Genomic DNA, 72,089 nt, shown 5'->3' with positions numbered 1-72,089 from the left:
AAGACTCTCTGTTCCTTATCAGTTCCTATTCTAGGAACGAACAGAGCTGCATGCAGTTCTCAGGATTGAGATCATGGGAAATGGCACCTGCTTGGATTCCTTTTAGTAACTCTCTTCAGTGACTCTCTTCAGCAACCTTGTATATGTTAGACTACCCACTGTGTTGCAACTGATGGAATTTCATTCTTTATAATGGATGAGTAATCATTTTACTGAAGATATATAAAACATGCATTTCTGCTAATAAAATACCCTTGCTCCACTAGAGACCTGGGTCCCCCGCATCCTTCTTTTTATCCTCATTCTCTTTGGTGCATGGAAGCCTACCGAGCTCACTTTCTCACCCAGGCTTTCAAGACCTCCTTGAGAGGATGCCCTGTGTCTTCGTGGGTGGTACAAATCCTGTGCATGGGCTTTATTGGTTTTCCACATAACCTGAGAGATACTGCTCACTCTCTTTCTTTCTCTTTCTTTTTGTCAAGTCCGGTTCCCAGGTCCCAGTCTGTAAAAGACTGCAACAAGTGGCACCTGAACAGGGACCTGGCGTTTATGTCGTTCAGGACGGAGTGACTGGGACCTACTGAAGCTGGTAAGTCTGAGTTTATGGGACAAATGGCTGGAAAGCCCCACCATTTTTCTACTTTACTTCATCATTTATTTAAGGTTCAAGGACTTTCGGTTTCATGTCAATGCATAGAGGCATGCCTTCAAACAGTAGTTGGACATAATCCCTGGTTCCCTGATGAGGGCAGTTTTGATTTAGAAATTTAGAACTGGGCAAAGAAAATGTTAAACAAACCACTAGATGGGGAAAATATACCCCAATATATTTCTGGCCCCTATGGGCCCTAATTAAAGCTATGATTTTTCCATTTCAAAGTAGTTCCAGCCCTCCTGATATTTGACAACAGGTGGAACATTTATTACATGAATATGAATTCGATGATGAAACTTTGCCAAAAACCCAAATAAAACAACATAAAATATTTGAGAATTTTCCTGCTAGCCCTGCTCCAGCTGCTCTGAGTGCTCCTCCTCTTGCACCTCTTGCAACAGGCACAAAACTGAAAGTCCCTTCAATACAAAAACAAAATGACTTTAACAATGACTCTTCTGAGTCTCTCTTTGTCACTAAAGCTGATAATGTTTTTTTGGATAACAAAGATAAGCCTTTAGCATGTACTTATATTTATGAGAAAAAAATATCTACTCATTCTCCTTCACAATGGAGGCTTTGCAATCTCGAGTCTCTGAGGCTGATGGTCTTTCTGCTTTTCCAGTATTAAGAAATGTTAATTCTCAAGGGCAAATAATACCTCAATATGAAGGCATTGATTTTTCTTACATACAACAAATGAAAAAAACTGTAACTATGTATGGCCCTCATTCACCTTTTACTAAAGAACTTATAAATGCTATGGCATCTTCTATTGGGACTTTCATCCCTTACAATTGATGAATTTTGATAAAAGCTCTCCTTAAACCAGGAGAATATCTTCAATGGACTATGTGGTTTCAAGATGTGGCTCGGGATCATGCCAATTTTAATGCTCGAGCTGGTGCTCCCCAGAACCAAATTACTTTTGAAATGTTAACTGGTATAGGACAATTTGAAGCGATAGAAGCTCAAATACAATGGCCTCCTTTGTTGCATATACAATTGAAGGAAGCTGCCCTTGAAGCCTGGGATTGAACTACTTCTCAAGGAGAACCTAAAAGTAGTTACACTAAGATATTACAAGTACCTAATGAAGCCTATGCTGATTTTCTAGCTAGACTAGAAACTGCTATTTCCCTTAGTGTAATTGGAGAGGAAGCCAGATTACAACTAGGAAAACTGCTTGCAAATGAGAATGCAAATCAGGAATGTCAAAGGGCTATCATTCCAATACATGAGACTGGGACTGTTATTGATTATTTGAAGGCTTGACGCAATTTAGGGTCTGAGACACAGAAAATGCAAATGTTAGCTGAAACAATGGCTGCTGCGTTTTTTTTTTTTTTTCATTTTTTAACTTTTTATTTTACACTGATGTATAAATAATCAACTAACAATGTGACAGTTTCAGATGGACAGCTAAGGGACTCAGCCATTCATATACATGCATCCCCAAACTTCCCTCCTATCCAGGCTGCCAAATAACATTGAGCAGAATTCCCTGTTCTATACAGTAGGTCCTTGTTGGTTATCCAATTTAAATATAGCCGTGTATACATGCTCCTCCCAAACTCCCTAACTATCCCTTTCCCTGATCCTTCCCCCTGTCCTAGTAACCGTAAGTTCCTTCTCTAAGTCTGTAAATCCTTGTTTTGTAAATAAGTCCATCTGTATTATATTTCTTTAGATTCTGCATAAAAGAGATATTGCATGTACCTTTCTTATAAAGAAATTCTGAGATTCTCCCAAAGGAATTCAAAAAGAAAATCCCAGTACTATTAAGGATATCTCTTTTTTTAAATTTTTATTTTTACTTTATTTTGCTTTACAATACTGTATTGGTTTTGCCATACATTGACATGAATCAGCCACGGGTGTACATGAGTTCCCAATCCTGAACCCCCCTCCCACCTCCCACCCCATATCATCTCTTTGGATCATCCCCTTGCACCAGCCCCAAGCATCCTGTATCCTGTATCGAACATAGACTGGCGATTTGTTTCTTACATGATAGTATACATGTTTCAATGCCATTCTCCCAAATCATCCCACCCTCTCCCTCTCCTACAGAGTCCAGAAGTCCGTTCTAAACATCTGTGTCTCTTTTGCTGCTTTTAAAAAGGGAAATAAAGGATGTTTTATATGTGGGGATAAGACCCATTTAAAAAAGGATTGCCCTAAGAAACATGCAGAGAAAATTAAAGCTAATAAAAAGTTTCCAAAACTCTGCCCTTGCTGCCATAAGGGGATGCATTGGGCCAAAGATTGTCAATCTAAATATGATGTTGAGGTAAAACTTATTTTGGGAAACTTCAAACAGGGGACTCCCCAGGTCCCTCTCAACAAAAACCAGGGGCAAACTCCATCTTTTCCCTCAAACCCTCAACATCTGGCAGTACTGCCATTGATATATCAGCTCTAAATGATTTTCTCCTTTTCCCTCAAGCAATCCCTTTTAGAATACCTACTGGACTTTTTGGACCCCTACCTCCACAAACCTTCGGCTTTTTACTTGGCTGATCTAGCTTCACTTCTAAGGGAATTACTGTTCACCCTGGAATAATTGATTCAGATTATAAGGGAGAAATTCAAGTTATGATGTCATCTCAGATACTATCGCAATTTTAAAAAGGGGACAAAATTGCCTAATTATTTCTTTTATCTTACATTTCTATTAACTCCTCTAGTGATATACAGACAGATGGATAGGAAATTCAGATCAAAAACTATCCTTATGGACATCATTGGTATCTGAATATGCCCGACCAAATATAGATACCAAAATCAATGGTAAAAGATTTTTCTAGTGTCCTCGATACTGGATCTGATATCACTATTATTTCCAAACACTTACGGTCCAAATCTTGGCCTATACACAAAATTTTTTGCCAAATTACAGGAGTTACTCAAACCAAAATACAAAAAGTCTATCAAAGTATTCAAATTTATCCTTGTGAGGGATGAGAAGGCCAGCCTGCAGCATTACAACCTTATGTAATAGATGCACCCCTTAATCTAATACGAAGGGATTTACTTATGCAATGGCAAACTCAGATATACATTCCACATTTTTCTTAGGGGCCACTGCTCATTTAACAAACAATACAATTATTAAAATAACTTGAAAGTATGATGAGCCTATTTGGACAGAACAGTGGCCCCTTACATAAGAGAAATTACAGGCTGCTAAAGAACTTATAGATACACAATTGGAATTAAAACATATTGAGGAATATTATTCTGCTTGGAACTCCCCCATTTTTGTTATAAAAAAGAAACCTGGCAAATGGCATCTCTTAACAGACCTTAGAAAAGTTAATGCAAAAAAAAGAAAAAAGAAAAGTTAATGCATCTATGAATCCTATGGGTACATTGCAACCAAAAATCCCATCACCTACCATTATTCCTCAAAACTGGCATAATATTATTACAGATTTACAAGATTGCTTTTTTAATATACCTTTACATCCTCTAGACCAAAAAATATTTGCTTTCTATCTTCCTTATCCTAATCACACCAGGCCTTATAAGTAATACCAATGGACTGTATTGCCTCAAGGAATGATGAATTCTCCCACTACGTGTCAATATTATGTAGCCAAAGCCCTTGAACCTATAAGAAAAAAATTTTCTATCTTTCTTGTTATTCATTATGTGGATGATATATTGTTTTCAGCTCCATCTGCTTTGGAAACTCAACACATGTTTAATATAGCTCAACAATGCTTGAAAAACTCTGGGTTAATTATTGCCCCTGAAAAAATTCAAACCTCTACACTTTACCATTACTTAGGATTTGTTATTAATGGACAACGTATTATTCCTCAACTGACATAGTTCATACTCATAAATTATCAATCTTGAATGATTTTCAAAATCTTTTAGGTGATAAAAATTAGATTAGATCTTGCTTCAGTTCAGTTCAGTTCAGTCGCTCAGTCGTGTCCGACTCTTTGCGACCCCATGAATCGCAGCATGCCAGGCCTCCCTGTCCATCACCAACTCCCAGAGTTCACTCAGACTCACGTCCATTGAGTCAGTGATGCCATCCAGCCATCTCATCCTCTGTCATCCCCTTCTCCTCCTGCCCGCAATCCCTCCCAGCATCAGAGTCTTTTCCAATGAGTCAACTCTTTGCATGAGGTGGCCTAAGTAGTGGAGTTTTAGCTTCAGCATCAGTCCTTCCAATGAACACCCAGGACTGATCTCCTTTAAAATGGACTGGCTGGATCTCCTTGCAGTCCAAGGGACTCTCAAGAGTCTTCTCCAACTCCACAGTTCAAAAGCATCAATTTTTCAGCACTCAGCTTTCTTCACAGTCCAACTCTCACATCCGTACATGACCACAGGAAAACCATAGCCTTGACTAGATGGACCTTTGTTGGCAAAGTAATGTTTCTGCTTTTCAATATGCTATCTAATTTGGTCATAACTTTTCTTCCAAGGAGTAAGCGTCTTTTAACTTCATGGCTGCAACCACCATCTGCAGTGATTTTGGAGCCCTGAAAAATAAAGTCTGACACTGTTTCCACTGTTTCCCCATCTATTTCCCATGAAGTGATGGGACCAGATGCCATGATCTTCATTTTCGGAATGTTGAGCTTTAAGCCAACTTTTTCCACTCTCCTCTTTGACTTTCATCAAGAGGTTTTTTAGTTCCTCTTCACTTTCTGCCATAAAGATGGTGTCATCTGCATATCTGAGGTTATTGATATTTCTCCCAGCAATCCTGATTCCTGCTTGTGCTTCTTCCAGCCCAGTGTTTCTCATGATGTACTCTGCATGTAAGTTAAATAACTAGGGTGACAATATACAGCTTTGACGTACTCCTTTTCCTATTTGGAACCAGTTTGTTGTTCCATGTCCAGTTCTAACTGTTGCTTCCTGACCTGCATACAGATTTCTCAAGAGGCAGGTCAGGTGGTCTGTATTCCCATCTCTTTCAGAATTTTCCACTGTTTATTGTGATCCACCCAGTCAAAGGCTTTGGCATAGGTAGTAATGCAGAAATAGATGTTTTTCTGGAACTCTCTTGCTTTTTTGATGATCCAGCGGATGTTGGCAATTTGATCTCTGGTTCTTCTACCTTATTAATAAATCTCAATTATAGAAAGTGCTACAAAATTCTATTGATTATAGCTTTTCTGGAATATTTTGGAGAAATTTCATTATCCTAACAAGTTCTGGAATTTCTTCAAAAATACTGAATTTATTATCTCCTGTAACATCAGCTCACAGCCTATACCTCAAGCTGATGTTTTCTATATCAGTTCAGTTCAGTTCAGTTCAGTCATTCAGTCGCGTCCAACTCTTTGCGACCCCAGGAATCACAGCACGCCAGCCCTCCCTGTCCATCACCAACTCCCAGAGTTCACTCAAACTCACATCTATCGAGTAGGTGATGCCATCCAACCATCTAATCCTCTGTCGTCCCCTTCTCCTCCCGCCCCCAATCCCTCCCAGCATCAGAGTCTTTTCCAATGAGTCAACTCTTTGCATGAGGTGGCCAAAGTACTGCAGTTTCAGCTTCAGCATCATTCCCTCCAAAGAAATCCCAGGGTTGACCTCCTTCAGAATGGACTGGTTGGATCTTCTTGCAGTCCAATGGACTCTCAAGAGTCTTCTCCAGCTCCACAGTTCAAAAGCGTCAATTCTTCAGCGCTCAGCTTTCTTCACAGTCCAACTCTCACATCCATACATGACCATAGGAAAAACCATAGCCTTGACTAGACGGACCTTTATTGGCAAAATAATGTCTCAGTTTACTATATAGATGGGATTAAAAATGCCAAAGTCTCATTCTGGTCTCTCAAGGAATATAAATTCTTTTATACTAAATTTCATTCTGCTCTTATTCAAGTTATTTACTTACTTTCTTACCCCATTAATATAGTCTCTGGTTCCTTATATTCAGTTTTAAATATAGAAACCTCCACTATAATCTCCAATCAACCTGTTATTCAACAGCTTTTTTCTGAACTACAATCTATTATTAGAAACCGCACTTCTCCCATTTATATTACCCATATTCGAGCACATTCTTGCCTTCCCAGCTCTATGATTCTTGGTAATGAACAAGCTGATAAACTTGTTTATTTTGCTACCCCTGAGGAACAACATGCTTTATTACACAATAATGCTAGCTCTTTACACCAAATATAGAAAATTCCATACTGCCAAGCTAAAGAAAGCATTAATAATTGCTCTACGTGTACACCTTTACACCTTTGACCCATTGCACAAGGTATCAATCCTCGAGGATTACAAATCAATGAATTATGGCAAATGGATGTAACTCATTGCCCTGAACATTCTCCATCTTCTTTCTTAAATGTTTGTATCGACACAAATTCTTCTTTTATCTAGGCCACACCTCTTCGAGGTGAAGCTACACAATATGTTACAACTCATCTATTAACTACTTTTGCTATAATGGGAACTCCTAGTTCTATAAAAACAGACAATAACCCTTTCTATATTTCTAGGCACTTCAAACAATTTTTACAATCATTTTCTATAAAACATATTACAGGTATTCCTTATAATCCACAGGCACAAGGCATAGTCGAACAGGCACATCAGACACTGAAACTACAAATAAAAAAATTTTAAAAAGGGGGATACACAGGAACACTACTATCTTCCTTATCTAAAGCAGACTTTACTAGATTCCAAAATAAACTATTCTCTAAACCTATAACTATTGTTAATACAGCTTTATTTGTTTTAAATTTTTTTAACTTACCACAAGGAGATACCTTAACAAGAGTAGAAAAACATTTCGAGGGATCACAGGATGCTTCTCTTCCAATGGGTTAACCAAACAATGGGAGCCTGGGAAATCAATCTTACAAACATAGATAGGAACTTAAAGATCCTCCAGCATTCAACTTCAAAAAGCTTGGGGAATGCCTTTTCTTGCTGAGGGAACATTATGCAACACACTACTGGAACTCTAGGGAAAGACAAAAAATATTATGCAAATGGTATACTTATAAGAACTTTAAATATACTCCTGTTCGTTGAGACAGATGTCAAGCCAAATCAGGAAAATTAATGTTTGTGGCCAATTATACCATTGTCGATTGGGGACCCCATGGTATGTGGTTATCTGACTGTTCAGATGATTTTAATAGCACTATATGTGATTATGCTACTCAAGTAGCATGGAATATCACCAATACTACAATGGAACATTGCCATGACAAAGGACTTCTTGGCTGGCTTGATGGTGGAATGCCACCCCCTCATCCTCAAATAGTCCTCAATAAACGGATTGGGCCTGGACAAAGAGACATTTGGAAACTTGCTGCAAGCACCAAAGAACTTGTAATTTGGACTGGATATTTCACAGCGACTAGTTGTAGTTCTAGTCATTATTCCTTTCATTACAATCAGCCATATTTTATACAAGCTTGTGTTCCTCTTCCTTTTGTTGTAGCTATAGGAAACGCAATTTAATAAGACTTTAAGTCCTGTAACTTGTATAGATTGCAAACTATATAATTGTCTTAACTCCTCCATGTCTATAAAAAATGAATCCCTTCTGATTCTTCGATCTCAGTGTAACCTACGGTTGCCAATATACCTCCAACGACCCTGAAAAAAAGGTCCCATGGCCGGACTTGCTTCCCGGTTACTTACTAAATTACTCTGATGATCTAAACGATTCATTGGATGGCTAATCTCGGCATATTGGGATTGATAGCCATTTGCACTACTGTTGCTGTTGCCAGCGTTGCTTTACAAGCCTCAATTCAAACACACAATTTTATCCATAATTGGACTAAAGATGCTCATACTATGTGGACCACTCAGGCTCAGATAAATGAGGAAGTTCAAGATGAAATACAGGAAATAAATATAGCCCTCCAATGGGTCGGAGATCGATTAATAGGTTTAGAAAAACAAGCTTTACTAAAATGTGATTGGAATTCTACTCAATTTTGTACTACCCCTATTTGGTTCATCTATACTGCCTACAATTGGGAACAAATCAAATTTCATTTGCAAGACTTACATGATAATGCTTCCTTAAATGTACAATTATTACAAAAAGAAATCTTTGAAGCCTTCTCTAAGAGTCTACCTTCTTCCAATAATCTGGAAAGCTTAGCTGAACAGCTAACTGATCAGTTATCTGGGCTGGACTCTCGAGGATGGTTTCAAAGCATTATACATAGTATTGGCTCTAGAGCTGTTATGCTAATAATTATCCTGGTGGTTATATTCATAGTATACTGATGCCTTTCAACTAAAATTGTTCAAGCTAAACAAACTCATTTGGTCAGAACCTTTTTCACTAAAGTATCTACAGTCACCCCCAAATATGAAAAACTAAAAAAGAGGGAACTGTCAGAGGACATTCATTTTCTTCCTTTGTGTGCCACTTCTCAAGGACTCTTTGTTCCTTATCAGTTCCTATTCCAGGAACGAACAGAGCTGCATGCAGTTCTCAGGACTGAGATCATGGAAAAGGGTACCTGCTTGGATTCCTTTCAGTAACTCCCTTCAGTGACTCTCTTCAGAAACCTTGTATGTATTAGACTACCCATTGTGTTGCAACTGGTGGAATTTCATTCTTTGTAATGGCTGAGTAATCATTTTACTGAAGATATATAAATATGCATTTGTGCTAATAAAATATCCTTGCTCCCCTAGAGACCTGGGTCCCCTGCATCCTTCTTTCTGTCTTCATTCTCTTCGGAACATGGAGGTCTACTGAGCTCATTTTCTTGCCTGGGCTTTCAATACCTCCTTGAGAGGACTCCCTGTGCCTTCGTGAGCAGTACAATTCCTGTGCATGGGCTTTATTGGCTTTCCACGTAACCCAGAGAGAGATACTGCTCTCTTTTTCTCTCTTTCTTTTCATCCACTCTGGTCCCCATGTCCCGGTCTGTAAAAGACTGCAACAGATATGCTCTTGATCACTGCCTTATGTCCACTGAGTTGGTGATGCCATCCAACCATCTCATCCTCTGTTGTCCCCTTCTCCTCCTGCCTTCAATCTTTCCCAGCATCAGGGTCTTTTCCAATGAGTTAGTTCTTTGCATCAGGTGGCCAAAGTATTGGAGCTTCAGCTTCAGCATCAGTCTTTCCAATGAATATTCAGGACTGATTTCCTTTAGGATTGCCTGATTTGATCTCCCTGTAGTCCAAGGGACCCTCAAGAGTTTTCTCCAACACCACACTTCAAAAGCATCAATTCTTCAGTGCTCAGCCTTTTTTATAGTCCAACTCTCACATCCATACATGATTACTGGAAAACCATAGCTTTGACTAGGCAGATCTTTGTTGGCAAAAAGTAATGTCTGTGTTTTTAAATATACACTCTAGTTTGGTCATAGCTTTTCTTTCAAGGAGCAAGCGTATTTTATGGCTGCAGTCAACCCACTTCAGTTTTCTTGGCTTGAGAACCCCATAAACAGTATAAAAAGGCAAAAGATATGACACTGAAAGATGAACTCTCAGGTCGGTAGGTGCCCAATATGCTACTGGAGAAGAGTGGATAAATAAAGTGAGACATATAGGAAACTCTCCCTTGAAGCTTATATTTTATAACAGGAAAAATTAATCTTCAATAGAAATTTATTTCATTCCTCAATGTTAAATTAGTTAAAACAAAGAGACAACAACTTGGTGACATTAAAGACATGAAATACTCAGAATTTTTAGTGAGGAGACAATTATCATATACATGGTCTTAATGGTTTAAAGCTATCGTTAATTGTACCTTGGCGATCAGGCCTATTTCTAGAGAGGTCAAAAATTCTTGAAGATCCTAACTGAACATAGGAAGAGGTATGTGTGAAGATTTGGAAGTACCTCTGAGATTTGAAGACACACTTTTACTTCTTCCCTTAGAATTTTTGGGTCCAGAAAATAAGTTTCCCGATTTCTACTCATGCTCAGATTGAAAGAACAAACTAAAATCACTCCAATGCAAAGCTTCTGCCAATAATAGAAACTTCAACCCATTGGTTATTATCTTTTTTTAAAAGTGTGGGCTATTTCAATAAGCAAATCCAAACTCCTTACTATCTGCTGTACATTCAGTGCTTTCTATGTTCCACAGAGTAGGCAAAGTTTCATTTTGGTGCCCTTACCACTTGTTTTTGCATCCTTGGTGATAGCTTCTTTTAACCCCATGTTCTTTCCACCTAACCTCTATTGAAATTCTTTTCACAGAAAATAATTCAATAACAACCAGAGCTATCATTTCATTGCACTTTTTTCTTACACCTCTCCTCCCCCTATCAGACTGTAAGCTCCATGTGGCAGGGACAAGAGTTGCAGGTCATCATTTTAAGGCAACTTTACTATGCTTCTCTAGTCTATTCAATTTCCTTTACCTGGTAATCAGGGTTGCTAGCTTTAGCAAGTAAAAATACAAGACGTCAAATTAACTTCAAATTTCAGGTAAACAGAGAATATTATTTGTATTAGTGTTCTCCAGAGAAACAGAACTAATAGAATATGTGTGCACATTCACACTTGGAAGTGAAAAGTGAAAGCAAAAGTAGCTCAGACATGTCCAACTCTTTGCGACCCCAGGGACTAAACATGGAATTCTCCATGTATATTTATTGACTATTCAGTTGATATCAATAATTGATGAATGACATAAAGCTGATACAAAATAAAGTGTACTCAGGGAAAGGCAATGTATCTTGATGAATTCCAATACTCTTGAGGGAACAGGAGGCCATTAGAACTTCCCAATGAACTTAGGAGCTGTAGATCAAGTATCTTCACCATGACACCTGGGTAAACTTTCTTAATACCTTGTACTTGTGCTGTTGCTGTTACTTCCTGACCATTTCCCAGAATGGTAGATCTCAAACAAAAACGACCTAGCTTATTTAATGACTCCATACTTCACTCCACAGTGAAGGAACACCCATAAGTAAAATGAATATTAATAGGTCTAAAACAGAAAGCAAGTCCTTGGATGGAAAGGGAAAAGGAGGCAAATGCTGACTTAGGGCTGTTTTGACATTCAGCCATGTGGGGACCCACTTGGCACCAGATATGTGGGGAAAGCATACCAAAAAGAGTTTAGAAATCAAAAGTTTGAAGACATACAATGAATAAAAATGCTAATAAGGGTGTTGAAGTTTATGAAAAATCCTTCAGCTGTCTTGTTTCCAACATCTCATCTTGTCTTATTTTCTTAGTCAAAAGCACAAACTTCTCAAATGACTAATGGCATATCTAATTATGGGAGAGGTTCTAAGAATTGAATCCACCCCAAATTCTACATTCATGTTCTCACATGCTGACTCAAGTTTTGTTTTATAGACATTGAAAAAACAGATTGAAGCTTATATAATAATGTTTTTCTTTCTAGTTCATGATAATGAATTGTAACATTATGATACATCTTATTTTGGGGTTGGTCAAAGGTTTGGATTTTTCTAGAACATCTTATAGAATATCCGAGAAAATGTTCTGGCCAACCCAATAACTTTTATTTACTAAGCGCTATTAGCCCTTTAAAATCCTCACCAATATTTTTTCAGTTTATTAAAACCAGTGAATCTTTTTAAATAGACATTGTGATTGTAATAATTAATCAAGAATAAACAAAGTAGAAAGACTCTAAACTAGACTAGGGGATTTTTTTAAGCAGTTTTCGTGGAATATGGAGAAGGTGAAAGTCCCTAAAACAACATTTTCAATTTCTTTGAAACATCCTGAAGTGAGTGCAAGAAGATAAAAAGTGAAAGATAATTTTCTTGTTTTATCCTAAGCAGGTAACTTACATAAACAATGTATATAGACATATTTTGACTATAATATTGACTATCATTTATGGATAATTTATAGTCATATGGTGCTTCTCTCCTTAAGACTGCTAAATCCATCTGTTTCAATAGAAATTAAACATTAAAAATGAAGCAGTTAGAAACATTGTTCATAGCAATAGCATTGAACTATAGGTCAGAAGACTTTCTCGTCTAGTTTTTGCTATTATCTGTATGAATTAGAGCAATACCTCTTTTTTAAAGAAATCTATAAAGTAGGAATGTTAATATATGAATATCCACGTCACAGAATTGTAATATGGTTTATATAACAAGCTATACGTGATACTTTCAAAAGTTAAACATAACCTACACATTTGGCTTTTATTACTTTAGAAGTTTATTTTGGTGACTTTCAATTCTAGTTAAGCATTAGAATCACTAAGGAACTTAAGTAAATGGTGACTGTCTTTCCGGGTTTCACCCTATATTTACTAAATCAGGATGCCCAAGGGAGGAATCTGAAATCAACATTTTATTAGATCTATACACTAATAGAAGAATAGCTATTATTAGTCAGATAGTATGTTATAGATACTTTGAAAGGTAACACTTTGCCTGTAATTGGCATGTCATCTAGACCTCACAAGAGTTCTGGAAGTAAGCATTATTATGCCCATTTTACATATGATGAAAGATTAACATGTCCAAGGCTCCCAAGGTCACACAACTCTCAAGTGATGGAAATCTCATCAGAAACCTAAGACTATCAGATTGCCATTGGTTTTCAGCTTCTGGGTGTTTGTAGCACATTTGAGTGTTTATAGCTTCCCAGGTGGCACAATGGTAAAGAATCCTCCTCCAATGCAGGAGATACAGGAGACACAGGCTTCAGTCCCTGGGTCAGGAAGATCCCCTGGAGTAGGAAATAACACACTCCAGTATTTTTGCCTGGAAAATTCCATGGACAGGGGAGCCTGGAGGGCTACAGTCCATGGGATTGCAAAGAGTCAGACATGACTGAGCATGCATGCATACACAGTACATTTTAGTATCAGAATTTCAAGCAATGTACATAAAAGGATTACAAGATGCAATAAGAGAGTAGCCATGGCCAGAGTATAACACCGCCTTTCTAACCAGGTTGGTGTCACTTGGCTACCTATTTACAGCATGCTTTATGAGCAGAATGTTACTGCATGACTGAATCCTAACACTCTCATTAAGTAGAGTTATTTCATGTTCCATTAGACACCTGATCATCTTTCTTTGGCTCAGGCTTCCTATTTCATTGTGCCTTTCATTTCTGATGTGCATTAACATTCTCGATGTGCATATAATATTTACTGTCCTAACAGTATAGACACTGAGTTTGCCAAAACTTAATTTTGCACATTGACCAAAATTAGAGAGCACACTACCATGTTCACAGCTTATTCTTCTTCCACTGGACTCTGTAGCTAATTTGAGCTGTTTTTTCCCCATATATACCACATATAATGCTTTAAAAAGCATTTCTGACAAAAGTTGGAATGTTCTGCCAATGTGGTTGCCAAACAACCCTGGTCTGTTTTTTAAACAGTGTGACATTTCACACAGTGGTATCTGAAAGTCTGGCACAAGAGACACTGGAGGCCCTTTCCCCTAATGTACCTGAGACCTACACTTGGTCAGAAAGGGAGCTCTTTCCTCGCTGTTCCTTTGCCCAGGACTCTGGGTGGGAAGTGTTGCTTTGATAGAAGTTTAATGTCTTCTGTAGTCTTCCTTTCTCTTGTCTTCAATATATAAAGCTTATTTTCTGCCTCAATAATTTTTAGGGTTTTTTTTTTTTTGGCAAAATATTTCTAAAAGTCCTTACTTTTCTTAAAAGCTAACTTCAAAATTATACCCTGTAAGATATTTCTGTAGCATGGGTTATTATAGTAGTTAAGTATTGATATTTTGATTTAATTTAGGTTGCAGAGATCTATTTATTGAACATTAACTATGTACCAAGTTAATAAACACTTTTTAAGTTTAATCTCATTTAATCCCCATAATGACTCAATTACAAAAATTATCATTTCCTTTCATAGATAAGGACAACATGCTCAAGGGAAATTAATTGTCCAGAAAATCATAGAAATGGAATGGAAACTCTTATCTAACTTCAGGTTCTTTCTTCATTACTCTGAATTATCAATTCCTTTAATGATTGTCATGGTAGTTTTAAATAAATGGCCTCAAATTCTTTGAGACTTCTCTTATTGAGATTGGACTTGTGCCTCCATCCCTTGAATCTTAAGTGGGTCTGTGACTTGCTTATAACCAATAGAATGCAGTGAAAGTCAAGGCATGATTTCTCAAACTAGATCATCAAAATTGATGCAACTTATCTTATTCACTGGGACACCCATTCTGGAGACTTGAAATTCCATGTGAGAAGTCTAGCTATCCTGAAGCTACCATATACTATGAAGAAGCACAGGGATACTTGAAAAGATTCTAGCTGACAGCTGTGTCCACAAACAGACTTGAGAGTAAAGATGCCCCATGATAACTAGCCCCACACTGCCAAGTCTTCCCGTGAAATCCCAGACATAGTGAAACAGAGGCTGTTGTTTTTACTATGCCCTTTTTTGTGTCTTGGATGTACAGGATTTGTGAACATTATAAAAAATGGTTATTTGAAGCTTCTAAGTTTGGGGGTAACTTGCTACATGGTAATAATAACTGGAAATATTGAACAACCTATATAACTGCTTATATAATCTTTCTGTATTCCCCCCATGGTGTAACCTTAGCAGTGGGGTTAAATTAGTCCTAAGCTAAAGCTAGATCCAGATCAATGTTAATCAAACTTAAAAGCAAGCTTGAAAAGATCAATCAATTAAATTGATTCAAGGTAAGACTCTGATGCTTGGAGGGATTGGGGGCAGAGGAGGAGATGGCTGGATGGCATCACAGACTCGATGGATGTGAGTTTGAGTAAACTCCGGGAGTTGGTGATGGACAGGGAGGCAGGAGTCGGACATGATTGAGCAACTGAACTGCACTGAAAAAACTACATATCAGAACAAAATTTAAAAATTAAAAGCATTAAAATCTAATATCCTAAGGAATAAAATCTAAAGTGTCCAGTATACAAAAAAAATTATCATAAAAACTAAGAAGCAAGAAAATAAGACCTATAACCAGGAGAAAAATAAAGAAATTATTTTTTTGCCAAAAATGAAAAGGATGATACAAAGAAAAACTAAAACATCTATCAGCAAATCTACATATGCTCAAAAAAAATGTAGAGGGAAACATAAGCATGAGGAAAGTAATAGAAGACCTAAAAAAAACCAAATGGTATTTCTAGAAGTGAAAAATACCATGTGTGAGGTGAAAAATACAATGTGTGAGGTGAAAAATATAATGTGTGAAGTGAAAAATACATGTTGGAGGTTAATAACAGAAAAAAAAAAAAAAAACCTGCAGAAAAAGAAATCAGGACTCCTTTCTTGAAGACACAGCAATAGATACTATCCAAATGAGGCAAATAAGAAAAATAACACAGTAAAAAATTGAGCAGAGCATTAGTGACTTTGAGGAAACATCTAGCAACCTCACCCCTGAGGCGTGAGTGGTAAAGAGCCTGCCTGCCAGTGTGGGAGACATAAGAGACATGGGTTCGCTCCCTGGGCTGGGAAGATCCCCTGGAGGAGGGCATGGTAATCCAGTTTAGTATTCTTGCCTGGAGAGTCCCATAGAGGAACCTGGCAGGGTATGGTCCACGGGGTTGCAAAGAGTCGAACATGACTGAAGCGACTTAGCATACACACACACACATCAAACCATCTAAAATATGTAACTGGAGTCCCAGAATGATAAAAGAGGTGGGGGGAGAGAAAATAAAGGTAAAGAAATAATGGTCAGAAAATTCCCAAATTTAATAACAACTTTAATACAGCACATAAATCTAAGCAGGTCAATAAACCCTAAATAGCTCTATAAAACTCAAGTTGGAAGAAACTTAAAGCAAACTACACCTACAGACATTATAATCACAGTGCTGAAAATCAGCACTAAATTGAACTCTTAAAAGTAGCCAGAGAAAAACTGACACGTTGAGTTCAAGATAAAAAGATAAGATAGCAGACTCCTGGGCAGAGGACAATGGAGCGTATCACAAAAACATTTTAAAAGATCAACCTACAATTTAATATGCAGTGAAAATAACTTCCAAAAATGAAAGCCAAATAAAGACATTATCAGACAAACTACATATCAGAAAGAAGTACTAAGTAGCAGATCTTTGCTATGAAAAAATGTTAAAGGAAATTCTATGAGAAAAAAGGCTATACTACATAGAAAATTAGATATACGAAAGGAAGGAAGAATATCAGAAATGCTAAATATAGAGATAAATATATTGATGCAAGATATTTTTGTAATTAAGCAAGATTTTAAAAGAATAGATATCTGGGGATAAAACTAATAGCGACATACTGTAAAGCCTAAAATATATATATGTAGAAATAAAGTATATCATAAAAATACGACAGAGGGAGAAAAAAAAAATCCTGGGTTGTACTGTAAACATTATTTGAGAGTGTAATCAGTTAAAAATATATTTTACAATCCTATAGCATCCACTAAAACAAAAGAAAACTAGCTAAACAAAGCACCAATAAATATTTTAAACATGTTCCAAGCAATTATTCTATATTTGCACAAAAAGTTTCAATTAGATTTAATGAGTGCTTATTTTTTTAAGTTCCAGAGACTAGAAAAGATCATATTCAAGAATCAAACAAAGTTCCACTTTCAGGTCTGGCTTCTAGCTAGGAAGCAAAGTCAGTGAAAGGGGGCAAAGGATTTTGGAGCCTTCCTAAGCAAGTATAACATTTGTAAATACAGTATATAGTAATGTGTGCAGACTTTCATTAAGAAAAGGTCTCTCTTTTGTTCATTTCCCTATCGTTGGTGCCTGGTAAAGCAGTTATGCAATAGTATTTAGTGATTTATTGGAAGTACCAGAACCCTCTGGAGAAATAAGCAGATTGAGCACTGGGAGTCAATCTTTGCATCTGGTTGAATAAGAATAGATTATTTAAAATTCTCTACCCCTTTCTGATAAAGATACCACTCTCGACTTACCTGTGGCCCTAAATTATAGTGCTTATTCAACAGTGTCTAGCTCTGATTTTGAATGTGCTTAGTCTTGGGTTAGCAAAACTAAGCCTATCTTTCCTTGTATACCAACTGACCTTAACAACTGAAACCTTGTATTCTTATTCTTGGGTTTCCCTCCCTGCTCAATCAGTAAAGAATCCACCTGCAATGCAGGAGTCTGCCTGCAAAGCAGACTTGGATTCAATTCCTGGGATCCCCTGGAGAAGGAAATGGCAACCTTCTCCAGTTTTCTTGCCTGGAAAATCCCATGGACAGAGAAGCCTGGCAGTTTAATTTGTACTGTAAATATAAGCCTGATTCAAGATTATTCTTATAATAATCACGAAGAAGGCTGAGCACTGAAGAACTGATGCTTTACAATTGTGGCGCTGGATAAGACACTTGAGAGTCCCTTGGACAGCAAAGAGATCAAACCATCAAATCCTAAAGGAAATCAACCCTGAATATTCATTGGAAGGCCTGATGCTAAAGCTGAAGCTCCAATACTTTGGCCCCTTGATGTGAAGAGCCAACTCACTGCAAAAGACCCCAATTCTGGGAAAGCATGAGGGCAGGAGGAGAAGGGGCAACAGAGGATGAGATGGTTGGATGGCATCACTGACTCAATGGGCATGAGTCTGAGCAAGCTCCAGGAGATGGTGATGGACAGGGAGGCCTGGCATGCTGCAGTCCATGTGGGTAACAAAGAGTCAGACATGGCTGAGCAACTGAATAAATATTTAGCACCAAGAGCCTGTATTTTATGTGTACTATTTAGGGTTTTGAAATAGTTTTGCACTGAAATGGTTTTGCACTGTTGAACTTTGATGTTTGATATTGGAAAACATTCTTAAATAAATGTAGTTATATAACATTTTGATGCACATTTCTTATTTTATGTTTTTTTTTGCTGACTTAGTACTTGTTTATTTTATATTTATTTTAGACCTAGAAAGGATGTTAGACAAAAGCAAATTCAAGCAATTTTTTTATTCAAATTCAAAATGGATCACAAAGCTTTGGAGATAATTCACAATATCAATAAACCATTTGGCCCAGGAATTGCTAACCAACATACAGTGCAGTGGTGGTTCAAGAAGTTTTGCAAAGGAGTCAAGAGCCTTGAAGATGAGGAATATAGTGACTGACCATCCAAGGTGGATAACAGCCAACTGAGAGTAATTATGGAAGCTGAACCTCTTAAAACTACATTGAGAAGTTGCCAAAGAACTCAGCATTGACCATTCTGTGGTCATTCAGCATTTGAAGCAAATTGGAAAGGTAGAAAAGCTTGATAGGAGGGAGCCTCATGAGCTGACCACAAATCAAAAAAATTGTCATTTTGAAGTGTTATCTTCTCTTATTCTGCACAAAAACAAGGAAAAATTTCTCAATCAGATTGTGACGTGTGACCAAAAGTGGATTTTATATGACAACCAGCTCAGTGGTTAGATGGAAAAGAAGCTCCAAAGCACTTCCCAAAGCCAAACTTGCACCACAAAAGTCACAGTCACTCTTTAGTGGTTTCCTGCCTGTCTGATTCACTACAGCTTTATGAATCCCAGCAAAACCATTGCATCTGAGATGTATGCTCAGCAAACCGATGTGATGTACCTAAAACTGCAATGCCTGCAGCCAGCATTAGTCAACAGAATGGGCCTGTTTCTTCTCCATGACAGCACCTGACTGCACGTAGCACAATCAATGCTTCAAAATGAATGAACTGGGCTATGAAGTTTTGCCTCACCCATCATACTGACCTGAGTTCTTGCTGACCAACTAGCACTTCTTCAAATATCTTGACAAGTTTTTATAGGGAAAATGCTTCCACAGCCAGCAGGAGGCAGAAAATGCTTTCCAAGAGTTTGTCAAATTCTGATTTTTATGCTACAGGAATAAACAAACATTTCTTTTTGGCAAAAATATGTTGATTGTAATGGTTCCTATTTTGATTAATAAAGATGTATCTGAACCTCGTTACAATGGATTTAAAATTCACTGTTTGAAACTGCAACTGATAAGTCACAGGCACCATGCCAAGCCAGAAAATAAGATGTGGAGTTCTTGCTATCAAGGAACTCAAGGTAAAAGGAAGAGGCAAACACATAAGCAGTTAATTATTACATATTGGGCTGAAAGTAACAAAGCAGATATGATGTTGGCAAAAGCACTAAAATATAAGCTTATTGTAAAACTTGACATACACAAAAATATCAATGCTTATATAAAAGTTTGGCATCTGCCATTCTACATTTCTGAGATCTCATTCAACCCAATCCTTGCACCCACAGAGAGAGTCCTGAAGGCATATCTCCATGTCTGTCAGTAATTTCTTCTAATGTTGAAAATGGAAGCATCAATTCCCAAATTTCCATCATTTGCTCTTGTTTGCCAGGAGAGGAAGAAGAAATTATATCACATGATTGGACTAACTACTAAACTAGAAACCAACAATCATACAAAAATCTTCCAGTTCTATATAGACTATAAAATTAATCCAAATGAATCAAGTTAATAATGGAGTGTAAACAAAATTACAATTTATTGTATTACCATTGGAGCATCAGCTTCTGAGTTCATTCTAGACTATGTGTTACAGATTCTAAATCATAGATGATTGTTAAGGCATTGCAAGGAGAGGAAGGCACAAGGTGAAACAATCACATTTGACTGAAGCCAACATCAGTAGACCCATTCAGCATGGGTTTCTCAACCTCAGCACTGTTGGAATATTGAACTGGATGATTCTTCATTGATGTGTTGGGGAGGGAGTGGTCCAGTTCATTGCAGCATATTTAGCAGCATCCTGTCCTCTCCCCACTAGATGCCAGTAGCACCACCTACCATCAGTCATGAAAGCAAAAAAGAGACACCATTAGATATTCCCTGGAAGGTAAAGTATCCCTCGTTCAAGAACCACCTATGTAATAGCCTAATAGCATTCCTGTTACAACAGGTGTATTTTAATTTCATTTCACAAAAATAACTGAGGCTCCTTATCATGACCCTTATCTGTTTAATTAAAAAGTTGAACTAAATAATTTCCATAAACATCTTACTTTAACATTCTTTAAACTTCTGTTCCCTGAACTGTCTTCAGGTTTTACTCTTGTTCTCCTTTTAAAGCTTTCTTCATGCATTCATTAATTCTACAAGTATATTCTGTAGATCAAACCCCGGGCTGAGCACTGGAAATATGTGATGAAATAAGGTAGGTTCCCTGCCCTGTGAACATGCACAGGGTAGAGATATGTAAGTGAAGGAAAGCAGCTCACACACTTCAATAGGGTAACCACTCTAGAGGCCAGAACCAAGGGTGTGATCATATGCAGCTGGGGGTTGGGAAGGAGAGTGACAGAGGATAGAGGTGGGACTTCATTCATCACTTGAGTGACTGCACAGTACACAGGAAATGCAGAAGCTGATCTTCTGAGAAGGCTACTGAGTTTAGTTTTCTAATATCTGAGCACTGGTTTAACAGCCCACTACTGGTGTCATGGCAAAGACTCATCCTACCTCTGCTACAATAATACAGAGAAGATAAGACTGTGCATGCTATGTTGCTTCAGTCATGTCGACTTTTTGCAACCCTATGGACTGCAGCCTGCCAGGCTCCTCTGTCCACGGGTTTCTCCAGGAAAGAATACTGGAGTGGGTTGCTGTGTCCTTCTCCAGGAGATCTTCCTGACCCAAGGATAGAACATGTCTCTTACATCTCCTGCATTGCAGCCAGATTCTTTACTGAAAAGATTTAGTTCTCTCCAGGTGGAGTCAGTCTGTCTTCCTGGCTTGATGCCCATACAAGTGAACAAATGAAAAATAATTGTAGGCTAAAGCACACTCCTTCCTGTTCACCCGAGGATCACTTTTAGATTGCCCATAGCTTTAAACCATTAAGGGCATTTACCAGAAGCCTACGTGAGCATGTGCATGCCTTTTTAGACTGAGGTCAAGACAGGACATGAGAACTGCAGGACAACAGATCAGGACTTTGCTTATCCATTTGGACACATATAAATCCCCTGCGTCACCCTCAATTTTCAGAAGGATTATTTCTCTAATTATATGCTTAAGAACCTGAGTCAATCAACCTTCTGCCTCCACAGAACTCTCACTGTGTAAACAGAACTCCATTTCCCAATTTCTCAACCAAGGCCCTAAATGACAAATAGTGGAGCACTGGGGTAAAGTGGTTTATATTGCTTTGCATATTTGTCTGAAGAGTGCCGTGTCCATCAGGACCCCATCTGTCTTATGGGGCAAACCCACACTTCTGTCCCAGAAATAAGGTGAGACATGAAGTGCAGAAGAGCTTGGATACATGAGAGTAATTGTCATCTCTCCTTCACATCCTGGAGCTGCTTTTTGTTTTCTTACTTCTGACGCCAGTGATATAGCCAAAACTGACTGTGTTTTGTGGCTTTAGATCTTGAACTCTTATCTGGATATCCTAACATATTCCAGTGTTTGCCTTTATGACTTTTCCAAATCATACCCCTGCATCATCCAGTAAGCACACTTTTACCAGGGGCTGATGATGTGCTGGTATCCATCCATCACTGGCTGTTCAGAGATTATCCTGGCACAGTTCACACTTTAGAGAATCCCCTGCTCTAGCTGAGAAACAGTATGCAATAGTTACAATGTGTATGTTGCAGGCAGTAACAGAAATACACTTATAGAATAGAAGTGGCACAAGAAGAAGAAATTTATGACTCCAAAGGAGGTGGGGTCAGAGGACTTTTCTCTAAAAGGGCACTATCTGAGCTGAATTTCCAAGAATTGATAGAAACTGATCACCCAGATAAGAGGTAGATCAGCTGAACAATCTGCGTGCACACAGACACAGAAGGAAGCAGCAGCACAGATAGACAGAGAACCCCAGCCCTGAAGGCTCTCCTGGAGAGCACCACAAACAGGAGGGGCTGAAAGAGGACGGAGCAGGCTCCGCAGCCTGACAAGGAAGAAGTCTGCCACTTGCAGTCCTTTTCCTGCAAACAGTGAGGCACCACTGAAGGCGTTCAGATAAGGCAGTGCCATGGTCAGGCTTGGGTTTTGGAAAGATAACTCTGTAAACAGTGGAGAAAACATCAGGAAAGGAAAACAAATCAACCAGAAGTGACAGAGTTGAGCCATTATGAAACAAAGACCTACAAAGACAATAGTTAGAGATAAGACTGACATTTAGGAGGTCAAGATACAGAACTCAGTGACTGATGGAGTGATCAGTGAGGGAGAAGGAAGCATCAAGTTGATTGGTGGGCCTCTGGCTTGACAGCTGGTTCTGCCAAGCTCCCACCTCCTGGCCTCTGTGTGGACAAATGGGACAACAGTGTCCATCCTGTGGACGAGTATGAGCTGTCTTTCTTCACTTACATTCCTCTCTCCAGTGCACATTCTCAGGGCAAAGATATTTTCTTCCACTAGTGCTTGCCCAGTATTTGGTCCACAGAATAGGCTCAAGTATTACTTATAGAACTGATAAAGAAAACTTAAAGGGAGAGAAAATATAAAACCTGGAGACAGTGCAGGGACAAGGTTCAGATAATTAAAATTGTTAAAGTAAGGATATTTGTGGAGGTTATTTCCTTCAACCCATTAATTACACAAATGAGGAAACCAAGGTCCAGAGAAGTAAAAAGACAGGAAGACAGGGTGGTAGGCAAATCTAAGAAGGAGACAATGGATTTAGTTTGTATTTCATTACATTTGTAATGCCCATGGTAAATCCAGATTTTGATATCCAATGTGCTGTTGGAATGTGGAGCCCAGGAGAGGGGTCAAACTGAAAGGTTGTGGCCTCAAGCTGTGTGCTCTGCCAGGACTCATGACCTCTGGAGGAGAGCATTTCAATCCAGGGTCAGAGACAAGTCTTGACCACTCGCAACTTTTTGTGTAACAGAATTTTATCAAAGTATAAAAGAGATAGAGAAATCTTCTGACATAGACATCAGAAGGGGGCAGAAAGAATGCCCACTTGATAGCTTTTATCAAGGTGTTTTATGTCTGTTAGGAATCTGCTAATCAGATAAGAGAAATATCTCAAGGTTGAGAGTGTTTCGCCAGGACCCTCTCCCACAGTATGAGTTTTTGAGATAGAATAGCACAAACTGTGTCATCCCTGGCCATAAAACAATTGACATGAATACTGGTTTGTTCAGCCATTATTAGCACAGGCTTGAGAAAAGGAAGAAAATATTAGTCTTAGGCAGAACTGATTTGAAGACACACAGATTTCAAAACAAATACATAGTTTCATTAATACAGCTTAAGAAAAACATTTCCATACTAAAAACACATTGGTTAGCTCAAGGTTTGAGAAAAGTTAAGCTCAGGCAGAAGCAGGCGTCTTCAACAGAGAAGGGAAAAAGTCTGCCACTTGCAATTTATTTCCTCCTGCTGCTTGGGGACCTCTGGCCTCCCTACCGAGGCTGTTGAGTTCAGTTTAGTTCAGTTCAGTTCAGTTGCTCAGTCATGTATGACTCTTTGTGACCCCACGGACTGCAGCACACCAGGCTTCCCTGTCCATCACCAACTTCTGAAGCTTGCTCAAACTCATGTCCATCGAGTCGGTGATGCCTTCCAACCATCTCATCCTCTGTCATCCCCTTCTCCTCCTGTCTTCAATCTTGCCAGCATCAGAGTCTTTTCCAATGAGTCAGCTCTTCACATCAGGTGGCCAAAGCCTTCACACCAAGGGTGTTAACACTCTCAAAACCTAGACATATAGGTTTGGGATGCAGATCTTATGAAGACAAGGGCAGGCAATGCTATTACTATCTCATGAGAATAAATGAAGTCGGGAGCCAGGAGGGCCAATGGGAGAGCACTGGTGACCTCAGAGCTAGCAAAGCATAGTAGGAAGTGGCAGAGCAAGTTACTTATTCTCCCTAGGCCTCACTCCCCCCAACTACATAATAGGGTTGTTATGACATTAAATGAATATTTTGTTAAGTCCTTGAAGACAATGCCTGGCAAGTACTGTAGTAAAGTCTATGCTAGGGTGAAAATTAATATAGAAACACCAACACTTGATGGTGAGTAAAAGAAAATAGCTCTGAAAAATAAGTAATTAGGTATGATAAGAAAGCAGGAGGAAATCAGGCAGCTGTGTGAACACCCAAATCTAAGGGAGAAAGAGTTTAAAGGAGGGAGCAATTATGTGGCAAATGCCAAAGAGAGACTAAAAACAGGATTGAAAAGGGCCTATTGGCTGTGGGAGTTGAAAATTCATTGGGGATTTTAGAGGCTGATTTATAGGGGTTCAGAGAGAAGAAGCAGGCTCAGGAGTGAGCGGGTTGGTGGGCAGGAGGTAGGATAGATGATGCTGGCAGTTGGCTCAGGGCAAGGCTGGGCAGAGAAGTGGAGAAACCCTGATCTGGGCACAGTTAAACCAGATCCTACTCAGGCTACATGAAAGCACAGGGTAAGCCCCTTCTCCATCTCAGCGTCCTCATCTGTAAAATGAAAGAGGACTTGATCTCTACATTTCTACCAGTGATGGTGACCTCATCTTTTCTTTTTCTTGTACTAACATTTGGTGATGATTAAGCGATGATTCTTTTTGACTGAGAAATGGCACCTAAATTTGCTAATGATATCTTTTTTTTGTTTTATTGTTTTAATTTACTTTTAATTGGAGGATAATTGCTTACAATGTTGTGTTGATTTCTGTCATACAATATTGTGAATCAGCCATGAGTATACATATATCCCCTCTCTATTGAGCCTCCTTCTCACTCCAATCCCCATCCCACCCCTCTAGGTCCTAACTGAGTGCTAGGCTGGGCTCCCTGTGCTATAGCAGCTTCCCACTAGCTATCTGTTTTGCACATGGTGGTGTGTATATGTCAATGCTACGCTCCTAGATGAGTCCCACCTTCTCCTTCCCCTGCTTTGTCCATAAGCTTGTTCTCTACATCTGCATTTCTATTCCTACAGTTCATCCTTTTAAAAATGGTTCTTTGAGTTTATGGAAAGGGATGCTGTTAGGGGTTGGTTTATGATTTATTTTTAATTTATAAAAATGCTTTCAATGTGCAATTTCACTTTTGATCTTTGGGAATGTGCTTTCAATTCAGTATTTTCCTGGCTTACTTCACTCTGTATAATAGGCTCCAGTTTCATCCACCTCAGTAGAACAGATTCAAATGTATTCTTTTTAATGGCTGAGTAATATTACACTGTGTATATGTACCACAGCTTTCTTATCCATTTTTCTGCTGATGGACATCTAGGTTGCATCCATGTCTTGGCTATTATAAACGGTGCTTCGATGAACATTGGGCTACACATGTCTCTTTCAATTCTGGTTTCCTCGGTGTGTATGCCCAGCAGTGGGATTGCTGGGTCAATGGCAGTTCTATTTCCAGTTTTTAAAGGAATCTCCACACTGTTCTCCATACTGGCTGTACTAGTTTGCATTCCCTAGCATTTTAAAATTAATGGGAGGGAGTGTGATATGCAGTAAAGAACACTGTCTTTGGTAACAGTCTTTCAAACGCTGAACCTCCATTTTTTATATAACTTTGGGCGATCTTAGCTAACACCTTCATTAAAAGAATTTAAAATTCTTCCCACATATATTGTTGTGAACTTTATCAAATAACACATGCAAAGCACCTAGGAATGTGGCTAGCACATGGTAGGAAAATAAATGTTCATTTATTTATATGTTAACTGAATCTTGGGCAATTGAAATTGCACAGCAATCCTACCCTATTCAGACTTCCCTGGTGGCTCAGACTGTAAAGAATCCACCTGCAGTGCGGGAGACATGGGTTCAGTCCCTGGGTTGGGAAGATCCTCTTGAGGAGGGCATGGCAATCCACCCCAGTATTCTTGCTTGGAGAATCCATATAACAGAGGAGCCTGGCGGGCTACAGTCCATGGTATTGCAGAGAGTCAGACATGACTGAGCGACTAAGCACAGTACAGCACCTATCCTATTTGCTAAGGTGAGTGGGTGTCTTTTAAGTTCTTGTGAATAAATCCATAGAAATCATATGGTCAAGGTGGGTATGGGTGTGTTAGTCACTCAGTTATGTCAGACTCTTTGCGACCCCAAGGACTGTATTCCACCAGGCTCCTCTGTCCATGGAATTCTCCAGGCAAGAATACTGAAGTGGGTAGCCAATGCCTTTGCTAGAGGATCCTCCCAACCCAGGGATCAAACCCAGGTCTCCTGCATTGTAGGTGGATTCTTTACCATCTGAACCACCAGGGAAGCACCATGATATAATGTTCTTACTGAATGGAAATACTGTTCAAGTAGAATTCCATGATGGGCATATTATTTGACTGAAGCTCAATCAGTGTGGAATCTTACCATTGCTGGGTACAATGTCATGTGCATAAGTGAGCACTTAATGATAGAGGAAGACAATGACAACCAGTCAAAACTTCTGTCAGTGATCGCTGATGAGTAAGTGTCTTTCTGGGAGCAAGCCAGGCAAGGGGAATTAAACCATCCAAGAGCACCAGGTATCCCCTTAGGAAGTACATGGACATTTGGGCCCCTTGTAGTCTTTGCTTTATTCCATCATGTTAATAGGTGACCACAAATATTGAGATGGGTAGGCTGGCACAGAGAAACTGAAACCAAGTTGGCTTATGAAATTGACAGATGTCTCATGTACCACTAAGTTTCCTCATGGGTTTGAGAATCCATTCTGTCTGTGTCAAGATGGTTCTCTGCACTCCATTCCATTTCCCCAGTCCCTGTAGTGGTATTGGTATGGAATATATGGTCTAAAGAAAACTTCCACTGATAGTTTGGGATCAGTGGATTGAAGAGATTACAAACAACGTTTCACTCCTGTCAGAGAAGAAATTCTGTCCATGAAGTTTTCATAATCCTCTTGAAGCCTGTGCCAAGGCTTATGTGTATGCCTGAAAACAAACAAACAAACAAACAAACAAACAAAAAAACCACATGCCTCTCATAGACTTCAGAGAGAAAAAAAACCATTAATGACTTTGTAGTTTCTGGGGTCATATTTCATCTTGGGAGGCTCAGCTCTCGTCCTTCTCTTTTGCATAGATAAGTGTCATTTTCAGGCCAAATCTCAAGTGCTCCCCCTTCGGACCACTTGAATTCTCCTTAACAAACCACCCTTGCCCTCACTGATTGCCTTAACCATTGCTTGTCTGTATTTTGTATACTGTCTGAGTGTGGTCTGTACACATGGAGTCTTGTGCTATAGGCTGTCTGTGGGCAAGGGCCAGAACTTACAGTCTATTTTACAGAATACATAAATCTCAGTAAATATTTTGGTATGGAGCAAATATTTACTTAAAATTATTCTGCAACTATCTAAACGTTCATTTGAAGAATTTGGTCTCAAAAGATTGAATGTGGCTTTATTCTTCCCCAGTTCAGTGTTAAAGTCATTACCCTTCTTCAAAACGGACCCATATGGAAGTCTCCTAAAAGATGGCAAAAAGGAGTCTACAAAATATTCTAGTGCCTTACATCTTTTTGAGATACGAGCACTAAAATTACTCTTTTCATCTTCAGAATGTTGCTTAGGACACACCTGTGGTCTTAGTTTATGTGAAAATTCATTCTCTCAGTCGGCAAGCATTTAATCACCATCAGATAGGAGTACTTCGTTTTTGGGAGTGATGTTACTGATACCTTGATCCCATCTGACTAGCAACATCTCTGGCACATAGTAAGTACTCTGACATTTTCCGTCAGTGAATTTCTACTTTGTTTTTATGCTTTATACATTATGAAGTATTTTCTTTTAGCCTGCAGGATAATCAAATTATACCTGAATATTAAAACCAAGCACAGATTAAGTGTCTGCAATAAGGAGCTTTCTTTGAATCTTTTCTTTAAATATTATATTCTTGTAAGTTGCCTCCCTGGTTTTATGTCTAAAATCTGACTCACAGATTTTTCTCCTCCTTTGACCTAACTCCCTTAAGCCCATAAATCCTGCTTTTGGTAATTGCCTTCTTGGGAACAGCCCTACACTTTCCCCAAAGCTTCTGTTCTGCAAACAATATCAGTTATCATGTTCTCAGAGCAGTGCATTATGTTCAGTCTTATGAAAAGAAATATATTCTCAGGAAGGGTCTAGGGAATGACAGAGCATGGTTCCATGAAAGTAATAGAGTAGGATTCTGGTGCTGAGCTTCTCCAAAGCTGATTAAAAGAACACAAGAAAGAAACCCTAGAAAGAAAATGCATACCTGACTTTTCCCTGTTAGCAACAGAGATGGGAGTTTTTAATTTCTGAATTATTAACCAGAATTGCCTTTTTTAAAAGATGTGAGGTTTCCCATGTTTATTAAATTGTTATAAATAGATTTTCCCAGTTTTCTTTTTCAGGACTTTCTAAATTCTCAAAAAAGAAAAAAAAAATCTGACCTCATTATGACCTTTAATCTAAATAAAATCTGGCTGGAAGATGGAATTATTCTAAAAGAAAGAACTGAGTTAATAGTAGCATTGACTGTAGTTTTCCAGTCCTTTAGTTTAAACTGGCTTGATTTTTTACTCCTCTGGCACAAGGTACCAAATAGTAGCAAAGAAACATGAGAACTCATTCAGCAACATTCTCATAACTTTAAGAACACAGTTGACCCAGCGACTGGGGTTCTTTTGTTGGTAATACCACTGGATTACCACAGGGATTTCATTGGATTAAGCCAATGAAAGCCAAAATTAATTTTTCTAAAAGAAGTGAGGATACAAAATGATATAGAGATACGTGGTCATCAATGATATTCAAATAATCATCAAAGAAAAGAGATGAGAAGGTGTAGCCTGTGGCAAAAAAAAAAAAAACAAACAAACCAACAATGACCTATCAATATTCTTCACAGCACTACCATCTTCAAAAATGGCGGCTATTTCCACGAAATATTCCACGTTGGATTTGACCTTCAGTCTTCCAGAAATCATGTAATTAGAAAGGTTGCCATGAATGCTCACTTAAGAGTTTAGAAATCTATAAAACCAGGGGAAATGATTCATATTTACTTGTCTCACTTCCATTTATTTATTCACTTATCTACTTATTCATTCCAGCAAACTTTATTGGATACTCTTTTTCTCCTTCCTGTTTCTATAAACGAGATGAAAATAATCTTTAGGAAAGGTTAAGATTCCAGGATTATCCTTTTCCTTTTCTTTTATTGTTCCTTTATAAGGTTATGCTCAGACTAAGAAGCCAGTAAAAAGCCAGGAAAACAAAATTCTGGCCCTCCCCAGGGCAAAGTAGAATGCTATGTCTGGCATTCTACTCTTAAACATAGTTATCTACATTAGTGCAAGACACAGGCATAAATAAATGTTGGAATATGAGGGTACCATTCATATCTTTGATTTTGAATCTCAGGTCTGATCAAGCATTTATCACAATGACCTATTCCTCATCCTTTCTGTGATATAAAGTCTCAGTTTGAGCATACAGTCTTTGACAGGTGCTGAAAGCTTTAGTGGAATTTCACATAGTGGTGGTGATTGGGTATATACAGTAAAGCTTCATTTATTTACCACTTTCATGCAAACAATTCTGAGAAACTGAAATTTACACAGATGAGGAAATCCTTTTTCTTTTTACCTTTGATTCCTTTACTTTTTACTTTGTGTTTTGATGAAAATATTTTTTAAAATTTATTATGCTCTTGTCTTATTTCTTACACAATGCACAATGAGTATAACCATATCTTATTGCTAATTCTCATCATAAGCAACTTAATTACTGCTCAATGCCATAATGCACTTTTAATGTCTTCTCCCTATGCTACTCATTATTACAGCATCTGCAGTCAGCAGTATTTCCCTTCCTTTTTGCTGCTTTGGCCTGACACATAAGACAGCTCATGGTTAGAATTATCTGTAAAATAAGGATAAACGTATTCTGAGAGATTATCTTCAAATCTGTCACTCTAGTGAAGCATAAGGCCATAAGGTATAGCAGTCTCTTTGGCCTTTCTAGCTCTTATAATCACATCAGTTGAGACATAAATGCACCCTTTTTCTAAGGATTTAGATTGCAGTTTGCATGGTTGAATTTAAATTTAATTATTCTCTTCCTGGGAGATAAGATGACAGAGCAAGAAGATGTGAGCTCACTTATTCTCATGGAAACACCTAAATTACAACTACTGAAAAAACATAGATAAAAAACATGGGGACCTACCAAAAAAGATATCCTGCATGCAAAAATGAAGAAGCAGCCACAACAGGGTGGTAGAAAAGGTGCAATGGTGGTCAAATCGTGTCCCATACTGCGTGGGTGATCTACAATCTGGAGAATAATTATGCCACAGAAGCTCTCTTACAGGAATGAAAATTCTGAGTCTGGCAATGGGAGGAGGAGGCCTGAGAGAATCTATCTTTGAAGGCTACTGGGGTTTGACCATAGGAATTCCACAAGACTAGGGGAAACAAAAACTCTACTCTTAGAGGGCACACACAGGGTCTTGTGTGCACCAGGACCCAGGAAAAAAATCCGTGCCCTCACAAGAGACTGCACCAGACTTATCTGCTAGTATTGGAGGGTATCCTATGAAGATGGGGTGGGGACGGCTAGTGAGTGTAGCTTATTGCAAGGACAAAAACACTGGTGGCAGTAATTTTGGGGAGTACTCACTGGCAAGAGCCCTCTTGGAGGTCGCCATTTTCTCACCAAGACCTGGCCTTACTCAATAGCCTATAGGCTCCAATGCTGGACAATTCAGGCCAAACAACCAGCAAGGCAGGAACACAGTCCCCCACCCCCTATCAGCAGATAAGCTTTTTAAGGTTTTCCTGAGCATAGCTCTGCTCACTGGAGAGACAAGACATTTCTCCACCTACCAGCAGGCAAGAACTAGTCCCTTCAACTAGGAAGTGTGCACAATTCTCTTAGTCTCATCCACCAGGGGGCCAACAGAAGAAACAAGGACCACAACCTGTAGCCTGCAGAATGGAAACCACAATCACAAAAAGTTAGACAAAATGACAGCAGAGAAATATGTCCCAGATGAAGGAACAAGATAAAACCTCAGAAGAACAACTAAGTGAAGTAGAGAAAGGCAATCTACCTGAAACAGAATTCAGAGTAATAATAGTAAAGATGATCCAAGGCCTATGAAAAAGAATGGAAACTGAGAAGATGCAGAAATGTTAACAAAGAGCTAGAAGATATAAAGAACAAACAGATATGAACAATACAATAACAGAAATGAAAAATACACTATAGTCATCTGCCGAAGAATCCTGACAATACAAGGAAGAATGATTATAAGAAGCAAAATTAGAGCACCAATGGCAACATAACTGAAGACATTAGACAGAATGTTTTTTCCAGAGATAAAATTAGAGAAGGTGTGGAAAATGTCATTAGCGGCTCCAGGCACAGTAAAATCCAAACGAGAGTGTTCCAAGGTCTGTATCTGATTGCGAAGTTTCCCTAAGTCTAAACTAATATCTGAGCTATTCCAAACACCTAAAATACGACTTTTAACTTTTTCCCACTCATAATCTGTCTCGTTTACTTTCAAAGATGTCACGCATATCCACCGCTAATCAGTGTGGCATGACAGCACCATTTTCACTTTAAGAGCTTGCAGCTCAGTCCCAATATGCATTATTGCCTCCTCTAAGTCGTCTACCCTCATCTCTAGTTTTCTGTCTATAATTTCCTGATTTGCCAGTGTTAAAGAGACATTTTTAGACATAGTATCAACATATTGAGCAGTATGCACCTGTTGAGACAATGAAACTGCTGCTACAGTAACAGAGGTGACCGCGGCTATTAAAGCTGATATCCCCAAAATAAGTAAGCTCACAAATCGTCGTGTTCGCATCAAATCCTGCAGTTGCTGCAACACAGCAAGACCATAATTGTCGTACCAGTGAGTAGTTACAGGTATAAGATATGGCGGGCGTTTCAACACCACAAAAGAGCAAACATTGTACTGAGGAGTTAAACAAGATGAAAGCGTACATTGTTCACAAGTCACTACATTAGGTCCACCTGTGAAATTCATATGAACATTAAGTTTTCCCGAATCGTTAGCAAAAAGAAATACATAAGGAAAGGGCACGCAAGCTAAAATAGCATAAGTAAAATCATTTTCTGGTCAGAGTTCGTGCTGTAGCAGCTGTTGATCCCACGGGGATCTCGATGCTTACCTTGCCTCTCCTGCCTGTGGCCAAACAAGCGCAGACTCTGGCGGGGCTACGGGCTGCGAGCGGGGCACACTGGGTCCTATCAGCCAGGCTGGCCCCGCCCATGGCTCCTGGCTAGTGGCTGTTCCCTGCCACGGCAGTTAGAGGAGCGCCCTTCGAAGCAATGGGGATCCTGATGCCTGGGGATCCAAATTGGTGAATCTGCGTCCTGTTGAAAAATACAAGCATATCCTCTCCCACAAGTTAGCACTATAGCTGGCCCTTTCCGCTCTCTTGTAAGGAGATCTTTTCACTTAACCAAAGGCCGAGTCATAGCCCCTTTCAAAGGCTGAATAGAAAAAAAAAAAAATTTTTTTTTTTTTTTTTCAAAAAATGCAATAGGGGGCTTGAGGGCAAATGAAACAAAATTTGACTCCTGAAATCTATCAGGGCAACTTGTCAATCATCACTATTTTGTAAAAGATTTACAGTTGATCCTTACTGAATGGAATTACTATATTTGTTACTTCTTTTTTACAAAATTTCCACACTTTTTTTCTTTTCTCGTTTTTTTTTTTGTTTGTGCCACCAAGCTGGGATAAAAATAAAACTATTTTTCTTGGGGTCGCTGGTAGATGGAACCAATGGGCCTTCTTGTCACAAGCATCCTGTAGGAGTATGTTTTGTGGCAAGAATAATTTAATCTCATCTTTTGGTAATATTAATCCTAATTAACTGATCATTTAAAGCCTCATCCACTTTAATAAGAGCCGAATCTGTCTCACTAGTCAACTTTCTCTTAGAGCTGGGATTAGGATCGCTTCTTAAACAATCAAACAAAAGCTTTAAATCTGCAGTAGTCAGGTTTAAATGTGGGTATGACCAATTAATATCCCCTAGTACTTCTTGGAAATCACTTAAAGTTAGTAAACAACCTCTCCACAGCTTTAAAAGGGCATTATCAGTTTTCAAAACTTTTGGCAGACCTAAATATGAGAAGCAAGTAAAGAGGTGTTGCACAATATCTTTATAAGCTTCTCCAGTTATCCTTTTGTAACCTAAATCTGGTCTATAGCTTTTTAGATGACAAGCAACTATCTAATCTTTGCTTGAATATCTCTCACAACGGGGAACTCACTACTCTTCAAGATTTTAAACTCTCCCTCACCTTTTCATCTGCAGCATTCCCACTCTGCATACCATCTTTTCTAATCTCACCAACTCATTTTCAGTAGTATGTGTGGGCCAGGAGCTGGGCCAGTAAAGATCTGTTAAAGGCCTAGAAGTGGTAATTTCCTGCTCCCCAAAAGCTAGATTACTAGATCCAAATCCTCTGGGGCTCTTGGCTTGAGAAGTCAAGGTTTTTCCTATCTGAAAGCAAAAGCTGTGCTATTTTTTTTTCTTTTACTAATTTGCACAGTTTTAGTAGGTGGTGAGATCAAAATTTTATAATTTCTCCAGTATAATCAGAATCTACTACACCAGACACAACCAAAATTCTTTGAAATGAAAGTGAGCTATGCCCTAGCACAAGTCCAGAATGTCCTCAGGCAGGGGGCCAGCCACTCCCATTGGAGGTGGTGGAACTGAGGTCCAGGCCCGAGCTACCTGGGGTTGATTGGCACGGCTTGTTGTCTCTGTTCAGCAGGACACTGCCGACAAAATGCCTCATTTGACCACAAGAGAAACACTTTTTATTTGTAGAATCCTTTTTGTTAAAATTACTCTTCTTTTTCCCTTTTCTCTCTCTCTCTCTTTTTTTTTTTTTCTTTTTCTCTCTCTCTTTTTTATTTTTTGCTTGGGTTAGGCCCCCCTGAGGGGGTTTTCTGCAAGGAGCAGGCTCTGCTTTAGACGCTTCTTTGTTTAAAAAAAAAAAATTGTCCCTATCTTTTTCAACCTTAGACAATGTTCTGGGAAGCTTTTGAACTGGTCTGAACTGAACTGAACTGAACTGGGAGGCGTAAGCGGAGGTGGGGTGGTCGCCTTAAATCAGAAAATGTTGGATAAATTTTTAAAGGTTTGCATAGAGGGGGAGGGGGCTCGCCAGGGCGCCCGGCCGCAGAGTCCTGTAAGTCCTTTCCTTCCTCGGGAGGTATAGTGTCCCTCCTTTTGTTTGCCAATAGCAGAAAATATGATCTGCGTAGAAGGTGGAGACCCACTGCCATCCACTGCTATAGCCTTTCCCATAGTCTATCTAACAGCCTCATGACGGGATCCAGAACATTTCTAATCATATTCCACAGAACAAAAGCATTTACAGGCCCATGTAAAGTATAATAAGTTTTTAGCTGTTTCCTTAGCTTCATCCAAGTATCAAAATTCACAGTGTCCTTGTCCAGAAACCAAGGACACTGGTCTGGTACAAATGAAAAAATGACTGAATTGGATTTCTTGATTTTAATTCCTCTCTTACTTAATGACTGCAAAATTACTCTTATAAAAAGCTGTCTTTCTTTTGACTCACTGTTACCCATGTCGGAAAATTAAGATTCATAGAAAAGTCTGCCTCAACAAAGGTTTTATCTTTGCAAGCGGGGTTTTCTTTTCAACCCGAAGAAAGGGTTTCTTTCAACTTCTCTAAAACTCTTCAATACTTCTTTCAACTTCTCTTAAACTCTTCAACACTTTCCACTCCTACTCACCCTGTCTATCCTACAGGGGGGTCTGCAGCACCCTAAGTGGGGTCCTATCCGTCCCGAAACTCAACACTGGGGGAGTAACCAAAATTACTCCAGGGGGAGTGATTGAACACTCTGGGGGGAGCCACAGAGAGTGCTCTGGGGGGAGCCACACAGAGTGCTCCGGGGGGAGCCTTTGCTCTGAAGAACTCAACACTGGGGGAGTAACCAAAATTACTCCAGGGGGAGTGATTGAACACTCCGGGGGGAGCCACAGAGTGCTCCGGGGGGAGCCTTTGCTCCGAAGAACTTACCTTCGAAACGTACCTTCAGAACTTAGCCTGTTCCGGGCGCCACTTGCCGGGGTCCAGCCCCGGTGGATCCAGGGTGATTCGAAGGTGGGGATGGAGTCAGCGTCTTTGGAAAAATACATATTTAATCACAGATATAGAGAGATTAGAAATGGATAATGTAGTAGGAAGATTAGTGGAGAAAAAGAGGCTGAATAACTTGGATTACGTGGAATAGCATCCATGCTCCAGATGGGAATTCAGCCAGAAAAACGGGAGCATGAAAGAAGCGACATGGGGGAATCAGTCTTTTCGGAAACTGATCCGATTTCTTTATTTTTGGGTTTGCTTATATACCTTTTGTTACACATAGGGATGAATACAGAGTCACGCAGGAGTCAGCAGTCCTGACCTTTATAAAAATTAGGTGCTTCACATAAATGTATAAAAAGGTACATCATCTTCTGGCCATGAGTGAGACCTGCTGACATTTTATGATCCTTTCTTTCTGATAACCAAAAACTTATTTCTTCCAAGGGTGTTTTTTCTTAAACCAGGCACCACCCTCCAAATAAAGTTACATTCCTATAGGGTGAGGGTATAGTGAGTTACAATCAAGAAAGGAATTTATTTAACCCAAGGTTAACATGATTAGTCTTCAAGATTAATATTTATTTCTCCTATATGCTTAAAGGTTAATACTTATTTCTCCTATATGTTAATTATATTCATTATAAGGGTAGGGAACATGGAGATTTAGCAGCAAACATCAGCCCAACAAATGAAAATCCTTTCACCAATGCTCCCCTTAAGATCTATTTAGTCTTAAGATATGATAAAGTTACATTTTTATATAGCAAGAACACAGTGATTTATAACAAAGTACAGTGATCTATTACAAAAGAGAAAATCCATTAACTCAAAAAGTCTGGTATTGCTAACATCAAAAACTACTATATTTCCTTTGCTATATTCCACATACATTGATTAATATATTCCCAGGTGCCTAAGGATATGGAGGCCTGGCCGGCAATCATTGACTCCACTAGAAGAAAAAGCCCTGTGCTAATTAAGACTCTCAAAATACTCCAAAACTCTCTGTGCTGTTTATGGTTGAGAGGTAGTAAACAATCATGTGCATAGTGGCAGGAGTATGGATAATCCTGTCACACAAGCTAGTCTGTCAGCAGAGAGGTTTGATCTGAAACATCCTTGTCCCACCCAAAGCAGGGAATTAGCAGCAATTATTGACACAACAAATGAAAAACCCTTCACCAATATAATTCCTAACCAACCCATTATACCAATAATTTCCAACTCCCCAAAAGAATTTGCCTTTAGTAAGTCTAAAACATCTCATGCCTCTCAGGTTGGGAGGCTGTAAACAATCACATGTGGCCGGACGAACCTATACAGGTGGGCTAGAAAACCTTCAGAGCAGTCTGTAAGCTGAAACAGTCTTGTCACGCCCAGGAATTTTTATTGCCTTGGAGCTGCACGTTTACTCCTTTTCCAAGAAAAATGGTTATGGGGGAGAGCCCCCCGTAAAGTCAGAGGCATAGGTGAAAGCATAAAACAGACTCTGGTTTTGGGGTTAGATGCTTGGGAACAGGCGGTTTCCTGAGGCTTGATCACGCCTTTGCGTATGCCAAGCCTCCTTCCTCATGACCTTTGCCATGGGCGGAGTTCCTCACGCTGGCCCCCGGCAGTCATCCAAGAAGGAAAAGAAAGAAAAGACCTGAGAAAATATTTGAAGAGAAAATAGCTGAAAACTTCCCTAATGTGGGAAAGGAAACAGTCACTCAATTCCAAGAAGCACAGAGAGTCCCAGGCAAGATTAACCCAAGGAAGAACATAACGAGACACAGAGTAATCAAATTGACAAAAGTTAAACACAAAGAAAAATGTTAAAAGCAACAAATAGTATACAAAGGAATTCTGATAAAGTTATCAGCCAATTTCTCAGCAGAAAATCTGTAGGCCAGAGGGAGTGGCACAATATATTTAAGTGAAGAAAGGGAAGGGCCTACAAACAAGAATACTTTCCCCAGCAGGGCTCACATTCAGATTTGATCAAAAAATTGAAAAAACAAAACAAAACTGTACAGACAAGCAAAGACTAACAGAACTCAGCATCACCATACCAGCTTTGAAACAAATGCTAAAGGAATTTCTCAAGGTGTAAAAGAAAAGATCACAGTTAGAGATAAGATAGTTACAAATGGAAAAGCTGACTGGTAAAGGCAAACATACATTAAAGGTAGGAAATCATCTGCACACAAATGATATCAGAACCAGCAATGGTGAGAAAAGGATATTGGGAATGTATTTGAAATCAAAAGACCAGCAACTTAAAACAATCTTATTTATATATACACTGTTATATCAAAACCTCACACTAATTGCAAACTGTTAAATCTACAATAGATACACACACAAAAAAGAAAACAGAATCTAAACACAACACTAAAGTTGATCATCAAATCACAAGAGAACAAGAGTAAAGGGAAGAAAAACACCTACAAAAACAAATCCAAAACAATTAACAGAACAGCAGTAAGAACATACATATCAATAATCACCTTAAACATAAGTGAATTAAATGCTCCAACCAAAAGACATAGACTGGCTGCATGGATACAAAAACAATACCCCTATATATGCTGTCTACAAGAAACCCACCTCAGATCTAGGGACACATACAGACTGAAAGTGAAGGTATGAAAAAAAATGTATCCCATGCAGACAGTAATTAAAAGAAAGCTGAAGTAGCAATAGTCATATTGGATAAAAAAGACTTTAAAATAAAGACTGTTATAAGAGACAAAGAAGGACATTACATAATGAACAGGATCAATACAAAAAGATGTAACAATTATAAATATATAAGGCAAACAACAACAGCCATAAATGGAGACATCAACAGTAAGACAATAATAATGGGGGTCTTTAACACTCCACTCTCATCAATGGGCAAATCATCCAGACAGAAAATTGTCAGGGAACATTCAACTTTAAGGAATCCAATATGTTGCATTTTTCTTCCTTTGTGTGCCATTTCTCAAGGATTCTCTGTTCCTTATCAGTTCCTATTTCAGGAATGAATAGAGCTGCACGCAGTTCTCAGGACTGAGGTCATGGGAAAGGGTACCTGCTTGGATTCCTTTCAGTAACTCCCTTCAGTGACTCTTTTCAGCATCAGCGACCTTGAATGTATTAGACTATCCATTTTGTTGCAACTGATGGAATTGCATTCTTTGGAATGGCTGAGTAATCATTTTACTGAAGATATATAAACATGCATTTGTGCTAATAAAATACCCTTACTCCACTAGAGACCTGGGTCCCCAGCATCCTTCTTTTTGCCTTCATTCTCTTCGGAGCATGGAAGCCTACTGAGCTCACTTTTTTGCCTGGGCTTTCAAGACCTCCTTGAGAAGACGCCCTGTGCCGTCGTGAGTGGTGCAAGCCCTGTGAATGGGCTTTATTGGTTTTCCACGTAACTCAAGAGATACTGCTCTCCCTCTCTCTTTTTCTGTCTTTCTTTTCATCAACTCTGGTCCCCATGTCCCAGTCTACAAAACACCACAAGTGGCACCTGAACAGGGACATGGTATTCACAGCATTTAGGATGAAGTGACTGGGACCTACTGAGGTTATTAAGCACGGGGTTATGGGACAAATGGCTGGAAAGCCCCACCATTTTTCTCTCCAAATGGTGGAAAACTATCTTGACTGTAATAATTGTAGTCATCTTATTCTTGCTGTTTGCTTTTTATATCTGCAACCATATAATGAGCTAACTGTTACTCAGGGCCTCTAGATCAGAGACCCTCAATGTGAGGATAAAGAAAATATGCTGCCTCAGCAATTTAGGGCCTATGCACCTTCCCAGCAGGAAGAAATTACAGGATGATTTCTCCACCCCTTTCCCTGACAACCGTAGTCTCCTAAAAACAGGAGGAATTGAAAGAGATAGAGCTTAGACAACAATCTAGGGCCCTATAAAGAGAAAGCAAACATTTTCACTCATGCTTTCATTAAGCCTTATGCAACAATGTATCTTGCCAAAGAACTGACCTTTCTTTAGGTCCAAAACTAATAATTCAGTTCAGTTCTTTTAATTTCATGGCTGTAATCACCATCTGCAGTGATTTTGGAGCCCAAAAATATAAAGTCTGACACTGTTTCCAGTTTCCCCATCTATTTCCCATGAAGTGATGGGACCAGATGCCATGATCTTTGTTTTCTGAATGTTGAGCTTTAAGCCAACTTTTTCACTCTACTCTTTCACTTTCATCAAGAGGCTTTTTAGTTCCTCTAATTACACAACACAATGTCTTACTCATGGAAATGCTTTTCTTAGGCTCTATGTTGATGACTGTAATTGTAAGAAATCTTGCCTGGGAACTTGTATCTCAAGACTTGTACCCCTGATTACACAGCAACAGTGTAGCTTGCCCAGAGATATTATCTGGAACCTGTTCTCCCTGGCTAATTTTGTGTCAAAGTTATCCCCAGATATATGTCTTGGAAAAGGGCCGAATAGAACTCTTACAACATTGAGGTATTCTTTTTACCTATTCTCAGCAACTAGTTGAAAAATATAAGGTCCCACTTAAACCAATGAGACAAATACTCTTTCTACTCCCCTTTTGATATCTATGACAGAAGCTTTCTCTCTTCTGTCACTTTAAATAAAATTTTGCACACCAAGCTTTGAATGACTGAAACCTATCTTTGGTCCCAGAGTTAACTCTCCTTAAACCAGGAAAATATCTTCAATGGTCTATGTGGTTTCAAGATGTGGCTTGGGATCATGCCAGTTTTAATGCTCGAGCTGACACTCCCCAGAACCAAATCACTTTCAAAATGTTAACTAACACAAGACAATTTGAGGCAATAGAAGCTCAAATATAATGCCCTCCTTTATTATATGAACAGTTAAAAGAAATTGCCCTTGAAGCCTGGGATCAAATTACTCCTCAAGGAGAACCTAAAGGTAGTTACACTAAGATATCACAAGGACCTAATGAAGCCTATGCTGATTTTCTGGCTAGACTAGAAACTGTTATTTCCTGTAGTGTAATTGGAGAAGATGCCAGATCACAACCAGAAAAACTGCTTGCATATGAAAATGAAAATCAAAAATGTCAAAGGGCTATCACTCCTATACATGAGACCGAGACTCTTATTGATTATTTGAAGGCTTGCCACAATCTAGGGTCTAAGACAGAAAATGCAAATGTTAGCTGAAACAACGGCTGCTGCTTTTAAAAAGGGAGATGAAGGATGTTTTGCATGTGGGGATAAGACCCATATAAAAAAAGATTGCCCTAAGAAACATGAAAACAAAAATAAAAATAATAAAAACTTTCCAAAAATCTGCCCTTATTGCCATAAAGGGATATGTTAGGCTAGAAAATGTCAGCCTAGCATATTGAAAAGCAGAGATATTACTTTGCCAACAAAGATCCGTATAGTCAAGGCTATGGTTTTTCCAGTGGTCATGTATGGATATGAGAGTTGGACTGTGAAGAAAGCTGTGCACTGAAGAATTGATGCTTTTGAACTGTGGTGTTGGAGAAGACTCTTGAGAGTCCCTTGGACTGCAAGGAGATCCAACCAGTCCATTCTGAAGGAGATCAACCCTGGGATTTCTTTGGAAGGAATGATGCTAAAGCTGAAACTCCAGTACTTTGGCCACCTCATGCGAAGAGTTGACTCATTGGAAAAGACTCTGATGCTGGAAGGGATTAGGGGCAGGAGGAGAAGGGGATGACAGAGGATGAGATGGCTGGATGGCATCACTGACTCGATGGACGTGAGTCTGAGTGAACTCCGGGAGATGGTGAGGGACAGGGAGACCTGGCATGCTGCGATTCATGGGGTCACAAAGAGTCAGACACGACTGAGCGACTGAACTGAAATGAACTGAAATATTATGTTGAGGGAGAGCATATTTTGGTAAACTCCAAGATGGGGACTCCCCGTGTCCCCTTCAACAAAAACCAGGGACAAACTCCATCTTTTCCCTCAAACCTTCAACATCTGGCAGTGCTGCCATAGATATATCAGCCCTAAATGATTTTCTCCTTTTCCCTCAAGCAATTCCTTCTAGAATACCTACTGGACTTTTTGGACCCCTAACTCCACAAACCTTCAGCATTTTACTTGGTTGATCTAGCTTGAATTCTAAGGGAATTACTGTTCACCCTGGAATAACTGATTCAGATTATAAGGGAGAAATTAAAATCATGATGTCATCTCAGATACTATGGCAATTTTAAAAAGGGGACAAAATTGCCCAAGTACTTCTTTTACCTTCAGTTCAGTTTAGTTCAGTCGCTCAGTCATGTCTGACTCTTTGCAACCCCATGAATTGCAGCACACCAGGCCTCCCTGTCCATCAACAACTCCTGGAGTAAACTCAGACTCATGTCCATCGAGTGGGTGATGCCATCCAGCCATCTCATTCTCTGTTGTCCCCTTCTCTTCCTACCCCCAATCCCTCCCAGCATCAGAGTCTTTTCCAATGAGTCAATGCTTTGCATGAGGTGGCCAAAGTACTGGAGTTTCAGCTTTAGCATCATTCCTTCCAAAGAACACCCAGGACCGATCTCCTTTATAATGGACTGGTTGGATCTCCTTGCAGTCCAAAGGACTCTCAAGAGTCTTCTCCAACTCCACAGTTCAAAAGCATCAATTCTTCAGTGCTCAGCTTTCTTCACAGTCCAACTCTCACATCCATACATGACCACTGGAAAAACCATAACCTTGACTATACGGACCTTTGTTGGCAAAGTAATGTTTCTGCTTTTCAATATACTATCTAGGTTGGTCATAACTTTCCTTCCAGGGAGTAAGCATCTTTTAATTTCATGACTGCAATCACCATCTGCAGTGATTTTGGAGCCCTGAAAAATAAAGTCTGATACTGTTTCCACTGTTTCCCCATCTATTTCCCATGAAGTGATGGGACCAGATGCCATAATCTTAGTTTTCTGAATGTAGAGCTTTAAGCCAACTTTTTCACTCTCCCCTTTCACTTTCACCAAGAGGCTTTTTAGTTCCTCTTCACTTTCTGCCATAAGGGTGGTGTCATCTACATATCTGAGGTTATTGATATTTCTCCCGGCAGTCTTTATTCCAGCTTGTGCTTCTTCCAGTCCAGCATTTCTCATGATGTACTCTGCATATGTTAAATAAGCAGGGTGACCATATACAACCTTACCTTACCATAATTAATTTCTATTAATTCCTCTAGTGATATACAGACAGATGGTTCAAAAAATACAGGTCAAAAACAATCCTTATGGACATCATTGTTATCTGAATATGCCCGACCAAAGATAAATATCAAAATTAATGGTAAAAAATTTTCTGGTCTCCTCGATACTATATCTGACATCACTATTATAGGCCACAAAAGATTTCTTGACAAATTACAGGAGTTTCTCAAACTAAAATACAAAATGTTTATCAAAGTATTCAAATTTATCCTTGTGAGAGACAAGAAGGCCAGCCTGCTACATTACAACCTTACAAAATAGATGCACCCCTTAATCTATAGAATGAGATTTACTTATACAATGGCAAACTCAGATATAAATTCCACAATTTTCTTAGGGGCCACTGCTCATTTAACAAACAAAACAATTATTAAAATAACTTAGGAATATGATGAGCTTATTTGGACAGACAATGGCCCCTTACAAAAGAGAAATTACAGGCTACTAAAGAACTTATAAACATACAATTAAAATTAAAACATATTGAAAAATCTCATTTTAAAAATCTGGCAAATGACATCTCTTAACAGATCTTAGAAAAGTTACTGCATCTATGAATCCTATGGGTACATTGCAATAAAAAAAATCCCATCACCTACCATTATTCCTCACAACTGGCATATTATTATTATTATTGATTACAGGATTGCTTTTTACATATAAATTTATATCCTCTAGACAAAAAGAGATTAGCTTTCTCTCTTCCTTATCCTAATCACACTGGGCCTCATAAGCAATAACAATGGACTATATTTCTTCAAAAAAAATGATGAATTTTCCCACCATGTGTCAATATTATGTAGCCAATGCCCTGGAACCTATAAGAAAACAATTTTCTAACTTTCTTGTTATTCATTATATGGATGATATATTGTTTTCAGCTCCATCTGTTTTGGAAACTCAACACATGTTTAATATAGCCCAACAATGCTTGAAAGACTCTGGATTAGTTATTGCCCCTAAAAAAATTCAAACCTTTACACCTTACCATTACTTAGGATTTGTTATTAATAGACAACATATTACTCCCAAACTGACACAGATTCATACTGATAAATTATCAACCTTGAATGATTTTCAAAAACTTTTAAGAGATATCAGTTAGATCAGACCTTCTTTAGACATTGCTAATTATCAACTGCCTAATTTATTTAATACTTTGAAAAGAGATCCCAATTTAAATAGCCCTCATTCATTTTCACAAGAGTCATGAGAAGAACTCTATTTAATATAAAATAAACTGCAAAAGCAATTTCTTACACATATTAGACTTGATTTACCTCTAAAATTATTTATACTCTCTTCTCTTCATTCCCCCACAGGACTTCTTGCCCAGCGAAAACATCCAATAGAATGGATCTATACCCATTTTAGAGGGACAAAATCACTTACACCCTATCTTGATTTAATCGCTCTAATCATTATCAATGAAAGAAATAAAACCAAAATGTTAATTGGCTCTGATCCTCATAAAATTGTAATACCTATTAATAAATCTCAATTGGAGAACACATTACAAACTTCTACTGATTTCCAAATAGCCATTCTGAAATATTTTGGAAAAATTTCATTTCATTATCCTTCTAGCAAGCTCTGAAATTTCTTCAAAAATACTAGATTTATTATCTCCTACGTTGTCAGCTCACAGTCTATACCTCAAGCTGATGTTTTCTATACAGATTGGACCAAAAATGCCAAAGCCTCATTCTGGTCTCTCAAAGAATATAAAATCTTTTATACTAAATTTCATTCTGCTCAACAAAATAAATTACATGTTATCATTCAAGTTATTTATTTACTTACATAGTCTGATTCCTTATATTCAATTTTTATATTAAAAAATATAAAAACCTCCACTATAAATTCCAATCACCCTGTTATTCAACAACTTTTTTTCAAACTACAATCTATTATCAGAAAATGCACTTCTCCCATTTATATCATTCATATTGGAACACATTCCTGCCTTCCCGGCCCTATGACTCATGGTAATGAACAAGCTAATAAACTTGTTTCTTTTGCTACTCCCTGGAGAAGGCAACGGCAACCCCACTCCAGCACTCTTGCCTGGAAAATCCCATGGATGGAGGAGCCTGGTAGGCTGCAGTCCATGGGGTCGCGAAGTCGGACACGACTGAGTGACTTCACTTTCACTTTTTCACTTTCATGCATTGGAGAGGGAAATGGCACCCCGCTCCAGTGTTCTTGCCTGGAGAATCCCAGGGACAGGGGAGCCTGGTGGGCTGCCGTCTATGGGGTCGTACAGAGTAGGACACGACTGAAGCGACTTAGCAGTAGCAGCAGCAGTTCGCTACTCCCGAAAAACAACATGCTTTATTACACAATAATGCTGGCTCCTTACACCAATATAGAAAATTCCATACTGCCACTAAAGAAATCATTAATAATTGCTCTACTTATAAACTCTTACATCTTCGACGCATTACACAAGGTATCAATCTTTGAAGATTACAACCCAATAAGTGATGGCAAATGGATATAACTCATTGCCCTGAACTCTCTCTATCTTCTTTCTTACATGTCTATATCAACACAAACTCTTCTTTTATCTCGGCCATACCTCTTTGAGGTGAAACTACACAACACATTATACCTCTTCTATTAACTTGTTTTGCTATAATGAAAACTCCTAGTTTCATAAAAATGGACAATGGCCCTGCCTATATTTCTAAACACTTCAAACAATTTTTACAATCATTTTCTATTAAATATGTTACAGATATTCCTTATAGCCCACAAACACAAGGTATAATCAAACAAACACATCACACACTGAAACTACAAATAAAAAAATTTAAAAGGGGGGAATACACAGGAACACTACTATCTTCTTTATCTACAGACTTTATTAGACTTTACTAGACTAGTATTACTAGACTTTACTAGACTTTAACAGACTTTACTAGATTCCAACACAAGCTATTCTCTAAACCTATAACTGTTTTTAATACACTTTATTTGTTTTAAATTTTTTAAACTTACTGCAAGGAGATATTTTGACAAAAACAAAAAAAATTTTGGAAAAACTGAAAGACCCTTCTCTTCCTCTGCCCATTTGGTATCAAGATGGGCTGACTAAACAATGGAAATCTGGAAAATTAATATTATAGGAAAAAAGGTATGCTTATATTTTTCCAGATAGATCCAACAAAGTCAGTTGGCTCCTTCTTCAGAAGATCCACCCCCAGAGAACCACCAACATTCAAGATAGGAAAAAACAAAACCCCCAGGAAGAGGAGGTTCCAGTATAAGCCATGGCGGCTTTAGAGATTTCCAAAAAATGCTGCACCCAACATCATCTACCTCATGATCCCCGTACTTGGAGACAAATAAAAACCCTTACTAATAAAGGTGAAAATCTGGTTTCTCAACAGGGAATGCCTCGGAATCCAGAAAATATTTTTGTTGCTATGCTTGCTTTGCTTGCTTTTGCTTCCCCTGCTCAAGCTGAGTTGATGAATCATACTTACTGGCCCTATATACCCAACCCCCCTTTACTACAGGTTGTAGAATGGACAAAAAGAAGACCAATTATATCTACCAATGACTCAATACATATGCCTCCTCCTTGGAGTCTGGAGGGGCCCTCACATCCTGAGGAAGAAGGGAGACTAATTAATATTTCTTTAGGTTATGAAATCCTTCCTTTGTGCATGGCCCAGCAGAATTATACATAAACATTAGCCAACAAACTTGGGCTTTCATCCTGCCTCCAAAAAAGGACTTTTGGGCATTGCTTGGATTATTTACTGCCCTTTCTTTTTATGAGAACCATGTCAACACTACTGAAACTCTAGGGAAAGGACAAAAAACATTACACAAAGGGTTTACTTATAAGAACTTTAAATATACTCCTGTTCATTGGGACAGATGTCAATCCAAATCAGGAAAATTAATGTTTGTGGCCAACTATACAATTGTTGATTAGGGACCCCATAGTATGTGGTTATCTCACTGTTCAGATGATATTAACAGCACTATATGTGATTATGCTACTCAGGTATCATGGAAGATTACCAATACTATGATGGAACATTACCATGACAAAGGACTTCTTGGCTGGCTTGACAGTGGAATGGTACCCCCTCACCCTTGAATAGTCCTCAATAAATGGATTGGGCCTGAACAATGGGACATTTGGAAACTTGCCATGGGCACTGAAGAACTTGCAACTTGGACTGGATATTTCACAGACTAGTCATAGTTCTAGTCATTATTCCTTTCATTATAATCAGTCATATTTTATACAAGCTTGTGTTCCTCTTCCTTTGTTGTAGCTATAGGAAACTTATAATTTAATAAGACTTTAAGTTTTATAACTTGTATAGATTGCAAACTATATACTTGTCTTAACTCCTCCATGTCTGCAAAAAATGAATCCCTTCTGATTCTTCGATCTCAACGTAACCTATGGTTGCCAATAGATCTCCAATGACCCTGAAAAGAAGGTCCCATGGCCAGACTTGCTTCCTGGTTATTACTTATTAAATTACTCTGATGATTTAAATGATTCATTGGATGGCTAATTCTTGGCACATTGGGATTGATAGCCATTTGCACTACTGCTGCTTTACAAACCTCGATTCAAACACACAATTTTATCCAAAATTGGACTAAAGTTGCTCATACTAAGTGGACCACTCAGGCTCAAATAAAAGAGGAAGTTCAAAATAAAATTCAGGAAATAAAAATAGCCTTCCAATTGGTCAGAGATCAATTAATAGATTTACAAAAACAAGCTATACTAAAATGTGATTAGAATTCTATTCAATTTTGTATTACCCCTGTTCAGTTCAACTGTAGTGCCTACAATTGTGAATAAATCAAATTTCATCTTCCTTAAATGTACAATTATTACAAATAGAAATCTTTGAAGCCTTCTCTAAGAGTCTACCTTCTTCCAATAATCTAGAAACCTTATCTAAATAGCTAGCTGAGCAATTATCTGGACTAGACTCTTGAAGATGGTTGGAAAACATTATACATAGTACTGGATCTGGAATTGTAATGCTAATAATTGTCCTAATGGTTATATGCATAGTATGCCGATGCCTTTCAACTAAAATTGTTCAAACTAAACAAACTCATTTGGTCAGGACCTTTTTCACTAAGATATCTACAGTCACCCCAATTATGAAAAAATAAAAAAGGGGGAATTGTCAGGGAACGTTCAACTTGAAGGAATCCAACATGTTGTTTTTATTCCTTCGTGTGCCATTTCTCAAGGATTCTCTGTTCCTTATCAGTTCCTATTTTGGGAATAAGTGGAGCTGCACGCAGTTCTCAGGACTGAGATCATGGGAAAGGGTACCTGCTTGGATTCCTTTCAGTAACTCCCTTCAGTGACTCTTTTCAGCATTAGTGACCTTGTATGTATTAGACTATCCATTTTGTTGCAACTGATGGAATTGCATTCTTTGGAATGGCTGAGTAATCATTTTGCTGATGATATATAAACATGCATTTGTGCTAATAAAATACCCTTACTCCACTAGAGACCTGGGTCCCCAGCATCCTTCTTTTTGTCTTCATTCTCTTTGGAGCATGGAACCCTACCAAGCTCACATTCTTGCCTGGGCTTTCAAGACCTCCTTGAGAAGACACCCTGCGCCTTTGTGAGTGGTACAAGTCCTGTGCACGGGCTTTATTGGTTTTCCATGTAACCCGAGAGATACTGCTCTCTCTCTCTCTCTTTCTCTCTTTCTTTTCACTGACTTCAGTCCCCATGTCCTGGTCTGTAAAAGACCACGACAGAAAATCAGTAAGGAAACACAGGCCTTAAATGACACACTAAACCAGACAGACTTAATTGATATTTATAGACCATTCCATCCAAAAACAGCAAAATATACTTTCTTCTTGAGTTCATATGGAACTTCTCCAGAACTTATCAAAGCAAACTTCAGTAAATTTAAGAAAATTAAAATCATATCAAGCATCTTTTCTGACCACAACACTACAATATTAGAAATCAACAGTAAGGATAAAACTGTAAAAATACAAACATGGAGAAGCTATACAGTATGCTACTCACCAACCAATGGAACACTGAAGAAATGAAGGAGAAAATAAAAAATACCTAGAGATGAATGAAAATGAAAGCATGATGATCCAAAACTTATGGGATGCAACAAAATCAGTTCTAAGAGGAAAGCTTATAGCAATACAATTTTATATAAGCTTATAGCAATACAGGAAACAATAAAAACCTCAAGTAAACAGTCTAACTTTACACCTAAGGCAACTTGAGAAAAGAAGAACAAACAAAACTCAAAGTTAATAAAAGAAAAGAAATAATAAAGATCAGAGCAAACATAAGTGAAACAGGGATGAAGAAAACAATAGAAAAAAATCAATAAAACTGAAAGCTGATTCTTTGAAAAGGTAAATAAAATTGATAATCCTTTAGCCAGAACTCACCAAGAAAAGCGGTTCCCAGGTGGTGCTAGTGGTAAAGAACCTTCCTGCCAATTCAGGAGATGTAAGAGACACAGGTTTGATCCCTGGATTGGGAAGGAGGACATGGCAACCCACTCCAGTATTCTTACTTGGAGAATCCCACGATCAGAGGAGCCTGGCTGGCTATAGTCCATAGGGTCGCAAAGAGTCAGATACAACTGAAGAAACTTAGCATGCCCATGCACCAAGAAAAAGAGGGAGAATTCTCAAATCTATGTAATTAAAATGAAACAAGAGGTGTTACCGTGGACACCGCAGAAATACAAAGAATCATAAGAGACTACTATAAGCAACTATATGCTAATAAAAAAATGGATAAATTCTTAGATACAATCTCTGAAGACTGGGAGAAATAGAAAATATGAACAGACCAAACACAAGTCCTGAAATTGAACTATGACTTCTGTTGTTGTTCACTCAGTCATGTCTGACTCTTTGCAACCCATGGACTGCAGCATGCCAGGCTTCCTAGTCTTTCACCATTTCCCAGAGTTTGCTCAGGCTCATGTCCATTGAGTCAGTGATGCCATCCAACCATCTCATACTCTGTCATCCCCTTCTCCTCCTGTGTTTCATCTTTCCCAGCAATCTTTTCCAAAGATTGAAAAACTCCCAACAAACCAAAGTCTAGGACCAAATAGCTTCACAGGCTAATGCTATCAAAAGTTCAGAGAAAAGTTAACACCTATATTCTGAAACTATTTCAAGAAATGGAAGAGGAAGTAACATTCCCAAATTCTTTCTATGTCTCCACCTGCCAAGCAGGAGACATGAGTTCAATCTCTGGATCAGAAGATTCCCTAGAGAAGGAAATGACAATCCACTCCAGCATTCTTGCCAGGGAAATCCCATGAATAGAGGAGCCTGGTGAGCTATAGTCCATGGAGTTGCAAAAGAGACAGACACAACTTAGTGCCTAAAAACACAACAAAATTGGAAAAGAAGTCACAGAAAACTGTCACTGTTTGCAGATGACATGATATTACATGTAGAAAATACTAAGGATGCTACCATGAAACTACTACAACTCATCAATAAATCTGATCAAGTTGCAGGATACAAAATAAGTACACAGAAATCTGTTACATTTCTATACACTAAAAATGAAAGATCAGAAAGAGAAATTAAAGAAAGAATCCCATTTCTTTAATCCCATTTAAAAATTAAAGAAAAAAGAATAAAACACTTAGGAATAAACCTATCTAAGGAGGCAAAGGACTTGTACTCCAAGAACTATAAGATACTGATGAAAGAAATTGAAGATGACCCAACCAGATGGAAAGATATACCATGTCCTCAGGTTGGAAGAATCAATATTGTCAAAATGACAGTACTGCCCAAGGCAATCTACAGATTAAACACAATCCCTATCAATTTGCCAGTGGTGTCCATGCATGCTTAGTTGCTAAATTGTGTTTGACTCTGCAATCCCATGAACTGTAGCCCACCAGCCTCCTCTGTCAATGGGATTTCCCAGGCAAGAATACTGGAGTGGGTCGCCATTTCTTTCTCCAGGGAATTTTCCCAACCCAGGTATCAATCCCATGTCTCCTGCATTGGCAGTCAGATTCTTTACCACTGAGTCACCCAGAGAGCCTTTACCAATGCCATTTTTCACAAAACTAGGACAAAAAATCTTAAAATTTGTATGGAGACACAAAAGACAGAACTAGTGCAGTCAGATTCCCTGACTTCAGACTATACTACAAAGTGACAATCATCAAAACAGTATGGTATTGGCACTGAACTCAGTTCAATTTGTTGTTATTCACTAGCTAAATAGTGTCCAACTCTTTGAGACCCCATGGACTGCAGTAAGCCTAGCTTCCCTGTCCTTCACTATCTCCTGGAGTTTGTTCAAACTCATGTCCATTGAGTTGGTGATGTTATCCAACCATCTTATCCTGTCACCCCCTTCTCCTATTGCCTTCAATCTTCCATAGCATCAAAGTCTTTTCTAGTAAATCCATGTAACATGATAAAAAGACTAGAAATAAACTAATGTACCTGTGGTTCATTAACCTATAACAAAGGTGGCAAGACTATACAATGGAGAAAAGACAGTCTGTCTAATAAGTGGTGCTGGGGAAACTGGGCAGCTACATGTGAAAAATGAAATTAGAACATTTTTTAACACTACACACAAAAATAAATTCAAAATGGATTAAATACATAAATTTAAGGTGGGATAGTCTAAAACTCTTCAAGAAAAGACAGGCAGATAGTCTTTGACATAAATTGCAGCAATATCTTTTTCAATCTGTCTCCTAAAGTAATGGAAATAAAAACAGAAATAATTTATTTTCTGCTCAATTCTTCAACATAAATGCCTCCATGGTCTACTTGATGATATTAAGTGAGTGAAAAGAACAGTGTCCATGGCAATAGACTTCATCCCACACATGGTCCAATACCTAGGCTATCTGGTTCTCAGAACTTGGAAAATAGCGAGTGTGTTCAAACTGAGGTAGTCAAGCAGTTGTGGTGCAGGGCAAAGACACAGAAGCTTCTGACTTCTTCAGTAAAAACAGAACCATACGATCTACTTCACCAAGTAAAGGATGCAAAAATTCAGAAACTATGCACAAGCCAGAATTTCTCCCCTTCTCATCACTTCAACACCTACTATCTGCTCTTGGGAGAACCTCCTCACTCCTTTGGCAATCCTGCTGAAAATGATGGTCTGTGAGTTGGCAGAAGGGTTGAAAAAGACAAATGCCTTCAGCTATTCCCCAAACTTTAGTGTGTGTTCTTTATAAAAGGTCTTAGTAAACCAGAACTTTTCAGTCTTTGGATTGATGTAGTATATGTTTCCTGCTAATTTACAGGCTTCTCGGCATCAAGCACTTTCATCCTTTACATATCAAATTCCCCAGCAGTGCCTGTGTCCTCTGGGTGCCCTGAACTCTGCAAGTTTCCAGCCCTGGAGTAGTACAAGCATTTTCTCCGCTGGAACTCCCAAATCTTACACCTTGCAAAGGAGTAAGATCAACTTTCCTCTTTTTTTCTTCTCAATTCACCTCCTGATGACCTCATCCATTTCTCTGATGTCAACTATTTACTTTGGTGTGGATTAACCTTAAATATACATCTCTACATAAACAGATTGGGTGCTTCTTCTGTCAAACCAGTGGTCATTGCTTAAACACAAAAAATACAAACAGACACACACACACAACTTGATTATTATTTTATTCTTAGGTTGAATGTGACAAATCCACTAACAAGGTGACTGAAATTTTAGTACTGGCTTTTTTTTTTTCTTTCTAATTTCCTGCCTGCCTCTATACTAGCTGTTACTGTCTTATGAACCTCAATTTTCTTGGCTCTAAAACAGAGTTTAACTAAATAATTTATTAAGCCATACACAGTTCTAAAATGGTTTGGTATCTTATGTAATACATGCCTTTACTTCATTTAATTGGTCCAGAGAACTACCACCAGAATTTAAGATATGAAATCTTATCATATTATTTTTCTGACCCTTTTTCCTCTTAACATAGTTTTTGTAGAGAAATATTTAAACATATAGAAAAGCAAATAGAATCATACAACAGACATTAAAATATCATGTATGACGATACATATGCACCTGGTACATGGTAGGTGATCAGTACTCTTGGAATGAAAGAATGATCTGGACCCCATAGAGAAGGCACTGCTGCTGCTGCTAAGTTGCTTCAGTCGTGTCCAACTCTGTGTGACCCCATAGATGGCAGCCCACGAGGCTCCCCGGTTCCTGGGATTCTCCAGGCAAGAACACTGGAGTGGGTTGCCATTTTCTTCTCCAATGCATGAAAGTGAAAAGTGAAAGTGAAGTCGCTCAGTAGTGTCTGACTCTTAGTGACCCCATGGACTGCGGCCCACCAGGCTCCTCCATCCATGGGCTTTTCCAGGCAAGAGTGCTGGAGTGGGGTGCCATTTGCTTTAAAATAGGTGTTTACTAACACATATATATGGAATTTAGAAAGATGGCAATAACCCTGTATGCGAGACAGCAAAAGAGACACAGATGTAAAGAACAGACTTTTGGACTCTGTGGGAGAGGGAGAGGGTGGGATGATTGGGGAGAATGGCATTGAAACATGTATACTATCATGTAAGAAACGAATCGCCAGTCTAAGTTCCATGCGGGATACAGGATGCTTGGGGCTGGTGCACTGGGATGACCCAGAGGGATGATATGGGGGGGGGGGAGGTGGGAGGGGGCTCAGGGTTGGGAACTCATGTACACCTGTGGTGGATTCATGTCAATGTATGGCCAATACAGTATTGTAAAGAAACCAATACAGTATTGTAAAGTAAAAAAAAAAAAAAAAAAAAAAGGTGTTACTTTCTAAGAATGTCCAGCAGAGGGCGCGTTGGTTCAGATGAGTTATTAATCCCTTGGTGCTAGCGCCCCTCAGTGTACGACTCAATTATTCTGCAATTACCTAACACATTTCCAACAACGGATTTGCTCCTTGTTAGCCATACTAAATGGGCACAACTATACATACGTAAAAATTGTTCACAGACCTCAAAGTGAGTGGCATATTAGGTACCTATTTGGAAATTTTGCATTATTTATATCATCTATCTAGATCATTCTATTAATATGATCCTCCCTCACTCCCTGCTCAGTTTTTTTTTTGCAAGTGTTGGAATATTTCTAAACTAGGCCAGTCAGAATGGCAAAGTGATAGACTGAATTAATTATCCCTGTTGCTGCCTAGTTTGCTTCACTATTATTTTACATATGCACCCCCCCCACACACACACACATTCCTTATCCCCTGTGTGTGTGTGTGTGTTAGTCACTCAGTCGTGTCCGACTCTCTGTGACCCTATGGACTGTAGCCCTCCAGGCTCTTCTGTCCATGGGATTCTCCAGGTAAGAATACTGGAGTGGGTTGCCATTTCCTTCTCCACCTTATCCCCTGAGAAAGCCACTATTAACAGTGTTTTGCCTCTTCCTGAAGTTGAATACACATGTGCAACCATAGTATTAAGTTTTTTTTCCTAAAACTGCCATCACAAATGCACACCATCCTGTAGTTTGTTTTTAATGACTATCTTCCTGATATCTGCACATGGTGGCACTAGTGGTAAAGAGCCCATCTGCCAATATAGGAAATGTGAGAGATGTGGGTTTGATCCCTGGGTCAGGAAGATCCCCTGGAGGGGGGCATGGCAACCCACTCCAGTATTCTTGCGTGGAGAATCCCATGGACAGAGGAGCCTGGTAGGCTACAGTCCATGGGGTCACAAAGAGTTGGACACGACTGGAGCAATTATCACTCACTTAGCAGCAGCAGCATCACCTGGGAACATGGTCAAAGGCAAATTTACGGGCCCCACTCCAAACACACTGAATCATAATCTCTGGGAGCTAGAACCAGTAATGTGCTTGGACAAAGTCTCTCGGCAATTCCTACTTAATCATAGTTTGAGATCCACTGATCTAAAAACTCCTCATTCATGGTTATTAGCTTCTGCTTAAACACCACCAGAATTGGGAAACTCACTCCTTCACAAGGCAGATCACTTCATTTTAGGATGATTTCTTTTTGGTAATTCTCTTCTTTGGAGCTAAGTCTCCAAAGAAGACTGTCTTTGACAGACTTTGCCTGTCAAGTTTCATGCTGCCCAACAAGAACACACACAGCATTGACTCTATCTTTTATATAATGGTCATATTATAGTCAAAGATGGTGTTCATGCTGCTGTCCTTCCCCCAACAAGTATTCTCCAGGCTAAACAGCTTCAGTGGATTATGAACATTCATGCTGCGTTTGCCTGACTGCTTATCATGCTGGTTGTTCTCCTTTAATTATCTTCACTTCAGTTTCCATTCCTCTTAGAGAGGAGGCCAGAACAGAGCACAGCACTCCAGATGTGGCCTGTAAACATGGGTAAAATAGATGCCCCTTTTCTATGGAGATGTAAGTGCTATTGACTTGACCTCAGACATTCTGATGATAACATGCTTTTCCTCTACAAAAATTAAAAACTGACAGAGGTTAGGTTTTCTTCTAATTGTATTATTTGGATTAGTGAATTATCATTTGCTATTATCGAAAGATTTTTAAACCCACTCTACTTAACCAATAAGTAGACCATTCACCCTTAGGGTTCCTGAAAGTGGGAAAGTTACATCCCTAGGGAAACTGAAATGGTAAATGAGATCAGTGCGGTGGCCGCTGTGGTCCATAATTGTCAGAAGCAGATGACTTTGCTTCCCCTCAGCTTCCACCACATCTCATTGGCCAGTAGAAGAAACATCAGGATGCTTTCTCATGCTGTACACTTTTGCGTGAGAACAAAAAAACAAGTACAGGTGTTACCTGGCCCTCTCCTTTCACCTTTTCCTGAAACCAGAGGACTGGATTGGGCCCTAATAGAGGTCACTCAGTTTATTTCCAAGATTCCAGAGAAAGTTAATCCTGCATAACCATTTTCTTGAAGATATTCCTGTGGCTAAAACTCTTTAGTGAGGTTTTACAGTCTCATTTAGTTTCTTCTCATAGATTTGGAGCTCCAAGACTTGCTCAGCTGCGAGTTCCAGTCTCCTGTTCCAGGGCCATTTCCTGGTTTAGGGCTGCTCTTGCCACATCCAACCTGTGTGCCCACAGCACCTCCAGGACACCTGGCTCAGCCTAAGTAATCTCCGCCTTGTACCATAATGGTCTATACCCATGTCTTATTTCTTTGTCATAAACTTTGAAAGCCAGGAATTGTTCCTATTCATCTTTCTGACCCCCACAAGGAACAGTTTCCAGGTCACAGTAGATTCTTGTTTTGATGAGTTCCAGGTTGGATGTGCACTGTGTTCCCTCCCAAGAACGTTGAGACTTACTTGGATTCTCCATAGTCAGTCCTCCAGGGTCACATTGTTCAAGCAGGGGGGCCCCAGTCCTTCATCCAAGCAGCAAGTTTATGAAAAGTTCCAATCAGTTGTTCATCCTTATGGCTCACTTAATTAATTTCTGTAATAAAATGTTAATTGGCTAAATTTTGATTTATATACATAACTATCTCTTCACTAGACTGTGATTTCCAGGGCAAAAGAGACTAGTTTGTTTTTCTTTAAGCATATTATGCCTCATGCCTCACTTTGCCTGCCATAGGGAGCCAATAAGTATGTGAAGAATGAATGAATGAATGAGCACATGACCAAAGATAGTTTACCTCAACAAATGGTAGCAATATACTCAAAGCAAGAATAATGTGAAAAACTTACTACTGATCTAAAGTCCAATTCCCTCCCCTATCTTCATTAAAAGAATAGCTTAAGTAATTAGTATAGGCATATTGAATCATGTCATCAAGTTTAATTGCAAGGCAGAATTGTTGAACCCTATTACACAATTTCCTTGTTTTTTTTTTTTTTTTAAGAACACTAGTGCTAGCTGAGAAGGCAATGGCACCCCACTCCAGTGCTCTTGCCTGGAAAATCCCATGGACGGAGGAGCCTGGGGGGCTGCAGTCCATGGGGTCACTAGGAGTTGGACACGACTGAGCGACTTCACTTTCACTTTTCACTTTCCTGCATTGGAGAAGGAAATGGCAACCCACTCCAGTGTTCTTGCCTGGAGAATCCCAGGGACGGGGGAGACTGGTGGGCTGCTGTCTATGGGGTCGCACAGAGTCAGATACGACTGAAGTGACTTAGAAGCAGTGCTAGCTGAGGCTTCCCTGGTGGTTCAGTGGTAAAGAATCTGCCTGCCAAGCCAGAGACCCGAGTTTGATCCCTGCATCTGGAAGATCCTCTGAAAGAGGGCATGGCAACTCATTCCAGTAAGTTTGCCTGGGGAATTCCATGGACAGAGGAGCCTGGCAGGCTACAGTCCATGGGGACGCAAAGAGTTGGACACAACTGAGGGACTAAACAGCAGTGCTAACTCGGTTATGGCCAAGCAGCCCAAAGCCTTCCCAGCGCTGAGCCCAGATGGTCTGCTCTGAATCATGAGCATAGCCTGCTACCACAACTGACTTTGCTTTCTGTAAATATAACCAACTTTCCAGGAAATGGCTGCAGGGATTTTTCCACTGAGAGCCAGAGGCATTGTAGAAGTGATCATTTACCTAGGAAAAGGTAATTTTTGATCAGAAAAGCATGTGCATCAGCTCATTGAAATCAGCTTGTCAGACCCATAAGGAATTTTGCAAACCTAATGTTAAACACAGTTATTAGTAAAAGTTATGTAAACTTACAACTAAGAGAATATTGTTAAAAACAAAGATAGTAAAAAGTCAGCCCCCATCACTTCCTACCCATTTTGCTACATTTTACTGTTATCCATACTAGTGAGGTTTTTTTCATATCTACTGTATTTGTACCATGCTACATAATTATGTACCTCTATGCATCTTTTTTCCAATTCCATATTCAATGGTATAATTTGGTAGCTTGAAACTGGTCTTGGTGGTATTATTTATACCTTAGAAATCAGTAAATGCTACAAATCAAGGCTATCCCCTGCCCCCAGAAACGGTTGTTAACCATTTGCCAGTATACCACTTATGTGCACTGGAATACACTCTTTTATTGATTTACTCACCTTACTGCGCTGTGAGAATTAGACATTCAAATAAAGACAGTACTTTAGAATGCACATGGAGGATGCTACAAACATCTGCTTAACAATCTCTAATGCCAGAGAAGAAGAGTCCCATAAAATTGTTGGAACTGAAACTCCATGGCTTTATTTCTTGAAAGACACCATGTGTGGGCCCTCATTCTCCTTGGAAGCACTTCCTGGGAACAAAACACTAGAAAGAGACTGTGTCTCAACGACATTTTAGTATTCTGACTGCAAACCTATAATGAGAAAGGCAGAAAAAGTACATTAAAAGCCTCATATTGATCCGTCAGGCTTTTTAAGATCACAGACCCAGAATGGAATGGTAAAACAGAGGTTATTATCTTACTGTGATAACAGAGGACAAATAAACAGGAAAACATTTTTTTTTTTTAAGTGTAGGTGTGTGCTAAATAAGCAGATTGCAAAGAAGTTACCACCTTTGGGACTTTATATTCATCAAGGCAATAAAAGTCAGTGATTTCAACCAGTGGTGCAGTCTTTCAAATCAGGTACCACATATCAATACAATTGTTCAAAGGCAGTTCTCTTGGAACAATTTGCATGTTTTGCATTCAAATTAAACTGAGAAATTACTGGTAGACTTTTATGAAGTATAGGATTCATTTTTCACCCAAGGTTAGGTCTCAGTCTGATGAATGTATCAAGCCACAGATTTTTTTTTCTGCATAGGAGACTAAATTGTAAGGATGCATGTAATAGAAGACAGTAAATGCTTGATTTAAAACAAAACATAAGTTACAATAATGAAAATAAACATTCATTTCAGGTGCTGTATTAAGTCTAATCATAGTCATTAGGTTAAACAGGTACACGTCTTGGCAGTAACTCTTTCCTCTGTTCACAACTTTCTCAGCTTTGGTGATTCTATAAATTCTCAAACTCAGAATACTTACTTCGACTCTGTGACACCCAACAGAAGCAAACAGCTTTTCTGTATTTGTTTGCATATAGCAAATATTGTTTTCTTAAATCAGTCTACTTAATTTTTGCCAACTTAATTTTCCTTAAGCTATTACTGAAGTTGCTCACAAAATATTTGTGAACAGATAACCTCACTAACTCAGGTTAAAAAATTAACTCGTTGAAGGAACAACTGTGGCAAAAGAAACAAATTTTCTAAAGTTCAAAAGAAAGTGTTTATCACTTTGTTCATCTTTGTTTTAAACTCCTTTTAAGGGCAACCTGGGGTAAAGTGTTTTGCGTGAGTTGGGGGATCATTACTGAGTTAATCTGCTTGTTCAGTGAAACCAAGAAAGACATTTTCTATTTGGCCCTGTTAATATCATTTTTGTCCTCATTTCTGAACAAGAGAGTGACTTTTTTTCTTATTTCTACTTTGGAAAAACATTTGAATAGGAATTTGTCTTATTCAGTGAATCCCAGTCTTACCGTGCATCTTTTATACTACATAGATTTCCACTGTTGAAATATTTCTAGAAAAATTAAAATATATTCCTTAGTGAACATATCTAGTCACAGACCCTTTACAACATGTTAAGTCAGCCTTTGACTCACTTGAATTTATATTTATAACATTTGTGAAAGAACTAAAATACAAGGTATAAAATACACATTCACATCTTTTATACACTTAGGCAATTTGTTTGCATTCTAATAAGTCACTTGCTTCCTATCTCTTTACATATATAGGCCGGAATTATCTTTGGAAGATTACAGTCCTCCTTTGGTATCTGAGGGGTAGAGGGGAAGGGAGAGGTGGTGGGTTGGTTCTAGGATTCCCCATGGATAGCAAAACCCATGGATGCTCAAGCCCCTTATATAAAATGATGTAATACTTGTATATAACTTAGCCACATCCTCCCATATGCTCTAAATCATGTCTAGATTATCTATAATACCTAACATAATATAAATGCTATGTAAAAAGTTTTAAATAGTCTGTAAATGCTATATAAATAGTTGGAGCAAATTCAAGTTTTATTTCTTGGAACTTTATGGAATTTTTCCCCCAAATATTTTCCATCACCTTCAATTGGTTGAATCCACAGATGTAGAACCTGCTAATAAAAAGGCCAACTGTACTCATGTCAGTCCTGGCTCATAAACTTTTGATGAAATTTCTGTGGGCTACAGATAAAGTTGAAATGTTTAATATGGCACTCAAGGCCCTCCAAGATTTTGTTCCAGCTTTCTGACTTTCCTTCCCCTACAATTATCCACAGGTGAATTGTAACACTCCTATGAATTAGGGTCTGTGTTAAGCCCTTCAGCTTATATCTCCAAAGAACCCAATGAAGTAGATGCTCTTATTATCAACATTTTACAGAAAAGCATACTGAGACTCAGAAAGATTAAGTAACCTGTGGAGGTCACCCAAGAAGCCAATGACTGAGCCTGATGGAGGGCTTCTCCCTGACATGTTCAGGCTCTGCCATGACTGCACACTGCTCCTGTGTACCAGTGACTTGCTGATGCCTGTCTGCTCTTGCCAGTCTCTTTGGTTTGGAGTGCCATTTCTCCTTCAACCTCCATCTGTCCTTCAAGACCCAGTTCAAATGCTCCTGCCTCTCAGAAGTCTTCTCATCCCTACTCCTCTCACCTGCTTTTGGGATTTCCCTCCTTTATGCTAAGGCATTTCACTCTCTTGCTCAAGAAACATCTGTCACTTCTACAGTGCCTTGAGGGCAGGGCCTATCTCCTTTTCGTGTATATTCCCCACGAAGTCTTCCACAAAGCTTGTGATTGGATGGTGTCCAGTAGATTTTGTTGAGCTTTACTGAACATAACCTCTCTTGGAATGGGTTTCCCTTGGGGCTCAACTGGTAAAGAATCCACCAGCAATGCTGGTGGTTCGATCCCTGAGTTGGGAAGTTCCCTTGGAGAAGGGAAAGGCTACCCACTTCAGTATTCTGGTCTGGAGAATTCCATGGACTATATTAGCCCATGAGGTCGCAAAGAGTCGGACACGACTGAGCAACTTTCACTTTCGCTTTACTTTTCTCTTGGAATAACTGTTCAGAACTACAAATGATTACACTGAACGAACAGCAGGGGGCAGCAAATCCAGCGCGAGCGCGCGCGCCCTCCCTCCCTCCCTCCCTCCCCTCCCCTCCCTCCCTCCCTCCCTCCCTCCCTATCTCTCTCTCTCTCTCTCTCTCTCTCTCTATGTTTGTATGTGTGTGTGCGTGTGTGTGTGTATGCTGGTCTAGGGAGGCAGTGTAGTTTAATGCCCCGTGAATAGGACGGACAGAGGAGCCTGAAGGGCTACAGTACAGTCCGTACGGTCACAAAGAGCCAGACACCACTGAAGCGACTGAGCAGGCACTCATGCACGTGGTTTAATGAAACTCTTTCCGGCAGGCAATATGAGTTCTGATCCTGGCGTCTCCTCGTCTTACCTGAGTGGTCGCACATGCTTTCCTTAATCTCAGCCTCAGTAAGGGCATTAATAAAATGTGGATGTTAAATAATGCCCTGTGGGGGCATTCTAGGAACTATAGTTTATCACACACATGATCATACTTTAGTTAAATGACAGCCATTGTCATTAAGTACTCATTTAGTCTCTTGAGCATGTTTTTACCATGTGTCTCTTATTTTCTCCTCCAACTTGCTCCCCATTGGTACCATCTTTTCGACCTCATTCAATAGCACCCTTATCCCCACAAGTACTTCACCCCAAACTAGAAGCTTTCCAGGATTCCTTTCATTCCTGCATAACCAATAACATTGCAGATTATATTGCGGTTACTTCTCAAAAGTATCTAGCATCTGTCTATCTCTCCTTATCACTGCTGCCATCACCCTATCCCAAACACAGTTTCTCTTGTCTGGCTCTCTAAAATGACCTCAAAACAGGTCTTCCTGTTTCCACTTGGGCCCCTTCAAATACACTCTCCACACAGCATCTAGTGACTTGATTAAATGTAAATCTAATCACATCATTCTTGGCTTGAAGTCGCTGGTGGCTCCATACCCATCCTCAGAATAAAATCCAGCCTCTGCAGGGTCCAGCCCCTGCTATCCTTCTGACCCCGATACCACTCCTCTCAGTTTTTTTTCCATCCCACTTGCTTTCCTACTGCTCCTCAAACATTTTGAGTTTGTGTCCAATTCTAAGAGCCCTAGCTTTCCTATGTCCCTTAAAGATGTTTTCACATGAGTTGTTTTCAGTGCCTAGAGTTTTTTGCCTTCTAGACTTTACATAGGCATCTCGTAGACATTCAGTCTTCAACTTAAATGTCACTATCATATTTTATAAATGTAATTTGTGTATGTTATAGTGAAAAAGTGAAGTCTCTCAGTCCAACTCTTTGTGATCCCATGGACTGTAGCCTACCAGGCTCCTCACAAGAACAATTTTTTGTTTGCTTGTCAACTAAACTTTAAGTTTCATGAGAGCAGGAGCCTTGTTTTTCTTGTTGAAAACCATTTCCTAACAGGGTTAAACTATTAAGATGAGGCAAATAACTTTTGAATAATTTAATAGTAATAAATTTGAATGATAATAAATAATGAATCTGAATAATAGGAATCTACATTAGCATAGAACAACTATAAAATAGTCACGTTTATACATCCAGCAAATACTGATTAAATGCTGCTATGGAATTACGGTATCAAAGGTGAGGCACAATGTCATCCCTCAAGGAGCTTAGTCGCCTGATGTTTCGTTTTCATTATAGTAATTAATTAATATTAGGACTTTTATAACAAGAAAGAATGTACTCTTTATGTTATTCTCCTATTTCTTCATCTTCCCAGTCCTTATCGCCCCATGTGACCTAGTGGGAGGGTGGGCAGTTTAACAGGATAAGGCAGCCTTTAGACTTTGACATGCGTCTTCCCCCAGCCACCTGTCTGTATATAAGCAGCAGGTTATCCATAACCTATTTGGATCTTTCTTCATCTATAAGAGAAGGAAGATAACAATGCCTCTCTGGCAGCGTTCCTTTGATATTTAAATGAGTTAACATCTATGAAGCCCTTTCCCTAACTTTTTTATTTGGCTGATCATCAATCTGATCCCATGATTTTCTCTAGATAAAAACCATAGTTGAAATATATTTGCATCTTCTAAAATATCCTGTATTTGAGTGGTATAATAGTATAATGATTAAGTGTAAAGGACACCAGGGCTGACTGCCTCTGTTGGATTACCAGCTGGGTAAATATGAACAAGTTATTTAGTTTCTCTATGCTGCAATTACCCTTCAGTGAAGGATGGCAATAGCTGTATCTACCTCACCAGATTGCTCTGAGGGTTAAATGAAGCATTTAGAATAGTGTTAGGCACACAGCAAACATTCAGTAAAGGTTAGTTACCATTCTGGTTATTCACTGCTGTGTTAACAAACCACCTTTACTTAATGATATAAAGCAAGAACCATTTCATTATGCTTCTGGATTCTGTGGATCAGGGACTTGGAAATGTGTCATGCGGACAGCTTATCTCTACTCTGCAATGTCTGAAGCCTTGGTTGGGAAGTGAAGAGTGACTCACTAGCTGGAGGCTGGAATCATCTGAAGACCTCTTCACTCACAGGCCTGGCAGTTTATGCTGGGTATTGGCTGGGAACTCAGCAGGGGCTGTTGGTCTGAACACCCACACAGGGCCTCTCTGAGTGGGTACTTGGTTTCTCCCAGCATGGTGGTTGGATTTCATGACTCAGGATCCCAAAATACAGGAACTGGAAATTGAGAGTTTCTGAAGATGTTGGCCCAGAAATTGGCACAGCATTACTTTCTTTGTCTTCTGGTCAAAGCAGTCACATGTTCCTCCCAATTTCAAGGGAAAGGGACATAGACATCACCACCTCATATGAGGATATCAATGGCATGGTGTAAAATGGGATCGTGTGGGTATGGTGTATGGTGGTGGCCATCTTTGGAAAATACAACCTAGCATAGTTATTATTATTACGAATGTTATACCCCAATAGTCATGAAAGTATTTTAGCCCTGCTGGACCCAAAAGTTGAGATAAGAGAAATGAGAAGAGAGAAAGGGAAGGTAAGCAGTAGCCATCCACAGACCATCACATGGAGAAGGCAATGGCACCCCACTCCAGTACTCTTGCCTGAAAAATCCCAGAGGAGCCTGGCAGGCTACAGTCCAAAGGGTTGCAAAGAGTCAGTCACGACTAAGTGACTAACACACACACACAGACAATCACAACTTAGAATAGTCCAGTGCCTTTACTGGGCAGATGATAAAACGTGACTAAAGAGATGAAGTGACTTTCCCTGAGTCATACAATTGGCAGAAGCACTAGCTTGTTTCTACTTCCAATTAACCACACACTTAGAAAACTAACAAAAAAGCACCTGGACGGGGAAGAAATAAAAAGATGGGGAAGAGAGGAAGAAAGAACTAGAGAGGAAATGAGAAGGAAAAACAAGGAGAGAGTCGCCAACAACATTCTCTGAGACCCCACTCATTCTTTTGGTTGCATTACACACAGTACAATGCTTCCGGGAAAATGTAAGCCCTGGAACAACATTGGCAAACCCCTTACCACTGGACAGTCTCCTTTATAGTTGGCCCAAATGTCAAATTAAACTAGTAGAAGTAATCCTCTTTCTCCTTTTTTTAAAAAAATATATCATTTTCTTAACTTGGGTGTTTGGAATGATTTCCTTTCCTCCCTAACTTTGAGGAGAGACTCTGAGCTGGAGAAGTTAATTGCGAGTGGAAATTTACCAAGTTGTGACTGCAGCAGATGCCTCTTTCTTCCTATTATTCCCTGTTATCTTCTTTTCCTTGTTGCCAGGACCAAACTTCCAAGTCCCTGTCATCAAACTCCTGTAAATCTAGCCCCTACCTCACCCCTCCAAGTGGATTTCTCCCCATGCCTCCACAGTGTTTGTGATTACCTAGTTTGCATTTGATTTGTGAACCTATTCAGTCTGGTGTTTGGATTCAGATTAGGGCTCTAAGCTTTCAGGGACAGAGAGTCCATTCTGAAATTTGGTGCTTTGCAGAGCCCATGTATGCGAAGGCAGTATCCACGGTGGAATCCCCAGGCTTGTCCTTCAGTCACCCTGCTCCCTTGCCTTCATGCTCCTCTGTTCCACCACGTAGAACTCTGCTCTAAAAGCAATCTAGAGAAGTTCACCTGCTTTTTAAACCTACATCAAGATGAAGGCACCAACTTTTCTACTGGAAGGCTTCTTTCATAGCTGGCTCAAATGTCAAATTAAATTAGTAGAAGTAATCTTTTTCTCCTTTCTGTATACTCAATGATGCTAGAGACCAACAGCCATAAAAGCTAATGTAATAGAAATTCTTATAACGAATTAAGCAGATCTTCCCTCCTTCTTTTCCAAAATAATTGTCCAGATTTCTTATTCTTGTTAGTTCATCAAGCAGTCACCAATATTAATATTTATGACATGCCAGGTTCATTGGGAATACAAATATGATTAAAGTAAAATCTCTGCCCAACTAGAGTTTATACTATAAAGAAGAAATTATAAGCTTAGAGACCATGGACTGGGATCAAGGAGTCTGTGAACTCCAAAAATTACATGTACAGCTTTGAGGGGTATGTGTACTTTTCAGAGTGCAGGGTAAATAACCTTTACCTGATTCTAATCACCAGCGCACAAAAGATGAAAGCCCACTGAGACAGAGATAATAGCCGCAAGCAAGCGTCACATTCATGATCACAGACAAAAGAAGAGGAAGGGTAGGGTTTACTGTGTGTAGTCTCAATAGAGAAGAGGTCGGTGTCTAATCCAAGAGGGACTGTGAAGGGGAGATGATGGCTCACCACCTGTTGGTGAGTACCTGAGGTTGGAAAGACATATCCGGCTACTGGGCTGGAGAAGGAAGCTGGTTGCCAACAGAGGTATAACTTTGAAAACTCTGTTCAAGGGAAGCCCTTTCATTGCTATTTAATCCACTTTGGTGACCTCTTTTTCATATTTTTATGAGCTGCGTCATTTTCATTATTATTCTCAGAACACACTTCAACTTGTCCATGTGCCTCTTCATTCATTAGCCTAGGACCAAACTGGTGAGTTACATATGCAAACATAATACATGCTTTACTGAAGGACACTTTCCTCTTGACTTCAGTCTGGCACAATTTGGCAAAAAGACTATAAATTAATTTTATAAATTATTTGCATAACATTTGCACATTCAATTTAAGATCATTTTGCACTAAAAATGCTATTATTATCTTTCAAAGTTTGTCATCCTTTGGAGTTTTTCCATTGCTGATATATGTACTGTATACAAGATATATAATAAATATGTATAAATTATATATACATATACATTATCATTTGTACAAACTTTCTTTTTAGTAATTAAAAAATATAAAGAAATTAAAAATTTTGGAAAAAAGCAAAAGGTGAGCATTGAGGTAATCAACTTTGTGACATAAATTGTATCTAACTGATAGTTTAGATAATAGGATTTTCTCACTTTATTGAGAATATCAAGGAGAGACCATGGGTGGATGAATAACAAGCTGAAATCAAGATTGCCCAGAGAAATATCAACAACCTCAGATAAGCAGATGATACCTCTCTGATTGCAGAAACTGATAAGGAACCAAAGAGACTCTTGATGAGGATGAAAGAAGAGAATGAAAAACTTGGCTTAAAACACAACATTCAAAAAATTAAGATCATGGCATCCAGTCTCTTCACTTTATGACAAATATATGGGGGGAAAGTGGAAACAGTGACAGATTTATTTTCTTGGGCTCCAGTATCACTGCAGACAGTGACAGGAGCCACAAAATTAAAAGACATTAGCACCTTGGAAGGAAAGCCATGAAAAACCTAAACAGCATATTAAAAAGCAGGAACATCACTTTGCTGACAAGTTCAGTTCAGTTCAGTCACTCAGTCATTCCCTACTCTTCGTGACCCGCCATGGACTGGAGCACACCAGGTTTCCCTGTTCATCACCAACTCCCAGAGACTACTCAAACTCATGTCCATCACGTTGGTGATGCCATCCAACCATCTCATCCTCTGTCATTCCCTTCTCCTCCCACCTTCATTTTCCCCAGCATCAGGGTCTTTTCCAATGAGTTCTTTGCATCAGGTGTCCAAAGTATTGGAGTTTCAGCTTCAGCATCAGTCCTTCCAATGAATATTCAGGACTAATTTCCTTTAGGATGGACTGGTTGGATCTCCTTGCAGTCCAAGGGACTATCAAGAGTCTTCTCCAAAACCAAAGTTTAAAAGCATCAATTTATCAGTGGTCAGCTTTCTTTATGGACCAACTCTCACATCCATACATGACTACTGGAAAAGCCGTAGCTTTGACTAGATGAACCTTTGTTGGTAAAGTAATGTCTCCTCTTTTTAATATGCTGTCTAGGTTGGTCATAGCTTTTCTTCTTTTAATTTCATGGCTGAAGTTACCATCTGCAGTGATTGTGGGGCCCCCCCCAAATAAAGTCTCTCACTGTTTCTATTGTTCCCCCATCTATCTGCCATGAAGTGATGGGACCAGATGCCATGATCTTAGTTTTCTGAATGTTGAGTTTTAAGCCAACTTTTTCACTCTCCTCTTTCACTTTCATCAAGAGGCTCTTTAGTTTTTCTTCACTTTCTGCCATGAGGGTGGTGTCATCTGCATAGCTGAGGTCTGAGGTTACTGATATTTCTCCTAGCTGACAAATGTCTGTATAAACAACACTATGGCTTTTCTAGTAGTCATGTACAGATGTGAGAGTTGGACCATAAAGAAGGCTGAGCACCAAAGAATTGATGCTTTCAAATCATGGAGAAGACTCTTGAGAGTTCCTTGGATTGCAAGGAGATCAAACCAATCAATCCTAAAATAAATCAACCCTGAATATTCATTGGAAAGACTGATGCTGAAGCTCCAATACTTCAGCCACCTGATCCCAAGAGATGACTCATTGGCAAAAGATCCTGATACTGGGAAAGATTGAAGGCAAAAGTAGAAGCAGGTGGCAGAGGATGAAATGGTTAGATAGCATCATCAACTAATGAATATAATTTGAGCAAGCTCCAGGAGATAGTTCATGATCTGAGTTCCAGTCAGGTTATTGCAAAATTCAGACTTTAAGTAAAGAAAGTAGAAAAAACCACTAGGCTATTCAGGTATGACCTAAAACAAATCCCTTACAATTATACAGTGAAAGTGACAAGTAAATTCAAGTGATCAGATCCGATAGACAGAATGCCTGAAGAAATATGGATGAAGGTTCTCAACATTGTATGGGAGGCAGTGATCAAAGCTATCTCCAAGAACAAGAAACACAAAAGGGCAAAATAGTCATCTGAGGAAACGTTACAAATAGCTGAAAAAGGAAGAGAAGTGAAAGGCAAAGGAGAACTGGAAAGATATACTCATCTGAATGCAGAGTTCCAAAGAGGAGCAAAGAGAGATGAGAAAGCCTTCCTGGGTTTGATCCCTGGGTTGGGAAGATCTCCTGGAGAAGGGAAATGCTACCCACTCCAGTATTCTAGCCTGGATAATTCCATGGACTATACAGTCCATGGGGGTTGCAAAGAGATGGACACGACCAAGCAACTTGCAAAGAAATAGAGGAAAACAATAGAATGGGAAAGACTAGAGATCTATTCAGGGAACGTTTCATGCAAAGATGGTTGCAATAGAAGATAGGAATGGTATGGACCTAACAGAAGCAGAAGAATATTAAGACGAGGTGCAAAGAATACACAGAAAGACTATATACATAAAAGATCTTAATGACCAGGATAGCCACAATGGTGTGGTCTATCACCTACAGCCAGACATCCTGGAGTGAAAAGTCAAGTGGGCCTTAGGAAGCATCACTACAAACAAAACTAGTGGAGATAATAGAATTCCAGCTGAACTATTTCAATCCTCAAAAATGATTCTGTTAAAGTGCTGCACTCAATATGCCAGCAAATTTGGAAAACTCAGCAGTGGCCACAGGAATGGAAAAAGTCAACATCCACTGGATCATAGAAAAAGCAAGAGAATTCCAGAAAATATTTGCTTCATTAATTATACTAAAGCTTTTGACTGTGTAGCTCATTCTTAAAGAGATGGGAATACCAGACTACCTTACCTGCCTCCTGAGAAACCTATATGCAAATCAAGAAGCAACAGTTAGAACTGAGCATGGAACAATGGACTGATTCAAAATTGGGAAAGGACTGCATTAAGGCTGTATATTGTCACCCTGCTTATTTAACTTGGGGAAGGCAATGGCACCCCACTCCAGTACTCTTGCCTGGAAAATCCCATGGGTGGAGGAGCCTGGTAAGCTGCAGTCCATGGAGTCGCGAAGAGTTGGACATGACTGAGCGACTTCACTTTCACTTTTCACTTTCATGCAATGGAGAAGGAAATGGCAACCCACTCCAGTGTTCTTGCCTGGAGAATCCCTGGGACAGGGGAGCCTGGTGGGCTGCTGTCTATGGGGTCACACAGAGTCGGACACGACTGAAGCAACTTAGCAGCTTATTTAACTTCTATGCAGAGTACATCATGCAAAATGCTGGGCTGGATGAAGCACAAGCTGGAACCAAGATCGCCAGGGGAAATATCAGTAACCTCAGATTTGCAGATGACACCACCCTTATAGCAGAAAGAGAAGAGTAACTAAAAAGCCTCTTGATGAGTTTGAAAGAAAAGAGTGAAAAATTTGGCTTAAAACTCAACATTCAGAAGACTAAGATCATAACATCCAGTCCCATCACTTCATGGCAAATAAATGGAGAAACAATGGAAACAGTGAGAGACTTTATTTTCTTCGACTTCAAAATCACTGCAGTCTGTGACTGTAGCCATGAAATTAAGACAGTTGCTCCTTGGAAGAAAAGCTATGACAAACCTAGAGAGTTATATTAAAAACCAGAGACATTACTTTGTTGACAAAGGTCCATATAGTCAAAGCTATGGTTTTTCCAGTGGTCATGTATGGATGTCAGAGTTGGACCATAAAGAAGGCTGAGTGCCAAAGAATTGGCACTTTCAAACTGTAGTGTTGGAAAAGACTCATGAGAATTCCTTGGACTGAAAGGAGATCAAAGCTCTCAATTATAAAGAAATCAACCCTGAATATTCATTTGAAAGACTCATGCTGAAGCTGAAGCTCCAAAACTTTGGCCACCTGATGGAAGGAGTCCACTCATTAGAAAAAGACCCTGATATTGGGAAAGATTGGAGGCAGGAGGAGAAGGGGACAACAGAGGATAAGATGTTTGGATGGCATCACCGACTCAATGGACATGAGTTTGAGCAAACTCCAGGAGACAGTGAAGGACAGGGAAGCCTGACATGCTTCAGTCCATGAAGTTGCGAAGAGTTGGATATGATTGAGCAACTGAATAACAAGAAGACAACCTTATTATTGTGAGAGAACAAATCATATTTTTACAAACCAATAAGATCAAAGCAAAGCACATTGATGAATGCAGGTTAGATCAAATTATTCTGCTTTTATCCAAAGGCTGTTGAAATAATCATCAAGTAAATGGCAATGTGTGACATCTAGAATAAGAAGCAGATTACAGTGAGTTCCTTTGCATGAATATACTGGGTGTTTCAGAAGGAGTAACATTAAAGAAAGCACCTGATCAAACATACCATTCTGTCAGTATGACAGCAGAATCTAAAAATAATTTTAGTTCTTGCTTCTTAAACATCTAGTTTTAATGGTTTCATAACCTGTGTCACACATTCAGAAACTAAATTTATTAGAATGTACTAAAGTCATTAGCCTACCAGGCTCCTCCGTCCATGGGATTTGCCAGGCAAGAGTACTGGAGTGGGATGCCATTGCCTTCTCCATTAAGCATTTACTGAACACATAATAATAGCAAGATGCTGTGCTAAGCTTTGCAGAGGATACAACTGTGATTAAGAAACGGTCCTTCCCTTAGGGGAGTTATAGAATATAGATAGAGTCATATATTTACAAATAGCTATAATTTAAGGGTGAAACTATCAAGTGCATAATAGTAAGAAACTCAAAATGCTAGGGAAGCCAAAATGAAGAAGAGAGCAGTTGGACTTGCAAAGCCTGAGGAGGATCTCACAAAGAGGGCAGAATCTGAACTGGGCCAGGAAGGTGTAAACTAACATCAAGCAAAGAAGGGGATAAACTCACTTAGGCCCAGCATGTAACAAGGGACAGAGAGAAAGACATTATAAGACATGTGCTGGGAAAAGAAAAGGAACAGTTTGCTTAGAACAAGTATCCTGAGCAAGAATAGAAAGCAATACGTCTAGAAAATTATCTTACAGCAAGAAATTTGAGTATTAACTACAGAGCAAGGAATTTAATCTTTTCCAATATGTATAGCATATGATTTGGGATTGCGGATGGGAGTTTTTGGACAAAAGTAATAGCATGAAAGTTTATAGAGACAATTAGGGAGGTTATTAGAATAGGCAAGTGGACATTAGCACAAAGATAAGACTGGACTGTGATCACTGATGAAAGAAGGAGACATTGGCAAGACAATAGTCTCCAAAGAAAGCTAATTAGAATGAGCCTCAAAGGCTTTCTGGAGTGAATCCCAATATACAGGGTGGAAAAAACTAGGCAGCATGGATGTTCCACTAGATCAGGAGCTCAGCAAATATAGATTCTCTGAAACAGAGCAGTTCAGTAGCACTGCATTTAATCATGAAAGTCAGTTTGATGGGCAAAGAGAGTTCCACCAAAGCTTATCTAAAGTTGGGAAGGATAAGATTAATCGGTAGATTATCCAGTGATTATATTTGATTAACCTACTCTTCATGGAAAATAATTGCATCTAAAAATGTTATCTGATTGGAGAGTATTTTAAGTAAACCCACTTGAAAAATTTGGTACCTGCTTGCACATTGTTCCAACACTTATGAATGCAAGAGATTACTATAATAGAGGTCAAAAACCCGGGTTCAAATCTTGCCTGTCCTCAACTAAGTTTGTAATCCTGAACAGCTGCTTAAACAATAATTATTACTTTCTTCATCTGTAATATGTTGACAGCAAAACCTACCTAATCTGATTATTGGGCTTCCCAGATGGGGCTAGTGGTAAAGAACCCACCTACCAATGCCGGAGACTTTAGAAACACAGGTTCGATTCCTGGGTTGGAAAGATCCCCTGAAAGAGGGCATGTCAACACATTTCAGTATTCTTGTCTGGGAGAATCTCAAGGACAGAGGAGCCTGGCATGCTATAGTTTAGAGTCGCAAGGAGTTGGACACAACTGAAG

At 39.1% G+C, this 72,089-nt stretch overlaps 1 long non-coding RNA gene across 1 annotated transcript; it reads right to left on the bottom strand.

Annotated features, from left to right (window-relative positions):
- Positions 1-18,519: 18,519 nt before the first annotated feature.
- Positions 18,520-32,733, bottom strand: LOC132658273 (uncharacterized). The gene is made up of 2 exons (XR_009597660.1): positions 32,684-32,733; positions 18,520-20,384 (listed from the first exon to the last, which is right to left on the bottom strand). It is a non-coding gene; the product is annotated as an uncharacterized LOC132658273 (long non-coding RNA).
- Between the last annotated feature and the right edge of the window lie 39,356 nt (positions 32,734-72,089).

This window comes from Ovis aries, chromosome 1 (genome assembly GCF_016772045.2).
Source record: "Ovis aries strain OAR_USU_Benz2616 breed Rambouillet chromosome 1, ARS-UI_Ramb_v3.0, whole genome shotgun sequence".
Classification (NCBI taxonomy): domain Eukaryota; kingdom Metazoa; phylum Chordata; class Mammalia; order Artiodactyla; family Bovidae; genus Ovis; species Ovis aries.
This window is presented reverse-complemented; position numbering and strand designations above follow the sequence as displayed.